We start from the raw sequence: 72,089 nt of genomic DNA on the forward strand, positions 1-72,089 counted from the left end.
GGGGAGAGAAAGGGTGGGCAATTGGCAGCAATGGGTGGATAACAAACGGGAGAGACAGTGGGGAGCAGAACACCAAGTCTCAGGTAGGGTGGGGCATGCAGGTTGTGTGGACCTAGGTGGGTGTTAAGGAGGGCTTAGTCCTTTAAGTGGAAGGTCTTGAGCGCTTTCCTGAACTGTAGTAGTGATGGGGCAAGCCTGTGGACGACTGGGAGGTTCCAGAGTCTTGGAGCGTAGACAGAGAAGTCCTGTCTTCTGGTTCTTTCTTTCCTGCACCGTTGTAATTCAAGTCTGTATATTTCCTTACTTCTGGTGGATCGCAGGCCTCCGGAGATGCTGAGTTTCTCAGTGAAGTAGCTTAGGGGGTTCAGGATGACAGCCTTGTAGATGACACAACAGGATTTGAAGATGATACAGGCTTACAGTGGGAGCCAGTGCAGTTCAATTAGGGTCAGGGTGATCGGGTCGAATTTGCAGAGTCCTGTAATGAGTCTTGCTACAGCATGCAGTACACATTTTAGGGGTGCCAGGGTAGTTCTTGCTAATATCACTACTTCATGCATATTCTTGTTTGTAAATAAAAAAACATCCTGAATTGCAGCTCTGAAATCGTGATCTCTACGTTCCGGCATCAGTAGCGATTGACGGTTTGCATTCATGCATACATTATAAACACAGAACTACATGAACCATAATGCAATATGATGTGACCCTAAAGCCAGGACTAGTTTATTACTTCATTTTGACATGCCACAACTTGAGATATCTAAAAACTACCTTATGGGCTGCACTGCTTTCAAATGTAAACACACCCCAGAATCGCCTGCGTGATACTTTCTTACATGTTGTCACTGTTTAACACATGGAAGTGCCTTACTCCTATGTATAATTTGCATAACATTTTCGAATCTGCCAGTGAATATGGTACGACCCATTTTAACAATTCAAGATGTAAGGCTTCTGCTTGGTTATGAGGTGGCATATTCAGTTACTGATGGTTTTTTTCTGTTTTTTTAGCAACATAGTCTTTCTGTAAATGCTCTCAGTTGTTTCCTTTATAGAAGAAGAGGCCATGTGTAAAAGGGTTCTTAATATGTATGTGCAGCTCCGCTGCGCCCATCTACATTGTGGAATGGTCATATGACACCCTGCAGTCAGTGGAGAGGATTCCTGCCCAACAAGATGTGTGTGCACAATCCTGTGCCGGAGACCCATTTCCCATTCATGGAAGTAAAGAAATAGGTATTATATTGTATGTAAGGGAGAAACCCCACCTGCAGACTGCACCGTGGGTCTGATGGAAATGTGGGGGTTTATTTCCTGCAGTTTTCTTTCTGCGAAGGTGCGTCTGTCCCCTTTCAGTGTATTTATTTATCTGCACCCTGTGAGCAGTATAACTCCTGATCAACCCTGGCTGCCGAATGCCCCTCTCCTCTCCTGCATGTAATGGTACAGACTCGGCATGGGGAAAAGTGGGCGGGACTTGGGTGGGACCCATGCTATACCAGCGACCTAAAGATGACAAGCGAGTAAGAGAGTTATGAACTCCAAGATGGAAGATGTGTTTCTCGAAGCTGTGCTCCAGCAAACGCTAGAGACCTACCCAGGCCAAGAGAACTACGAATCCCAAGTTTCCCATAACATGCACACATACTTGAGTTCCCTTAATCCAGAGATAGACTCTAAGTCAGAGCCAGGCTGTGGTAGGCAGAGAGAGAGGACCACCCAAGGGGAAGGGAAAGTCCATCCCATGTACCACTTCAGGGCTGTACGCCATTGCCAGGGTCATAGTCTGACATCACACACATGAGTGCCCTTTCAGGCAGGGCTTGTGCCAGAAGGCTGTGGAAGTTTTTTTTTTCTTTTTTAAACTCTTCCAAGATGTATTTATTCATGTACATGGAAGTACAATGCTCCTTTGATCACAAAGGACTGGACAAATGATCACTTCGAGGGACATTCTGACCAGCCTGTGGAGGGACGTAAGTGGAACAGTCACTGGGGACAATACATACGTGGACACACGCAGATTAAGGACAACCAACATTGCACATTTTTAAGTGCAGATAGAAGGTACAGCCAGCTCTGCTTGGGATGTGACCATGATGGGTGAAGAGCTAGAGTGGAGGCAGCGAAAGTGAGGGACAGAAGCATGTTAAAGGTGAGGGAAAAATGTTAGCCAGAAGGCAGATGAGAAGTAGGTTAAGAGGATAACTTGGAGGCAAGTAGGTAGCCTTTTAGTTTTAAACAAATCCATGTGGATTGTTTCTCGGATGTCTGGGGTAAGAGAATTCTATGCAAGTGGAGCAAGACGAGAGAAAGAAAGGAAGCGTGAGGAAGCATAGGGAGGGCGAGGAGCCAAAAGGGTAGTTGAGGAGGCAGAGCAGTGATTACATGAAGGCTTGCACAGCTGGATAGAGGGGAATAGCTACAGTGGTGCCTTACCATGGATAGATTTGTGAACCAGGAGAAGACATTTAAATCTGACCCTGTTTTGCATCATCAGTCATCCAGCTTGATGACGGTACGAGGAAGTAGGTGTGAAGTGATGGAATTCAAAGAGTCCTGGTAGCAAGGTTAATGATCTTGTCGAGAGGACAGAAAGCATAGTTGGGGAGACCAAAGAGCATACTGGCACAGTAGTCCATTTTAGAGAAGAGCAGAGTGATTAAGAGACCCTTGGGGTATTTAAGGGAAGGAGGTGCCTGATTTTCCTAATATTTAAGAGGTTAAGGCGAGCTGCTGTTCCAGTTTTGGAGATGAAAGTAGAGAAGGTGTAGGAAGGGTCATAGATGATGCCGAGGTTTCTAGCTGAAGTTTATGGGAGCGTGTCAGGTGGGGAACAGGATAGGCAGAGTAAGAGAGAGTGCATTTGGCAGGGACGAAGAGCAACTCTGTTTTGGTAGAGTTTAACTTCAGAGAGTACAAAGCCATTCAATATTTAATTGCAGAGAGACCGTTGTGAATTTTGATAGATCAGAGAAGAGTTCAGAAAAAGAGAAGAAGATTTGGGTGTTGTCCATGAAGAGTTAGTACGAGAACCCAAAGGAAAACATAAGTGTAGAGAGGCAGATGAATACGTCATTCATAGCTTCTGCCTTTCCCCTGGCCCAATACCGCACAGTTGAGAAACGTTACTCACTGAAGCAACTGTACCACACTTATCCCAGGCAGGTACAGCAAAACATAGAGACCATTTAAGATGAAGATGGCAAAAGCAGAAACTAACGGTGTAACAGTAACAAACACATGCATTAGACATGGGGTACACATGCACCCCACATGAAGAAATGCAGACAATAGGTAAAATATGCATTTATGCATGAAGAATATTAACATAGCATCCACAAGACATGAATTATACTAACATTCCTAATGTGTAAGGCAAATACAACATAAATAACACGCAAATATAGCTCACCAATATAGAAACAAGAGTGTAATTGGGCAGCAATCTTCTTTGAAATGGAAGCCACAGCATGCTTTTAATTAAATGAAAAGCTGCAAGACTTTGTGAGAACTCACAACTCTGAATCCACAAAAATACATATCCTTGCAGAGCTCGGACAGGAGTTAGCAACGAGTACCAAGGTTACGAGAAAATAAGGGAGGGTTGGAGCAGAAGAAGAAAGGCACACGATAGTAATTCCCAGGTCGTCAGCTGGATACTCCCAGATTAAAGTTTTACAAGAGCACAACCAGCCTTTGTAGGCCAGGTGCAGTAAACGGCAAGCCAAAAGACACCATGAAGAATAACTCAAGCGTGTCCCCAGTGGCAAGAGAAAATGCAGCACACAGATTAACAGTAGCTGAAATCCCAATAAATAGGAGATAATTCCATTTCATGCATTGTCCCATCACACGTAACCCATCATTGAAGAACACTGCCTATTCATTAGAAACTAACGCATATACTCTGTACACCTACACACAGACACAAGGCGCCACACAAGGTCAAATATGAAGAGATTGTTTGGTCTCATGGCCTACGAATGAGGGATTGTAACTTCTTTAATGAACAATGAACAGTCCATGGGCTGTTCTCCTCCCACTATCATTCTGGCTCATGGCTTGACGACCTGCGAATTGTCCAAGGTTGGTTAGCAAGAAGCCAAACAATTAGAAGCCCCAATGTTATGCTGCCCATGAAGTAAGGTGCCAACCAATTACCTGTTGTAGAGATGACATAGTTTAACCTTTATCAATATAGGGGTGGTCTCAGGAGGAGCCATCAGACAAGTATAAACCAATTGGATGTTTGAACCCTATAGAGTATAGATGTAGCCACCACCACTAACCAATCCCCATTCCCCGTAGGTTTTTATGAACTGATAACATGTGATGCTGTCATTTATGACAAAGTTGCACTTCTTAAATTGTTGTTTGTAATGGACGTGCAGAAAGAAACAAGATTGTAATGCTTGTATGCTGTCCCCGCTTTATTTGGATGATAATAAAGCTGGATTTTGCCTTGCACTTTTTCTACTTCTTCTTTAAGTCCAGTTTGGATTCACTGCAAGTCCTCTAGGTATTGTGGGACTTTCCTGGGCCGCCTCAACATAAGTGCCCCAAGAGCAGAGGTGTAGAATGTGAAGAGAAGCAGACCCACGAAAGAGACTTGTGGAACACCAACAGTTAGATGAGCAAGTTGAGAGGTGTTTTTGCACCTGGGGACAGAGAATTGGAGGGGTGCCAGGTAGGGTTCAATCCAGGCCAGGGCTTAATCAGCAATCCCGAAAAGAGTGAGTATTTACGGAAATCACAGTGATCGAAAGTGTCAAAGGCAGCATAAAGGCCAAGAAGAATTAGGATAGATGATGGGTTGAAGTGTTTAGCAGAGGCGAGGAAGTTTGACACATTCATGCAAGCAGTTTCCGTGGAGTGATGGGAGTGGAAACCTGCTTGTAGGGGATCTGAAAGTTGTGGATGTCTAAGAAATTGGTAAGATGGTTGAACACAACCCTTATTCTACTTTAGAGTTGTACGGAAGGAGAGACAAAGGGTGAAAGTTAGCCAGTAGGTTCGGAGTCAAAGAACAGGTTGAAGAGTGCAGAGAGGTGAGAGGCAAGTAAGGGGACAGATAGATAGATAAAGGTAAGATAAATAATCATTTGGAGTTAGCCAGAGAGGTGAACCAAATGAGCTGAGAGAGGAGCCGGACAAGTAGATGGAGACAGGAGGCTGGAGGTGAGCCCCTGAATCATGGAGAGCAGGAGACATGAGGCTGGAGGAGAGGTAATGGAGCCTTGGGAGAGAATAAGACAGGAGGATGGCGGAGGGACCTAGAATGTGAGGGTGATAATGAAGGTGCTTGGAGGAATTGAGAAGGAGGAAGTGAAATATCTTAGGGAAGGGATTAGTAAAGTGAAGGTTGTGATTATAGAAACCGCAACAGTGCAGGTGAAATATCATGAAGAGAAGGTTGGTAAAGTACAGAAGATGCTAAGAGAGAGAATTCAGGAGCTGGTGGTAAGAAAAAGCGAGAAAGATCAGGTGGTAGTTGCTGAATATGTGTAGCAGATGGCAGGGGAAAGACAGCAAAAGGGTATTGGTGGACATCCGGAGGAGGCAGTAGCAGAGAGAAACTAAGATGATGTGGAATGAGACAGGCAGCAAAAAGTGGCTGATGGACTTCAAGAGGAGGTAAGTGCGATATTAGTAGCGGGAGGTGGGTGAGAGATTGCAGGAGGAGGTTGGTTTATTATTAGAATAAGGTGGTAGGAGAGAGACAATGGGAGGAAGTTGGTGGACATTGGGAGGGAATGGTAGATGAAAGAGCTCAGGGGGACATGGTAAAAGTGAGTAAGCAAGAGAGGATTGGATAAGAAAAGGACAAGATGTTAGGAAAGAGTGAGGTAAAGACTAGAGGACCTCAGAAGGTTAAGAAGAGAGACACATTAGAAAGGTTCTGGCAGTCTGGGTTGGCTCCATGCAGGTGCTAGAGGTGGAGAGTGGAGCATGCGTGAAGCATGATGTGAAGGAAGGAGATTATAACAGATGTAGAGAGCTGACAGAGAGTGGGGAGAGTGATACCGTACCAGAGGGGAGAGTGTTAGGACCCTCTTGGCCACCTTTACAACCCAAGGAAGGGCTCACCCCAGTTGGCTTCAGATTCCAGCTGATCAGAAGCTATTGCTCTCCGTCCAATTACTGGAATAGAGTCAGAGGAGACTCAAACTGGACTGCTAGGAAAAAGGGTTTGGGAAACTGTTCAAGGGCTGGGAACCAAGAAGGAGAAACAACCCAGGACTCTGGCAGACAGGGTGTGCAAATCCCTTAAACACTGAGACTGTAAACTTGCTAATTATTGTAAACCAAGGGAAACCGGGGTAAACCAAGCCCTGAACTTCCTGAAAATGGTGAGAAGCACAACGGCACCCTGAAGGATAAACAGCCTGGAATCTGTTTGTTTCATTCATAACCTACACATTTATTATTTTGACTGCAACATGTACATGTTTGTTAATAAAACATCTGCTAAGTATATTCCCTCGGATGGCCTTTTTGTCGATCATTGTCAGCCACATGAAATATGGTGTCATATGTGGGATCAACAGGCCTGGACATGGTAGGGAACTCAACACCACATTCCATCCATGATAGTTTGGTGGATATTAACCCTGGGGTACAGCTGGAAAAGGGGAGGTAGCCATAAGCCTCCCTCCCCTCCCACCCTCTGAGAGCCCGTGGTTCCTATCCCAGGGACTTCTTTTGCTAAACAATCATCAGGAGAGAAGATAATAAAAAATTACTGCAATGAGTCCTGGGAGCCAAGAGAAGATGCCCAGCAGATTCCAGGACTCTGGCTCAAGTGCCTGACTTCAAACGCAAGGATGCCAATAAAATGCTATCTTGGTAAGTTGTGGGGTGCATTTACAGGCCCTAACAGAAAACCCTGTCACCTGAAAAACTACATTAAACATTGCCACCGAAAGCGGCTGTGCTTTGCTCCCTGGCACATGTGTGGCAAGCATTTGAACGCTGCATTGAAAAACGGCCCTGCGTTTGCTTATCTTTCATCTGCATGACAAGAAGTTATGCACTGCATTGAAGAATGCCCCTGCATTTGCTTTATTTCATCTGCATCACAAAAAGGTATGCACTACATCAAAAGAACGGCCTTGTCTTCCTGTTAATTCACATGAGGGGCAAGGATTTCATCAAAATGCAACCCAACACAGCTTTTGTTTTCCCTTTCATGTAAACCACAGTGCTCAAAACACTGCAAATGGAAAAAACAGCTTGGCTTTTCCTTTTTATTTCATGTCGCATAAAAGAACCCTGTGCCGTATCCCTCCATGTCCATGAACCAACAGTAATTGCAAACCCACTCAAAAGGACAAACTAAAAGAACATTCCATGACCTACAAAACCGCATTTCAAACACTAAGGACCTGATTCATGGAAGTGTTTTATAATGGTGCAATCCCATAGGAAAATGTTCCATGAATCAGGCCCTAAATGAAATATGGCTTGCACACGTGTGAAAGAAAATAAGGAAAAATGACGTTTAAAAGCCAATGTGAAACAGTAGCTTTTGCTTGCACAGAAACTTCAGTATGTAGGTGGGGGGTTAGCTACACAATGCACATTATATTTGTCCCCACAAGATTGCAGTCACCTTGGAAAAAGACTCAGAATACTAGTAAAACCAGTTTTTGGGCTCAGGCATACAACTCAATTGAAGGCCTCGTCTCCCATTGCAATGTGCACCCATTAGTGAACTATTCCGCAATGACATGTGATGTGGTGGAGGGTGTGATGATCCTCTGCTTTGCCAGACTAGAAGGCAGTACTGGCAGGAAAGACAAAGAAAGCAAATGTGGCTAGTGCTTGACCAAGAAGTGTGTGTTCCTTTTGCACCCACCCCCAAGGACAAACTCACAAACTTCAAAGGGTGCAATAAAAGTATTTTGTTGCAAGCTGAGCCAGGGGGAGACATTTGGCTGTGGGAATGAAGCACCGCCCTCCCATATGGGAAGGATCCTCCAAATTGACATTAAAGGATTTATGCATTTTAGGCATTTTCCCCAGCACTCAGAATAAGAAATAATTTCATTTAATGATATTTTTCCATGTGATTTCCGGGCCAATGTTTAGATACTAAGTGCATGTTCCCAGGATTTTGTGAACTGAAATGGCCTGTAAAGACTAATTTCTGGCTGATTTATAAATGGAACAAATATGACAGTTTGTGAAAAGATGGATATGTACATTATGAATATGCTTGATCATTTGCAGAGTGATACTATTATACTTTTTATGAAAATGTCCAAAAGGTGCCAAGGGGCCATGCTACATCGCACAGAGTTGGCGGTCAGCTTGTCTAAATCCCACTGACCGCCTGAAACCACCTATCTATTTCTTATGGCGGTGTCTAGTATAAGTTGGAAGTTATGATACATAACTCAGTTTTGCTAAAAAGTTGACCGGAGAACAAAGAACTCTAATAAATGACAAACAAACAGATTATGCTCCCTCCCCTTGAACCAATGACGCCAGTGGGCGGAGGGAAGAATGGTAGGCTGTCCTATCCCAGGGTAGGAGGAATTCTATAACACTTCCCCAGATTGTAAAATAAATGATGTCATTTGGGCTATATAAGGGGGGGACTGTACTAGACAGAGAGACACACACACAGGAATCCAGGGAGACAAGAGAATGAGGATGGAGAGGAGGCAGCTGATCCCATCCAAGAGAGTGCAGAGACCAGACCCTGTGCCTAGCTTATCCCATCCAAAAGAGTGCATAGACCAGACCCTTGCCTAGCTGTCCAGAGAGTCCTGAGATCCAGCTGGCTGCCCAGAATCCCCTCCAGGAGAGTGCAGAGGCCAGACCCCTTGCCTAGCTGTCCAGAGGGTCCTGAGAGCCAGCTGACTTTCCAGAATCCCATACCAAGGCTTACTTTGTAAGTAGCAAAGAAACCCAGTCCCAAATTGCATAAACCTCTCCTTTTGTAACACAAATCCCATAGGAAATCCCATTGAAAATCCCACTGAAAGTCCCAAATTGCCAATATAATTCATTCACCTTTGCATTGAAGAACCTGCATTAGCCTGTGTATGTTAGAACATTCCTTTGATAAATCTTTCAGTTGTCCGTGTAAGTCCTTAGTATCATTTTGAATTAAATCAATTAATTCCCCATTGAAATTCAAGGCGTGAGTTGGTTCAAATTTGAAATGAACCCCCTTGTGTTCAGTGTCTTTCTTTAATAACTATAGTCATTAAAGTATAGCCTCAAAAGAATTAGTCTCTGTGTAACTGAAAACCGAATTGACCCGTGTATCGTGTGCATTACCCCACAAACGTCTAATTTGCTTCTGTCATTAAAAAAACATAGTCCCATTGAGAACAACCTCATTTGCCTAGAATCCTATCTGTTATGTGCCTCTGTCCCTGTCCTTAAAAAATGAATTCCGATTTTGAAAGCTAATCCCCTTTCCTTAGCTGCCTATCACTGCAAATCCCATGAAAAACAAATTTCCATTTGCCGTTTCTATTTTTCTTTTGCATTTGCTTTCTCCCCAAAACCGATTTTCTTACCTTGTTTCCACATTGCCCTGGTGTGCTAATTAGTAGTCTCTAAGCTTCCCTATCTCCTCAAGTGTAGCAACATGAATTTCCTTTCTAGCTGTCCCATAGCAGTTGTGAGCAGCCGTGCGAGTAATAAGCAAAACCCGATTCTGCTGTTTTGCTCAAAAAATGGGTTTTCGTTTTATTTTCTGACTTCCCCTCTTGGGGTGGTGGGCTTTATTCCAAATCCGATTTTTCTCTCTTTATCCTTACTCCTTGCCACTGTCTTCATCCAAAGGGAATTAAGTTAGCTGATGTTTGGGGTGAGTGTTGCAGCGAGAGTGCTTAACTTTGGTGCCATCCTTTGCTTTAAAACCATTTTTCCTGTTTTGTCATTAAAGATCCATGTGAACTGTGGTAGGATTTTGAGCCAATTGTTCTGTAGGAATCATTGCATTTGTGTTGCCACAACATTGGTGGCTGTTGTAAAATTGTATTTTGAATATTTTTTCTTTTTCTATTAAATCATAAATTAATAAATATCTTATTGAAACACACCAGCCTGGTTCCTAGTCCATTGTGACACGGGGTGTTTGTAAAGGCTGGTGCAACATGGGTTGGAGGCCTACTCAAACAAATCTATGGTTCATTAAAGATATACAGCGTTTTTATTGTACGCCACTTTCATTGTCGGGAAAGGAGTCCCTGGCTTCAGTGTGCCGTGTAACAAAACCGTGACAAAGTTCTACCTACAAAAATGTTTTGGCCTAAACCTTTATGTCTGAGGAGGGAGGGCCTTACTAGACACCAATGTTCATTTCTAACTTCCACCTAGTTGCTGCCTGGCCCTATCTCCATCACCATCCAGGCTCAGACTTCACCCAGAGTGATTGTGCCATGGTCACCATGGGAATCCACCGGGAACTTGGAATTACCTCAAAATTATTTGGAAAAGCTCCTCCACATCAATCGAGGGGAAGTTGTTGGCTGCTCTCTTTGTGAGAATCTGTGGTTCACAGAAGGAGCCAGAGTACCTCATGTACACAGGAATTCTGAAGCCAGTAATCACAGTTTCTGGATACAAAACAGCTGGGTGTATATCGATGCAAGTTCTAGAGATTTACTGAAAGCAGCACCCACATCATCAGGTCCAGGACCTATACTAACATGGTCCTTCCTGCTAGGTACGCCATGTCTGTCCTATTCTGACTGCCAGGGTCCTTTGGACTGGGAAAACCATGTGAGAGATGGAAGGCTGTTATCAATTTGACTAGAGGTTACGATGAGAGGGTTGGTTTAGATAATTCCACAGAAGAGCCAGAAAGTCCAAAATTTAGTCATAGGAAAGTGCTACAAGAGAACACACAGGGCACTGCCATACCTGCTGTCTGCCACTTTGCCTACCGTGGTGGAGACCAACATATCTCAGGCAGGCTTTATCTACAGAGAGACATGGTAGGTACTAAAGGTCTTCCTGGAGAATGTCATCCAGGAAGCCATTGGAAGGAGGAAACCACTTTCAGACCTTACCGTCTCCTAGAGAGGAGATGCCCTCAGACTCAAAACTGGTAGAGCATCTCAGGTTGCTGAACCCCAAACCATCCTGGAGTCATGCTTGTTGGGGAAGCAATGGAGAGCTGATTATCAGCAACTTTTTGGTGGAGGAATGTCTAGAGGAACGCTTGCCATTGGGGGAACGCATATTTGGAAAATGGAGAAGACCTCTTAATGAAACTCTGTCATTTGGCTGCGGGACATGAGACCCCATTCCGTCAGGAGACTTAACTGAAATGTGGGCCTAGGATCCACCTGGTATGTGAGAAGAACAAGATGGAAGTTCGTCTAAGAATTTCCATACCAGAGACACACCTAGACTTGGCTAGAATAACCCAGAAAAATAATATGGGCAGGGCAATGGTTGGCACAGGGATACTGAGAAGGTCAGAAAAGACCAGCGGGGTCTCTGGGTGTAGAAAGACCCTCAGAACCGTGGGAAACAGGATTTGGGAACTCCTTAAAACCCAGGCTGTAGAGTTATGTGGGGAACCAGGATGCAGGAACCTTTTAAACCTCTCGACTGTAAGCTCACTAGATATTGTGTTCATTTGGTGGGGAAACCTGGTCTCAAACCAGGTTTGGAACACTTTATACCTCCCCGATATGCTCTTTCCTTTGTTAGGTTTTACCAAAGAACTACCCTACCTTGAAAGATAACCTGACTGACAACAGTCATTAAGATCCTACCAGGATTTGGGGGTCGCTAGAGGTTGCACCTGCAACCCCTGAGGTCTCCCTTGCTTACCCCTGTGATCTCCCATGCTACCCCTAAAAAAGAATTAAATGGAAGCTCCTGGCCCTTTGTTTCTGGAGTGGCTGGCTTTCTTGTTCTGGCCTCTTAGAAGAACAGGGGATTTCACAAGTCTAACACTTTGAGAAGTGACACTAAGTACGAAAGAATAGCAATACCAAATAATGTCTCCTGTAATTCTATACAATAATTGCTAGACTCATTAAAGGTTTATTTCAGGCACACTTCAGGGGTGAGTCCCCGATTGTGACTGTTCTTAAACACCTCAAATTCACAATGCAGAAAAAAACTTCCAAAAAGCATTTAGAGTAGAATAAGCATCCATTTCGGACTATGTATGTTGCTTTTCGCAAGTTGCAGTTATAGCATGTTTTTTTCTGCAGTTAATTCTGCCACGATCATCATAAGCCATTCCATCTGAGTGTCCTCGGTCACTTGACACAATCTTTGTGCTTAAAAGCTTGTGTACAGTGTAACATTTTTTGACCATAGTACATAAAGTGGCCCTTGATTTCATTGTGCCACAATTAATGCTTTGTTGTAATGTGTCTATCGTTCCTATCTCCATGCCATCCTGTTCAGGATATTTGCTTGCATGTATGAGGTAATGTCATGATTACTAACCTCGGGCTCCCTTATAAACCTTTTCCCCCTTTAGCTCTGGCAAGTGGTGGCAGGTGGGGAAGTCAGGTAGGGGCCAAGTGGGTACAGGCCTGGCATTCAAAACACTCACATCAGTTACTCAGAACTAACACTCCCATCACATAGGAAGTTTCAAACTTGTTTCCTGGTTTTACATCACATCCTGCCACTCCAATATTGACATTGTGGAACATCCTGGCATGCTGGAAACTACAGTGCGTTCTAGTGTTTGGGGCGTGGCTGCCTTTAAAAGTCACGCCCGGAGATCAGCCTGTGCTTCGTGTGCTTCCTGTAAGCTTGAGAGCACACATTTACCGCCGCTTGGTTGAAGCGATCCGGCTTCTTCCCCGCGGCCGGAGTCAGCACTCGCGTCATCGGATCTAGTCCTGCAACGAGAAGAAGAGAGAGAGAGCAGTTAGTTGACAGTGAGTTTCATGCTCATGCAAATCTGCGCGCAGCACGCTTTAAGGAAGAACTGTAAAATTTACCTTGCACACCGCTTGGAGCAGGAACCAGCTTTCCCACCAGCTTTTCCATCATTTCTCATGCACCGTTCACCCGACTAGGGTACCCCTCAAGGAAAGAGAAAAGCAATTATAACTCTTCCGGCATCTCCGCTGACCGCTATTGCTGCATTCCAGTGCTGTAAAGTGGCACGCAAACCTGCAAGCGCTATGGCAGATCAGAAATACTATATTTGAATAACCCCAGTGAGGTAACTGGGCAGTCTCGGACATGGTGACTCTACAAACCTAGCACTTACCTGAACTTACATGAAAACTTACCTGAACTGAAAATCCCAGTGCAGTAACTGGGTAACACAAACTCGTGGAACTAAAGCAGCAAACTGCTGAGGCAGTTCTAAAGAACAGCAACATCCAAATGCAGCGAACTACTGGAGGCAGTTCTCAAGAACAGCAACATCCGAAGCATCACCCAGAAAATAGCGCCCCTGCACGGGCAGGATGGAGTGCGCACCACACTAAACACACAGGTCAGACACACGCTGTAGTGAATACCTTTAATTCAATCCTAACCATTCACTCTTTTGGCAGGCCAGACGTCCCACTAACTGAGGGGTGGTGTAAAGCCAGAGAAGGAACCAGAGGACTCTATTGCTCCTGCAGAGACTCAGGTAAGCGTGACAGGTAACGAGTGCCCAGACTACGGGAAGCTGTGTGAGTGCGCAGCTTTCCCTGCGCTACTCTAAATTTTTTAATACACAGTTATAGAGGCAAGCGTTTACTGGTGGAATATACTCAAGGCTGTGAACTGTGCAACTGCAGCCTATTGGTTTTTTTTCTAATTGGCACTGCGAGCCGTCCGAGGCTCTTGCCGCTACGAACTGTCTACGCGCTTCCTGGAGGAGGCGTGTCCTCAACTGCACGTGACTGCATCACGTGTCGGGTTGTACCTTCAAAGCCCGGAAGCTACCGCCCTTGTGGCTGTAAGCCCGGTGGACATAAGCCTATTGGCTGTTATACGGCTGTTGGGCGCTGGTGGCGCGGTCAGTGGACGGGAGACTGTGGAGGTGTTCCCTCTTTGATCCCGAACCGTGAGTTAAAGCTTATGCTTCTTCTTAATCTATCCTAGGAGTCCCTCTGAGCATGAGAGGTGGTATATTCATTTAAGTGTAAAGCAATACCTGCAAGTGACTCCCCTGCAGGCACATCCAGCATAAGATCGAAATTTCTTCATCGCTTGTCATACTTGAGGAACTTGAATATCGAGCTGTGTTGCCCTGTGAGTTGATTAGCAACCAAAGCACCCTATAATTTATATTGAGCATTATGTTATCTACATCTAAGTCAGTAATACCTCCCGTGCTGGATGCAGCAAACAGCCCAATGGTCGCTGTTGCTACGCGATCCAAACATAACAATTTGCTAAAAATACAGTCAACAACTTCTATAACTTTGACACCGTGTGCAAAAACACGACAAAAAACTCAAATGGCAAACAGAGATATAAGACAATTTTGCCCAACGGTTAAAAATCTCTCTTAGTCTCATGTTCTACCTGTTACGTTACAAGAACCTAATGACGAACCTAATGATCAAGCTTTGTCTAATGCTACTTCATTATCACAAACGGAGACTGTTATAAACTTGTCTCCCTGCTCCCATGATAAATCCAATGAAATGAGCGCAAACATATTGACTCACGTATCAGATTCAAATCAATCAGACTCGGTGATAAGTGAAGTCTTGCCCGCGCACAGCAATGGGGATGATCAAAATAATCTGCCAATTTCCGATAACACCATGATCCAGTCAACTTCCCAGTTGGAACACAAAAAAGATCCAAAAATACATCTGGACCAAATCTCTGAAATCCCAGAGGAGGAAAGCATCGCAATCAACGAAGATGTTTTTCTAGATAGACAAAAGCAGAATATGCAGAGACCTGAAAATATATCTCCAAACAAATCTAATGTCGATCACTACAAATGTGGCTCTATGGATTCAACCATTTCGGAAGCTGCATCTTATATACTCCCTACACCAAGACAACGTGAATCTTCTTGTGAAAAAGGACACGTCCCTCCAAATATAGGTCTATTGGAAGTCACTCTTATGGCAGTTAACCCGACAACTCAAAGTTTGTTCAAATTATTCGAAACTCTCGAAAATAAAATAACCATACAATCTGCCAAAATCGACCAAATCTTGGCTTGGATTCAAGTTCAAGCAAAAGAGAAGGAGACTCTGTGTCAGTCTACTGAACCTGTTAACAATCTGTCTCAAAATATCGAGATCATGACCATCCCTGCAACCCAGTTTACCACCCTGCCTATGCTCAATGAAATTATATACCCAATTGAAGAGGCGGCCAATGAAAATTCACACAAAAACACTTCTTGGATAAGTGTTGAAAGTTCACCTAAAGCATCAAAACATCAACACAATAAAGTTCAATATGACCTTTTTAATAAACATCAACGAAATAAGGGTGGATCTAAGCACTTGGCAACTAAACCATTTCAATCCACAAAACGAACCACTAAAACAAATAATCGCATCATGCGACCACATACAGTGGACTTGACCGAAACTGTAACCTTGAACATTGATCAAGTAGGCGAAAATGACATATCGAGACACAAGTCCCCTGTCACAAATCCAATAAATCCAACATTTAATGCACAAAATACACTTCCTAATCAGTCACCTCTAAGTCAACTTGTTGCAGTATTGGAAAATCGGAAATTAAATGTTCCTTTATCGACCAACAAAAACACGACTCTTGACACTAACTCAAAAACAAAATCAATTAATGTCAGTGAAAGTGTGGATCATGCATCGTCGCAGTCTGTGGGATCGCAAATCGATCAAATCAAAGCAGCAGTAGATTTATATATCTTGCGACGCACGTCTGAATTAAGTGAACTGACAGCTAAAACAAACTTGCAGAATTGTGAGGGGCAAAGTTATGCAAATAATGCCCATCACATTGAACAGGCTGCTGATCTTGATAAGCTGATCTGTGCAGAATTCAGAGAACATACCTCTCAACGGTCAGCAGAGATTCACGACGTAGAAGTTAAAAAAAGCATGCAGAATAGTGTGGTAAATTGTTCCGCGGATAATGCCCATCTCACCGAACATGATGTCGAACATGAAAACCGAATCTTCTCAGAACATAGAAGCCAAACTCCATCAAGGCGTAGCGGGGGACCTCCGCCAGTACTTGCATCACAAATGGAGGACCCCTGGAACACTCAAAATGAGAAGATTAAATTAATGGTCGATCCCTACTTGGCAACTCACCTGGGCTTAGCGCCCGTCCCACAAGGCTCCATGGAAAAGTTGACAAGAGTTAGGTTCTCTGATGAGGGTAAGGCGGTCAACGACATTAATTTATGCCGAAAAGAAAAAGAAGCAAACAGTGACTTGAACCTCAACCAAATCCTTAAAAAACAAGGTTCAGTGAGCAAACAACAAAAACATGATCTCATAAGAAAAAAAGAATTAGCGAGCTACCATACACTAATCCTGAAATGTCGCGCGGCTCCTCATCCTCAATATGATTTGTCCCGTGCAAGTGTCTTAAACATCTTTAGTGATGTGCCTGAGCTAGGTGATCTCACATCCTCTGATATTAATCAAGTAGAATTTATCTGTGACACCAACCTTGGTATAGACCGATTATGGATGAAATCAGGGTTAGTAATGAACTATCTATGGCAGGCTCGAATGAAGCTCTTTGCAATGGGATTTTTACTTGCCCAAGATCCCGAAAGAAGAAATTATGAATATATCGTTGAAAAAGACGCAACTACAAGGTCATCATCAAATATATGTCAGTGTGCAAAATGTAACAGCATTGATTTGACTCCCAAGATTCTGGCCATCTCACAGTCATAACCATCACTGATGCCAGAATTTCATGATAAAAAAAATGGCTTGGTAACCTTGGTTAGCTGGAACCCCAGAGGTTTCCTCCATCTACTCACCAACGTCCATCCCGTGCTGGTTGATGCAGATATTATAGTTCTCCAAGAAACCTGGTTAAATAAGCCTCCCTTATGGGATCATCATGATATCTTAATTAACCCGGCGATTACAGCCCAAAAAGGGCGACCCATGGCAGGATTATTAGTCGCTGCTAAACTGGGATCCAAATTAAAACTACAGGCATGGGACAATCCAAATAAGTTTATACAGTTGGTCAAACTTTCGAATGAAGTCCAAAAATTGGCATTAATCAATGTTTACAGAAATCCAGCCGCTATTACAGATGACCGATTCTATAAAGATCTGTCCAAAATGTTTGTCTTAATTGCACAAACTCCAGGAATAACAGATGTCATTCTGGCTGGCGATCTCAACCTTGATCTGGTCAAAAGTGCATCGAAGAGTAAAACAGCTGATCATGTCAAGTGGAATCATATTATGAAACAATTTAACATGAGAATGGCCAATGGATCACTCCCGGGTGATATACCTCATCAAGTTACATGGTATAGAGCAAAGACGACAAGTACCATTGATTATATATATTTATCCGCAGGGTTATTCATGGCGTCTAAAGAATTTAAGGTAATAACCCAATCCAAAAGTGACCACCACATGCTAAGATTGACATGGTCGAGAGCTAACCAACAAGACCATGTCAAATCTGAATGGATGCCACAAAATCTATCAATTAACAATGCTAAATCTCGCTTTAGGTGGACTTCGCTTAAACTTGCTGCACTGAACGAAAGCATTATACAACAAAATGATCTCCAGACATCACAGTCCTATGTGGACACTTTGTCTATATAAAGAACTTTTTACCTTCCTTCAAACCGATCTCACCAGCATACATTTGATCAACAATTATCAAAGAAAAAAATGAGTACCATAGAGGTTTGAGACAAGCCAAACAGCTTTCATGGCCTGAACGACTTCAAGCTTGCAAAAGGTTAAAAGTACAGTACAGATCTTGGATACGTATGTATAAAGGAAAACTATTCCAACAGGATGGAGAGATCTTTCTTTCAACTATAGCAAGCAAGAACTCTGCTCAAATTTGGCAGTTACTCAATCTTAACTCAAATTTGAACAATCTAAAGTCACAATTGAATGGAGTTTCAGAAAATCTATGGATTTCACACTTTGCTCAATTATACTCGGATAAAGCCTTTCATACACATAACTATGGATCTCACTCCTCAGGCTCATGGAATTTAGAATGCTCTGAAAACCTAATTGAGGCGCTCATTCTTAAATCGTCTTCCTCCCGCGAGGCAGGCCCAGATGGTATCACCAACTTTATGCTTAAGCAACATCCTCAGATATGGGCCAAAATCCTGAATAACATCTTTCAACGTATATTAAAAACTCGCAGCATTCCCGATTCATGGCGTTCATCGGTCATTGTGCCAATCTTTAAGAAAGGGGATCGCTGCGTACCAGCAAACTATCGCCCGATTGCACTTTTGGATGCTCTAGGCAAAATCTTTAATCGCTTAGTGCTATCGGCCTTTAACATATGGACATGTAAACACAAGCATCTTGATAGCAATCAAACTGGATTTGTTTGTGGCCTGGGGACTTCAGTAAACCTTATGATTCTCAACACATTGAAAGCTCAAGCTCATCAAACTAAAACCTCATTGTTTTTTGCATTTATAGATTTAAATGCTGCATTTGACTCGGTTTCTCGTATAAAACTCTTTCAAAAACTAATGAAAGCTCAGTGCCCTCAAGACATCATGGACATTATTATTGCTCTTCACACAGGCACTTCCATACGTGTCCGCCTATCTACTGCTGGCCTGTTATCTACAGTCATTAAAACATCAAGAGGATTAAAACAAGGGTGTATTTTGGCATCAGCGCTATTTAATTTTTTCATTCATGATGTACAAGAAATCTTTCTCAACCTATCCTCCGATTCACCAAAAATGAATGGCTCTGTAATCCAAGCGCTCTGGTATGCTGATGACCTAGTCCTAATATCTAAGACACCGACAGGCCTTCAAAAACTAATTGATGCACTTTCAATGTATTTCGATGATAATGAACTATCCATGAATATCAAAAAGTCGCAAATTGTAGCCTGCGTTGTGAAATAATCTCAGAGAACAAGATTTGTGTGGAGGGTAAAAAACATCGTCCTTGACACTGTGTCGAGCTACAAATACCTAGGAACTCAATTTGAAGCCAGCTCGGTGACAACAGAGCATTTTCAATTACTTCAAAGTAAAGTGACAACTGCGATATCACAATCCAAATTGATATTATACAAATACGGTAAATTTTCTGTGGAGTCTGTTCTACTTTATTGGCAGCAGAAAGTAATACCAATAATACTTTATGGCCTGGAATCACGAGACATTTCAGATGCGAAAGAGCTTGATAAAATTGAAGCCAAATATTGGAGAACCCTTTTTCATCTGCCACAATCTGTCCCCATTGCGTGTATCAGATACGAACTTGGTCTCATCTCTCTTAGGGCTAGATATCGCTGGCAGCTCTGCGCCCTGCTCAGAAAATGCCTAATGAATATTGAATCTGAGTCCATAATTGCTGTACTGGCAAAACACCTGTTTCAATCACCTCAGAAATTTACAGTGAAATGGATTACTTATGTATACGATATTATGGCATCAGCAGATGTTGACGTTGAAACCTTGATCCTGAATCCTAACCGTGCAAAAAATAAAGTGTACATTCACGATTGGCGGACGAATCGTGAACTCTGCTTGAAATATAAACATTTCGATACGCATCTCTATCCTGATAAGAACATGAGATGTCCAGAAAAATACTTGCTAAAGTCACCATCTCCATACATACGCAGTGCATATATGCGAATACGACTCAATTTATGGTTGACTAAAGACATCCGGGCTCAGCGTAAGCAAATACCCATGTCGGAGAATTTTTGCCGGTTCTGTCTTGTTGTGACTCAAAAAGAAACTCTAGAACACCTACTAGTAGATTGCACGGCACTCTGTTCAATCAGAAACAATACATTTGGGAAAAATATGTGTGTGGTTGCTTCGGTCCAGCCATCCTTGAGATGGTCTTGTCTCTTAAACTCAGCCAACATGAGTTTAGTTATTGCATCAGTACACTTTCTTAATAAATTGCGCTTAGATACCCCTGAACTTATCTAAAATCGTTATAAAATTAAAACACGTGGAAATAATCACACAAAAATTGATGAACATGTATATATTATGTACACAGATAATGTAAATTTGTATGTTTTAAATAATACCAACATCAATTTTATCTTAACTATTGTTAAATCGGAAATGTTTGAAATCTTCTTACAAAAATGTTCTTGTAAAAATCTTACGGTTAAAACAAGAAATAAATAAATAAATAAAAAATACACAGTTACGACCCTCCCAACGGGATGCATTTTGCCAACCTCTGAAACCTGAAAAGTAGATACGCGCAGGCTTGACATGTGGCCAACTTTGCACCAGACCTGCAGATGAACTGGCCTGCTGTTAAATCTCAGTTACCAGTTTAATGGTATCCACTAGAGTGTAATTTGCTTTCTGGCTTTGAGAACATTCAGACATGTATTTTCTCATTTTACTATAGCTAGTGAGATAGGTATAGCTCAGTGGTGTGAGAGCTCGCTGCTGCAATGTGTGTGTGATCTGCAGGTTGCAGGTTCAAAGCCTGGCAAGGCCAACTCAGCCTTTCATCCTTCTGAGGTTGATAAATGAGTACCAACAAAGGTTGGGTGATATTGTATATATATATATATATTTGTTCTACATAAAGCGCTCAAGTGTAAGTGATATATAATAACACATCATTATCATTTGGCCTTGGATGTCTGCTTGCATTCACAGTAATTTGGTAATATGGGCCTAATAAGAATACATATGGGGATCCATTCTTGTATGAAATGTAAATTGCATTAGTGATATTGTAACCATATTTTTTGTAGTGTACTTGGGAACAATGCTATGTGATGCTCTGATTACTTACCGGCAATCTTCATTACCCCTAGTCCTACTCTTCCTCGTCACAGTACTGACCTCATGATGCCCCTGCCCCGACACAGGACCTTCTTTTATTTGTTTTTATTCCTATAACTCCTACCTCACACCCACGTCACTTAGTTTCATATTACCAAGCTGTAGCATGGGACCTTCCCCGCAGGGACGGTGAGGAGGGTCATCAGTACTGTGATGAGGAAGAGTAGGACTAGGAGTAATGAAGATTACAGTAAGTAATCAGAGCATTACCTCCACATCCACTCTTCCTCATCCCTGTACTTACCTCATGAGGTATACCAAAGCAGCAATGGGCAAAAGGTCCCAATGAGACAGAGTTAAAACAGTGCAGAAACACACACCTTTAATAACTCCAAATTTACATCCCCACAGAAAAAACTCCAACCCTGAAGGAACCAACCCCCAACTGGGAGACATTCAACCTATAGTGGTTGATAAAGGTGCTCTGATCAGCCCAAGTGGCAGCCCTACAAATCTCCTATAGAGTAACCTCCCTTGCATCAGCCCATGAGGCCACCAAACCTCACCACCCATGAACGTGTGCAGTCACAGGCAGGCCAGAAGCCACATAGGCCATGGAGATTACAACACAGATCCACCGGCTAATGGACACCACAGATGCCTCATGCCGAGCCCCAGCCTGGCCAAAAGTAATCAGAAGACGGTCAGAGTGGCGGAAAGGGGCAGTCATAGCCATAAACTCCAACACCGCCCGCCGCACATCAATGTTATGCCAAGCCACTTCCTTTGGCGTTTGCGGATTCTGAAAAAAGGCAGGGAGAACCAGATCCTGAGAGGTGTGAAACCGAGAAACAACTTTAGGGAGAAACTTTGGATCACACCTCAGCACCACCATGTCCGGCAGAACCCTCAGGAAAGGGGGGTGATATAACAGAGCCCCAATCTCCCCAAGCCTACGGGCAGAAGTTATGGCAATCAGAAAGGCAGTCTTCAGCGTCAGATGTTTCATATCAATCTCGAAAATGGGCTCAAAAGGAGGCCCTTGAAGGAACTTTAAGACAAGAGGGAGATCTCAAGGTGGAAGCCCCTTATAAGTACAAGGACGGGAAGAAGAAAAACCCCTGTGCAACTTCCCCACCAACACCTCCCCATCCAAGTGCCCAGCAGAGTCCTCCAAAAGGAATTTATGGAGGCCCACTGAGAGTGAAGCGTAGAAACTGCCAGGCCCTTGTCAAACCCATCCTGGAGGAATTGAAGGAAAGCGGGGAGGCCAGAACGTAGGGGAGGGATCCCACACCAGTCCCGGAAATGGCTCAAATGCCTGCCGTAAACCTTCAGAGTGGCGGGTCTAAGAGCATTCATTATGGACTCTACCACAGGACCAGAAAACCCCTGAGATATCAGCCTAGGCCACGCAATAGCCACACTGCCCATTGCATCTGGCGGACTCCCAACCGCAGATCCCCTAGAAGGGGACAAGGCCACTTTCGGAACCAGCTAAGGCTCCTGGGACTGATGCTCCAACAGAGAGAGGAACCAACTCCGGCGGGGCCAGAATGAAGCCAACAACAATACAGTCATCCTGGACTCTCTGATGCGCTGAACCACCCGGGGCAGAAGGGGAATAGGTGGAAAAGCATAAAGGAGACCCTGAGGCCACTGCACAGAGAGGGCGCCCACCCCCCACACACCCTCAGCCTGAAAACGAGAGCAGAAGAGGGGAACTTTCGCTGGGGCCGGAGATGCAAACAGGTCCAGAACAGGGGTCCCGAACCTGACACAGATCTCTGCAAAGACCTGGGTTGACAGGACCAGTTCCACCGAGAAGGGAAACCGGCGACTGAGAAGATCTGCTCGAACTTTGTCCACCCCCCTGATATGCGAAGCCACCAGGGACACCAGATGTGATTCCCGCCATGCGCCTATCTGAGCTGCCAGGGCATTCAAGGAGCGGCCAGAGCCCGCTTGGTGGTTGACATAAGCCAAAGCTGTCGTATTGTCCATCTGGACCATAACTGCCCGGCCCACAAGCAACCTCCTGAAGTACACCAGAGCCCGGAGAATGGCACACATTTCCAAGGACCCGGGCCACGATGTCCTGCGCTGGCCATAGCCCAGCAGAAAGCAGGCAAGGCAGCCTGACTTGACCGGGTCCCGAGCCCCGCAGGGAACCCAGGAGTTTTGCCGCACCTGAGGCAGCCAAAGGCCCCACCACACAGCCCCACCAGGGGGGCAGCAATCGGAGCTCCCCAGCACCCCGCGCTGGGAAGAAAAAATAAGGCCAACCTGCAGGAGGCAGGAAAAATTAAACTAAGTGATGTGGGTGTGAGGGAGGAGTTATAGGAATAAAAAGAAATAAAAGAAGGTCCTGTGTCGGAGGCAGGGTCCTCATGAGGTCAGTACTGTGACGAGGAAGAGTGGACGTGGAGGTAATGGCACTTCCTGTTTTGAGAAGGGGTGAAAGGTCGTGTTCCATTGATTCCTCTGATGTCACTTCCGGGTGGGGATCAAATTACATCACTTCGTGTGATGTCATCGGAGGTCAAGGGTTGTGTGATGTCACTTCCGCTATGCCTGGCATTTTGCTGAAATGACGTCCATAGATTCTACACGTTTGTTATTTCGCCTGCAACTTGTACATGTATATTAATAAAAGCTCTATTAAGCGTACTACCTTGCCTGGCCTCTTTGTCGATCAAAGCCATGTGACAATTGAGATTCCATGCATGCTCCTTGCAAGCATGATATGGTGCATGGTGTCTGTTTGTATTGCTTTTTCATCTTGTCTATGCCTGTTCTGCTCAATTGCATTCAACCATTCCGCACATACACATTACATGTGAATTGTCATGTGTGTTGTATGTCATTATTGTGCTGACTTCTGTGTATATTGTTGGTGCATACATTTATTCCAGGCATTTTGTTGGTAGTCATGGTGTGAACTTGTACGTGAATTCATCATCCACAAAGTACATATTGGTTGTTACTCCAGACTTGCAGAACAAATCTGAATTATAGCTACATTTTTTTTATTTTAAATAGTGAATAACTTGAGTTTGTCTGATCTAGTTTTCGAAACGTCTGTGGATTGCCCCCGTTCCAGGTGATGGCCAGGCACGTGCCATACATCATGTAATTGGAAGCAGGTAATTTAGAGATATTTAAAACCCAATGCAAAAAAACTCCTATTAAATGTCGATTAAGGATCGCCTAATTTGGGATGGGTGTTCGTATACAGCCAGATCTGTTGCTTGCCACTTTGGTTTACTTTCAAGTAAAGATTAAAAGTTACGGAGGGAAAGGTTTTTCTCGTTTTCCTGTGTAAAATGCCAGATAACCTTAATTATAGTGTCGCTATTGCGACTTGATGTCAAGGCGTTTAAGAGCCAGGGCATCCTTAACTCCCTCTGGCCTGGGAAAGACAACGTTGACGGTGATTCGGCGAAGAAGCTTTGTAAGTGTTTATTCCATCACCCTAAAGTGTACTAGAGACTGGGGGCACTTGCCGGCCATACAGGTGAAGCACACACCCGGCCGTTATTGCAAAGATTGATTCTCAAACATAGGAAACAGCCCTGGGTTACTTCGACACATTTGTCGCGTAGGCCAAACGGATGAAGCCCTTCCCTGAGATCAGAGTATAGGCCACACCTAGCGTTTGTTGTACCTCCGTTCTTCATGCATTGCGATACTTACAGGCCACTTGCCTTTTTGGAGAGGTACACTTATGCGCGACAAACAAAGTAGTCCCCGAGGAGGGTATTTAGAGTCCATTAATTAAGAGGCTCTATTTGGCCAAGTAGCTTAGTGTAACCAGAAACCCCACATCACCGGGGACACAAAGCAGTGCTTTCATATCTCGCCCTCGTGCCTCGTGGGAGTTATATTCGTGTGTCTGTGTGCGTGTTCTAGTGTTGCATACTGCCAGCACGCCGACAGAGGCCGCCTCGGAATGCTTTATAAGGGGCAGGGGCCAGAGCGAGATTAGAACAGTTTAGAGAACAATCGAATGTTTAGGACCCTGGGTGAGGTTGGTGGTGTTTATGATGTTCAAGGGATGACAGTTCCAGCGAGAAGCTCCCGGAGTGGTGGGGGCCCGGCAGGCACCCTATGAGACGAATTTAGGACTGCGAATGAAATGGAGGGACACGATCTGAGATTGCCAGGGAGTGCAGGGAGCCATTTAACTTTGGTCTAGAGTGGAACGTGCTGTGGATGCTTGTGGACGAGGCTTGGCATTTAGAGTTGTGCTGCTCTCAGAGGGAGAGCCGGTGAAGTGGCACGCGGCCTGGCCTGATGCCTTGGTTCACATGAACTGAACTAATTGAATTAACCTGCCAGGCATCAGTGATTAGTAAAAAGAAGGATTCAAATCTCGTTTTTATTTACATTCGGGTCGTTTTTTCCTTTTTTACACCGTGCAAACTACAAGTTTCAGAATTCACAAAAAAACAGAGGGAGCAACTCACACCTGGCGTGGCATGTGGACGCACAGGACTGAACTTGTATTCTAATTCTTAAATGGGTCTAGAATAGTATTGTATTCTCTTCTCCCAAAACGAGAGTTTCTGACTTAGTCAAACAGAGCCGTTCTGCGCATTACAGACAATGCTGCCATCTGGAACGCACAAGACTTACACATGTGGCCCCGGGATTCATATGTGAACCCGAGGAGGGGGTGGAGGCTGCGACACAACCTGCTACAGGGATTCACATAGGGCCTAGAAAGCTTTTAAAAAAGTGCTGAGGTAATTGATTTATGTAAAACCTTGAGGAATGCATCTGTGTGCCCCAGAGCTGCCTCTCTAATCACCCGTAATTATGACTTGCTGCGTCCTGGAAAGATGGGCCGGTTTCACAGAGCTCTCAGGTCAAGCCCTGACCCTTGGGCTGGAGGGTGAGTAACATGAACTCAAACCAGGTGCGCCACCCCAGGGCACTCACACGGCCCCCGCCTCCCCTTCTCCCAGCCCAGCATCGCCCCCACCCCTTGCTCAACTGTGCCTGGCTTGACTCTCAATCACCCTGAATGAATCTATTGGATTGAAACTTAAGTTGAAAGTGTTAGAAAAATAACCCCAAAGGGCGGATTGGTAACCTCCAAAAACATGTGGATAAGAGAGACCTAACAGTAGAGGGAGGGGCAGTGTGGGATGCCCTAAATACAGAGCTTGTCCCAGAACGCCACTTTCAACTAGCCACCAAATTGGCGTGGGCTCAAATAAACAAGAATGCTGTCTGCAAAAGGATGTTCCTTATTTGAAGGGTTCTGTGGGGAGAGCTGCTGTATTCCAAAGAAGGGAGTGCGTTCGGACATACACGCATAGACATAGAAGGCAGACGTTCATTTGAGGTCGTGGGGAGTTGTTGCCTGACTAGACAGAAATACCCAGAGAGAGAACGATGGATCGTTGACGCAGCAGGACATGGTGTGTGCGTGTTTTAAAGTTACAAGACACTTTACATAGGAACACGTTAAGACAATTTCCGCACAACTTTTGCCCTCATCCACGAAGGCCTACCAAATGTGGGCAAACAAGGTGCCAACGTCCGAAGTCACCTGGCAGATGTGGTTAAATATGATAAACACTTTATTGTTTAACACTATGGTATGTAAACATATTTTCTTTGCATGTTGTTTTACATACCATACATACAAGACGCTTTCAGGACAAATGTCTCTACATTGTCTGCCCTACACCTAGGACTTTGGCAGAACTAGGCTCGTCACAAAACTGATGATCAGATCAATTAACTTTTCTAAATATGTCTATATTTCAGGTGTGAGCAGTAGAGCTGAATACGCATAAAGACAGTCCTATATGGATGGCACATGCATAACAACACATACCTGCACAACTATCAACCCAATGTATCGATATGAAAAACGCATGCACAAACTCACCTGAAATCGCTAATCAGATGTATTCGGACGTGCCCACCCATACGGATAATGCATGTGCAAATACACCATGTACCACCCGTAAGCAGATACACAACCCACAAAATGTGCTGGTTGGAAGGTTCTGCATTAATCGGAACCACTTGCTTTGCACAGCATTGTTTATTTGCCTACCTCTGCCATTCCAGGAGACCAGTCATTTGAAAATCAGTCTTGGTGCTGGCACCATTGTGAGCAGTCTAGCCCAAACTGCCAGGCCACCTCCCATCTGTACAGAAACAACAGCAACCTCAGACATGTTACTTCCAATCTGCATGCTGTCTTTGCATTAACTCCACGTCCTTCTTCCTCGTCCCAGTATGTACTTTTGGAGGCCCAAACTCCACTCTCAGGAACCCTTTTATAACTTGTATTGCTCCAGCCCTGCAAGGAGGTATAATACCGATGCCTCTCCCTGCTGGGCTCTGAGGCTATATTTACTGACAGCTGTGGATACCCTGCCTTGCAAATGGGCGAGAGGAGAGAAGAGCAGCCTGCATGTCTCACAGGACACCTGCTGAGTGAGCAGACCCGGTTCAGGTGGATGTTGCTCTGGCAGTGTGGGGAAGGTGCTGCTGCTAGGAGCGTGGAGCCAACTCCTACTGCCTGGGACAAGAAGTCGCCCTGTGCGTAGGAACAGATGAGGTGCACCAGGCCGGCCTTGATGGCCCACATGGTGCTGGGTATATTTTCTATTGTTTTTTATTTAGATCTGAGTGGGTGGGTGTTGTGACTTCAGCACGTCACCATGCAGTCACATGTTGTTGCCCCAAGTGATCACAGCACCCCAAGTGATCACAGCTCGTCTCCAACTAGGACAGCTGTGATCACGTGTAATCCGTTCATAAAAGGGGGAGTGGCTTCCCGCTCACTAGTTGCTTTCACTCTGAAGCTGGCTCTGTGTATCATTACTGATTGAGGGCACGTATAGGGCCTGGCCTCCACGGGCCCCTGAACAATGGGCAAGCAAGGTTGTGCTTGGTCTGTGGTTTTGCCTGACGTGACTGTCAGCTGATATGAAGGGACTGCGTGGTGCAGAAAAAGGGGCAGAGCTGGCTTAGGCCCACCTGGTACATATGAAATGGGCCAAGCAGTTGGGCCAAGCAGTTGTGCCCCATTCCGCTTGTGTGCTGCTGTGGAATCTGCGTCGCCAGTGAAGGCTAGGTGACAGTGATGCAGCAAGGTGCCGGTGGTATGGAGGGGACCGAGCAGGCAAGAAGGGTAGTCCTGCTCGATCCGCTTCCGTGATGTTATTGGAGTGTTTTTCTCCCCTGTGCTGTTGTCAGTGCAGTGACGTAGGAAGGAGGGGGGCAGATATTAAAAATAAAGTAATGAAGGCACACAGAGCAGGGGCACAAGCAATAAGGTTTTGAACTTTGAATGTGGTGATCAGAGTTCTAAAATGGGTTATACTGTATAATTAAATTCACAGTGATGCAAGGACCGGACTGTCGGCTTGGCTACCCGGTCCGAGCTCCAGTCCCTGAGCCATGCGAATCAGGAAGGATGGGAGCACCGCACAGACTCCTGTTTAGCAGGTGTGTGAGCGGCTTGCAAGCAACCTTGAACCTAATTACAACTGGCTTCAAGTGTACGAGCTGGGCATGATCATAATGAGCTCCTGTATAAAGATTGTCCCCAAAACTTTGAAGAAAGTGCACCATCATCGGGGGAGTTCGAAGAGGATGGCTCTGCCTTCCTCTTCATCACAGCCACCAGCCTCTTCAGGTTCTTGGTCATCCAGTGAGGTGAAAGACTCAGAGGAAGATGGGTATCTCATTGTCAAATGTTACTTAACAACATGGACCACTAGCAGTTACCCTACCGGGTTGGAGAGGGAATGATCCCGTGTATAGGTTTGGTTGGAACATTAGGGTTGATATAGTAACACCTTATATTAAAGAACTTCAGTTGGAAGTGGAACGCTGGAATAAACATTTGCACATTATTGCGGATTCTTGGAAACTGGAATATGGAATGCAACAACCAATAGTGAACTGTGTCCTAAATGGATTTGTTTCAAACATGGTTTACAAGCATTTGGCTTTTAACGCATGCATTCAAATAGTGGATATTGCCTTGAAAAAGCCCTCAGAAGGGCAAAACTCATGTTTGTTTGTTTGTTTTTTGTTTATTTGGTATAGCGCAAAAACCAAACCCGGAAGGGTAGCTGGGCGCAGGCAGAACAAGAATACTTGAGAACTTGGTTACAAGACAAAACGGTTATACAGTTAAGATGAACGCATATACAGGCAGTACAGAAATACAGATAGAGCAGGTTGCCTAGAAACCACTAATCTAGTTATATTCATCCAAAGTCTCTAGAATAAGTGGCGGTAGGGTGGTCAGGGTAAGTGTCGATGGAGCGAATCCAGGTGAGCACTTTCCGCCTGAAACTGGTGTAGGGTTGGTCCATTCTGAGATCAAGAGGGAGTCTGTTCCAGGTTTGAGCAGCTATGACCAGAAAGCTAGAGCCGCCCGCTGTGCTCTTTTTATATCTGGGCACCACTAATGTGTAGGCATTCATCATTCTGGTGGGCCGGTTTGATATTCTCTTGTTGACTCTGTTTACCAGGTAGGGGGGCGCTATGTTGTTAAGGCATTTAGAGGTAAGGGATAAGGTTTTAAGCGCAATCCTGTCTTTGATTTTTAGCCAATGGATATTTTTCCTAGCAGTGGAGATATGAGCTCTATTAGGAAGGTTTAAGGCTACTCTAATAGCGTTATTTTGGAGAGTTTGGAGTTTGTCATGGATGTATTTGTTAGATCCAGCATATAGGGCATTACAGTAATCCAACTTGGATATGATAAGTGCGTTCGCTAGAGTAATGCAACTAGTTTCCGTTAGGAATGGTCTGCATGCTCGGATCAATTTGCAGGTGTATGCAGTGGAGGATGCTAGTGAGTTGGTTTGTTTTCTTGAAGGTGAGCGCTGAGTCAAGATAGACCCCGAGAGTTTTGACTGCAGGCATCACTTTGATGACATTATTATCTATGTTAAATGAAGCATAATTAGGGTCCAGTTTTTTAATGGCCAACTCTGAGCCGAGGATCGTTTTATCGTCGTTCAGGCAGAGGCCGTGACATGCCATCCATGCCTGAATAAGGAGATATATCTTATTCACTAAGGCTGTGTTTGCCAAGAAGTTGCCCGAAAGGGGGATGAGGATCTGCGTGTCATCTGCGTAATTAGTGCAGATGACACCCAGTCTGTCCAACTTGTCGAACAAAGGTTTAGTGAAGATGTTATACATCGTTGGAGATACACATGATCCTTGAGGGACACCGCATGAAACTTGTGTGGGATCAGCAGCTGCTAGGGGGGAGAAGACTCTCATTGTCCGGTTTGCCAGGAAGGATTGTACCCAGGTTATGGCATCACTTGAAAAATGAGCGGCAGTACTGAGGTGATTGCATAAAACTGCGTGATCTACCAAGTCGAAGGCCGCAGGAAGATCAAGGAGGAGTAGCATAGCTGATTTGCCATTGTCCTTCAACTCGTCAATTTGGGTCTTGAGGTCAATCAGGGCTGTTTCGGTACCATGAAGGGGTCGGAAGCCTGATTGCCGTGAGCCTAGTAAATTGTTAGCTTCTAAGTAATCCTGAATGTGCAGATACGCTACTCTGTCAATGATTTTAAGCAAGAATGGGACGGTGGTGATGGGTCTATAGTTTGTCGGTATAGCAGGGTCAAGTGTTTGTTTTTTTAGCACGGGGAGCACCCAGGATTGTTTTAGGTTATTAGGCACTAGGTTGGAGTTAAAGGGTGCATTAATGAGTTTAGAGATGAAGGGGGCTAGATCTCTAGCTGAATCTTTTATGATTTGGGCAGGGCAGTTATCTCCTTTGCAGTTGGATGACTTTACAGATAGTATGATTTTTTCTGTCTCTAATATGGATATTTGTCTGAAGCTGAATGGGTGAGGAATGTTAGGCTGGTTTAGAGGGGGCTGTGATTGAGGTATGGATTCAGTTTGCAGGAGCAGGGAGGCTTTTTTATTTGCAATTTTGGTTTGGAGCAGACTAATTTTGCCCGCCAGGGCATTTTGTATATTAGTGCACCAGAGTTTATTTTTAGGGATGTTATCAGTCGGGGGTATGGGTGATTCCATTTCCCAGAGGATAGAGAATAGTTCCTTGGTATCTGATTTAGCCTTAGATATTCTGTTGTTAAAGGTATTCCTTTTGGTACTTATAATTTCCTTTTTATACTGTTTGGCAAGTGTGGCTAATTTGATTTTGTTCTCCACCGTGGGTGAGTGTTGCCAAATTGATTGTAACTTTCTTTTTTGAATTCTGAAGTCTTTCAGCTGTGGTGTGAACCAGTTGTTCAAATGACAGAGTTGTTTACTTTTGTGAATTTTGGTAGGAGCAATCAAATCAAGTGCCTTAATCATCGTGCTGTTGTAAACTTCCACAAGCGAAGTAGGGTCTGTAATATTGTCTAGATTGTCGAGAGTGGGGAGAAGGTGGGGTAGGAGTTGTTCTGCTGTGATATCTTTTGTACTTCTGGTGGGGAGAGGCGGGGCCATGAGTATAGGTTTGGGTCGGATAAGGTCAAGTGAGGCATTGAATACAATTAAGTAGTGGTCGGTCCAAGATTGTGGCAGAATGTTGGTGATGCTAATGTTACAATTCCGATCAGCAACCCAGTCTAAGGTCCTACCTTTGACATGAGTGGGGGAGGAGACTTTTTGAGTTAAGGCATAGTCATTCAAAAGTGTAGCAACAGATAGGGCGTGTTTGTCATTACAGTCATTGAAGCCCAAGTAAAAGTCTCCCAGTAGTAGAATTTGAGCATGGTCTTTAGTGTTATTGGTTAAGATACTAGTTAGGTCATCTTCAAAAGATCCTAGTGGTCCAGGTGGTCTGTAGATGACGTGCATAGTGAGGGTACGGTTGCATGAGAGGTGAAGTTTAGCAGTAAGGAGTTCACATGATTGAAATAGTACGGTAGTAGCTAATTTGATGGGTGGAGTGGATTTGTGAATGATGGCCAGGCCACCTCCTCTGGTATGAGGTCTGTCAACTCTTAGTAGTTGGTAGCCATCAGGTATTGCTAGCATGATGGCCAGGCCAGCCGCCTCATGGAGCCATGTTTCGGTTATGACTAGTAGGTCTAGGTTCTCATTAGTTAAGGTGTCAGAGATCTCTGTAGCGTGGGCTACCATAGATCTAGCATTGACTAGTGACCCAGTTAGTGATAAGGTGTTGGCTGGTGTAATAATGGGAGGTTGTTTATTTTTGGCTGGGGTGTCTCTTTGTGATGGTGTCTGGTTGGTTGTTGTGATAGGGGCAGATTTGGTGTGTTGCGACCGTTTGTTTGCTAGATCAATGTAACCTCTATGGTTATAGTAGGATGATGGTTCATGTAGACTGGACAATCTTGCCCTCAGTCTTATGTTTGTATCCTTAGGAGGGTGTGAAGCGGCAAATGCAAGTGCCATGGTGGTGAGGAGGCTCAGTACAAGGTGAAGTGTTTGGTGTGGGGAAGTTTTCATAGTGGTCATGGGCAGGAAAGAGTTGATAAGGCAACTCAAAGTTTGGACTAAGGGTGTAGGCTGGTGGCGTGTGCAAAGATGTGTGTCTGTATTAGTTATGGCAATTCGGTGGCAGGGAGGTTGAGCAATCTAGTGAGAGTGCGTATGCTGGTAGTTAGGTAGTCTAGGTGGGAGCAAGAGTGCTAAGACCTAGGTAGGCAGGCGAGCTGGGCAAGTACAAGTGGTGGCACGCTGGCAATGCAGGTTAGCTAACTAAGGCAGTGTTTCACCTAAATGCGCAAGTCACAGGGCAGCCAGAACCACATTAAAAAAGCATAGTAAAAACCAGGGCAGTGTTTCACCTAGATGCGAGAGTCACAGCGCAACCAAAAAGCACATTAAAAAGCATAGTAAAAGCCAGGGCAGTGTTTCACCTAGATACGAAAGTCACAGCGCAGCCAAAACACATTTAAAGGCAAAGTAAAAAAAAACCAGAGCAGTGTTTCACCTAGATGCGAAGGTCACAGCACAGCCAAAAACATATTAAGGAACAACATGTAACTAGGGCAGTTCACAGTGAGTCGTTAGTAGCAATATTTGTTCATGCATCAAATAAGTATCAAAGGAGTTGCTTGAGATAAATATTAAGGAGGTGATTTGCTAGAGAATATGTGGCATATTACTTAGCCAGATGATAAATAATCATTACATTCTCACGGCATGTAAGTCAACATGGGAACATCATAAGTCCTCAATGTCTGGTGGGCACCTGTATAGTAGTTGGGTTGGGCAGCCGAGCACACTAGGTTTCACATGTGAGATCCACAAAAGACAATTTAACGCTTGTCATAAGGCAATCGGTAGTGACGAGGTGATGCTGAAAATAAAGTACCTGTTTGTCAGGGGTTCCGCCAGGGATACCACGTTAGCCGGCAGTGATGCAGGGTGACTGGCCGACGGCCGGAAAGTCAAGGACAGGCAAGGACAGGACTAGAGCCTTTGTGCAGGCCTTAGTGCAGAGGCCGGCTACGCCTCCCGGCGTTGATAGGCTCAAAATATAGTCATGTGCAGTCGGGTGGCCCAATCAGGCGAGGCGGTAGCGTAGGGACTCAGGAATAATGCAGAGAGTGAGCTACGAGCGTCGGGCGGCCATCTTGGAATGGCACCAGCACAACGTTAGTGCTTCAGCTGAGTTTCAAAGACGGCGTGGCTCGGAAAAAGGCATCGGTAGAGCAGCATGCGGGGAAGAGCTTGCTCATGTCAGGCCGTGACCATTAAAGTAGCGCTGATGTTGCAGAAGGCTGAGAATTTCGTTCAGTCAGGGGTGAGCCCGCAGGCTTACCTCCGGGTGGGGGCGGGAAGCTCCAGCTTCTCCCTAGAGCGATGCACTGCTCCAGCAGTGTTCGGGGGACTCCTGTTCCCTCGGCGTATGTGTGATCACAGGCAGGGACATGTCCTTGTAGTCAGCATTTATGACTCATTACATTGTTAGTGACTTCAATTCAGCACTCCAACTAAGTCAATGCCTTGAATGGGATGCCCAAGGGAAGCCCTTATTTATATATTTCTATGACAAGTTCATAAACCTGGATGATAAACCCTTATATAACGCCCCTCTCTTTGAATCCCCCTGACCTCACTGAGCCAAGAAGTAGGTTTGTTTTGCAAATTAAAAGATTTATTGAAAAATTAAACAAGATATATATCACACTTTTATAAATACATTAATATTTGATAGCACACTTATGAATATGACAGTGATCAACAATGGATAATATTACACTAGCACAATTTTTAATTACTTAGGAGTTGGTATAGGAAGGATAAGGTAACAGAGAATACTTTTATGGTTTCAAGGAAAAGCAATGATGGAAAGAATGCAGCACAGAAATAAACTGATATGGTTTCAACAACAGATAAGATGAACACTTTTTCTTTTGACAATTCACTCCCCCCCTATGCAATATAAGGAGATGGAAGGGGAGCACACAGTTTTCAGGAATACAATCAAACGCAATACACATTCCAGTTCCCCCTTAGCAAGCTTAGATCAACCGGTATGCTTTTAAACAGTCAAAAATACTTTTAAATGTGATTTGCAGTGAAGTGAAAAATATGCTAAAAATGATTTTCATTCCCTATATCTACTTAAGATTGTTTCATGTCAACACTATCAGTGATTCATGAATGATTATCAGGTTGAAAACGGAGTTCAGCAGTTGCAAGCAAAAGGACAGCTATTTTTGACAGGTGGTGAAATTGAGTCAAATTGCAATTCGCGGCACTTTTTCCGAGTGTGTCGATCGCGATTAAGGAAAAACTATAAGGAATAGAAAGACGGGTTTGGGCATGTTGGAAAGCTTCTAGGACATGTGGTTCAAAAGATACGGACGATTTAGCGGAGGTAGATTTTCAGAAATAAAGTAAGATTCAAATGACAAATGACACTTTCAAAGGTTTGAAATCACAGAATGGACACAGAATTTCTATGCAGTTCTAAATAGGTTGAAATGGATTTGATGAGATGATTTTAGACTAAGAGATTGGTTCTGCACAGTTCTGGCTGGATACTCACACCATAAATTTGAAATAGGCCTTCAAGATCTGGTCAACAGGTTTAGACTGGACTTCTGGCGGGTGGTTCTGAAGTCACAGCTAAGTCGGGTCAGCTCTGCTCTGCTGGTCTGGATCTCTGGTTCTGGCAAAAGTTCTTGGTACTGCACAGCGGTTTGGTCTGTTCTTCGGTTCTGGATACAGCTCTGCTTTCTGGGTCTGGTACTGGCACTGCGGTCTGGTCTGGGTCTCTGGTTCCGGCAAAAGTTCTTGGCAAAGAAGCAGAAACAGCACAGCACGGCTTTTTTATTCTGATGTGCCCCTTGGAAGTCTGGGGTAAAATCAGTTTGCAAGATTGCAATGCCCTCTGCTTCCAAGTTCTGGAATCTGGAGTCATCTGTCAAAGCGCTTCGCAAGAAATCAGTTTGAAATGGGAAGTGAATGTCTCTACCTGGGTCTCAGTGGCTCTTTTTATGTCTTTTGAAAATGGGTGGGAAGGCTGACTTTCTATGCCCAACCCTTTGAGGATCCTGATAGGCTAGAGGATTCTCTGTCCTCTGAGTGGAGAATGGAGTTGTGAGTCATCCGGTTCTACCATTTTACAATCTATTGAGGAAACGCCCCTTTGGTTTCACTTAGAAAATGAATTTTTCATAACAAACAGGTTTCCCAGATACACACGTGGTTCATAATACATATACACATCACAGATGAATTAAGACAGGTCTCTTTTCAAGCCCCATGTTCCTGTGAGCTTGGGTTCAGAAACAACAACATTTTGAGCTTTTAGTGGGTTTTGCCATGGTCAGTTCGGCATCAAATTGTACACAGACCTGCACCCCGTCCCTGAGCACATTACAATAAGTTTTCAATTCTCTAGTGTAAGCACAGTGTCTGTAATAATAATAAATCATGGGGTTCGGTCTCAGAACATCGTGCTGAATCCTAACACCTCTTAAAATGTGCACAGGAAAATCACAGGAATAATAATATTATTTATATACTTTTGACAATTTTGTACTATGAATTATCCATCTTTTTAAAATTATGCTCTGGCCCAGATGGGCGTGTTTAGGTCCCAAAGCACATGGGGGAATTCCTTGTTCGTCCCCGCCTCCAAGCTCAGCAGGCTCACAGAGGCAGTGCCCCTCCCAGTTCCTTCCAAGAGGAAGCCATTTACGACCCCCTGATTTAGCAATTTCTTTGAGCCAAGGGAAGTTCATTGTTCTGTTTCCCTGCAGTCCCAGGTACCCCTCCCCTGATTCAATCAGAGAGGTGTGATCTCCTTTTGGTGGGGGCAGCAGAAGGTTTCACATGGACAGAGGCCTCTTGAAATTTTAATTAAATCAGACTGCCTTCTGGTATAGGGCCTGGGAACAGTAGGTGTGAAGAATTCTCATTGACCAGCAAGGCTTTGAATTCCCAGCTAACTCAGGTTCCTTTTCAGCTCCTGAAATACAGGTCTCCTGTCAGAGTTTAGATCGCTAGCGCCGGTCAGTGTCAAACACCGGTACTGCACCCATTTTTTGGCAGCTGTCTTGAATTAATGCATTTCAAAATGGGGATTTTACTTGATGGCAAATGATCCTTGTTAACATTGTATTGATGTGGAATTTGCAGTAGAGTAATGTAGAACACCCAACCAGAAGTTGGATTTTTTGTTTGGTGGTTTTGTGCCCATGATTTTAGCAATTTTTGACATTAATTAAAAACGGATTTTGAACAGCACCATATTCCTTTGCACTGGTTTTGCTCTGTGTGCAGCCAAAGGATAGGGTCTGGCAATGGTCTCCTGTATTAACTATCTTGCAATGTTTGAAATAGACCTTTTGAGCTTGCATTCAGAGAAACAAAGGTGATGTCAAAGCGCTTTTTGAGCTAACAGGCACTGCTGTTTCTCCTTTGGCGTCACGTTTCACTCATGGCGCTTCTGGCCCATCACGCTCACACTGGTGGGTGGCAGGTGAGGCGACCGTTTTGGTGTGTGCAAAAACTGCACGGTTTTCCTGGATTCTGGCGCAAATGTGGGCTTATCGGCTATCTTGGATTTTCTAAGCCCACAGCACCAACTGTTGCAGCATAATAACTCGAACGTGGGTCAATACACCTAACAAGCCCCCCCGCCCGACTGCACTTTGATTTCGAGTCCAGGGGGAGTCGGGTGCAAAGGATGTTTTGATCCACGCGCTGGGATGTCCGCATCGTCTTCTTCCGATTCCGCAGATGGCACAGTTCAGCATCTTTTCCTCCATCAAGTTGGATCGGTCGGTTCTCCTCGCCGGTCCTGATGGGAGTTTCGGGCGGTACCTCTGGCCCCTCGGATCTTTGCTTCTGGTCCCCGGGTCGTCCTCCTTGGTCAGTCTCCATGGTTTATCTATCTCCCTTCTCACCTAGGATGACAAAGCAAAAGCGGCAGAAACATATTCGTAGACATTTCCCCACCACTATTAATGTAGTGGGGTCAACATATACATTTTATAAATCAGGAGACATTTGCATTCTTTTCATGGTATTTCATACACTTTTTTGTGGAATATTTTAGGGTTGGAAATGTATTACTCTGGAGCGGTCCCCTCTGGGATTGCAGAGGACTCCCCCAGTTGCTGCAGAGTGTGCCTGGGATGGCAACACTTTAGCTGATTTATATGGACCCACTTGTCTTCCCCTTCTGCCAAACTACCCTTGGGGATGTGGATCTTGTAGGCGACTGGTGAGATCTTGTCTACAATTTCAAAAGGTCCCTTCCATGTAGGCAGAAAGTTCCGCTAATTGGCCTGGTTCCATTGGAAATTGTATAGATAGACCCCGTCTCCCACATTGTATTCTTTCCTAGTAGTCTTTAAATCATAATGAGTCTTCATGCTATCGGCTGATCTTTCTAGGTTTCGCTGAGCATAGGCAAAAGCATGTTGAAGGTGTTTCCTTAAATTTTCAACATACTCATGAGTTGTGGAGGCATTGATCAATGTCTGTTCATGGGTCCTGTAGAGAAAATGCTGGGGAAGCACCATCCTGCGTCCAGTCATCAGCTCAAATGGTGACATTTTAGTTACAGATGAAGGGGTAGATCTGATGACCATTAGGAACAGAGGTAATCGGATATCCCAACTTGGCCTAGAATCTGCCACAAACTTTTTTAATATGCTCACAAGGGTTCGGTTGTAACGTTCAACTGCCCCAGAAGAAGCTGGTCGGTAAGCAATGTGTAGCTTCTTTTTAACCCCCAGTATCTCCCACATCTTTGTCATTACTTCGCTAGTGAAATGGCTACCTCTGTCTGTCTCAATCCTTTTGGGTAGACCAAAATGGGAAAAGATGTGGTTGATCATCAGGGCAGCTGCTTTTTCTGCCTTGCAGTTTGGGGCCGGGAGACATTCCACCCATTTAGTAAATAAGCATGTCACTGTCAACATGTACTTATTTCCCCTAGAGGAGCAAATCACGGGGCCTATGAAGTCGACTTGCAAATTTGACCATGGCAGTGTCATCCCCCTCTTTTGGAGAGGCGCACGGTGTGTGAGGGATGTTGGCTGAAATTGTGCACACACAAGACACCCCTTCAAGTATTGGTCGAGGTCCTGCCCCATGTGTGGCCAGTATGCAAGCTCTCTTAAAATCTCAAGTGTTGTATGAAACCCCCTATGACCAGCAGTGGTCGCATCATGGGCGTGACTTAACATCAGGCTTCGGAATGAGGTAGGAACCCACTGATCATGGCTAGCTTGTGATTTCCTTACCAACAAACCGTCTTGGATTCGGAACATTTTTGGACATTTCATCAACACTCTAAGGTCCTCTTTCCCAATGTAATCGGTATCCATCAGGGGAAAGTTCTCAGGGTCCTCACTGTGTTGGTAAAACTTACCAATTATTGGATCCCCTTTTTGAGCCATAATCAAATCAGCATCTGGGGTCTCCTTACTACATTGTGCAGTTGAAAGATCATTGTGAGCATTTTTCTGGGACATAGTGCTAGCAGTGACCTGGATTCCCCCCAACAGGGTCTCAATCTCTATTAGATTCCCTTGGATGGCCCCGGTTTTGGCCAGCTGATCAGCTAAGTTATTTCTAGTTTTGTCTGGTTCCTCTACTTTGGAATGACCCTTGATCTTCTTCCAGTAGATGGTCATTCCATTCAAGTTGACCAGATCATCAATGTTTTGGATTAACTTCCCATGTTTCAAGGGTTTGTTATTAGCACATAACATGCCTCTGGTTTTCTAATTAACCAGGTGCTCCACAAACCTGTTCCGTACTTAATCCGAATCTGTGATTATGACCAGTTCGTGGAGTTGATGTGGGACAGCAGTGAGGATGGCTTGATGCACAGCCATCAACTCTGCCACCTGACTACTTCGGGGGCCAATTTTGTACCCAGCGGAGGGTTCTGGGGACTCATTCACCCATGCATTCCCTACGCCAGCCACAAGTTATTTTTCCCCGTGGTTGTCAACATGGTAGGAGCATCCATCCACATAGAAAGTGGGCATTCCCTCACACTTGTCTTCTTCAAAGACTTTGTGTGGGGAATTAAGGTTTGCCTCCATGTTGTCCTTCATTTTTAGACTTTCGTCCTCGAGACAGTTTTCTCTGGCACAATCATGCAAGTCAGCCAGACCTTGCGCGAGGGGACTCTTCTTGTTTTTGCCATATCTGACCTCCACAGGAATGCCTGGCTTTGACAGAATCCAGGAAATAATTCAGGAATTACTCACATTTCCTGCCCGGATTCTGTCACTTTGGAGATATTGCAGAGGCTGGTGTGGAGTCTCCACTATGATGTGTTCCCCCTGGATAAACGGGCGGTAATTCTTCAATGCCCACACCGTTGCCAGGAGTGCCTTCTCACAATCGTTGAATTTTTTTCCTCCACAGAGGATAAAGTTTTGCTTGCACAGGATATTACTTTATTGACCTTGTCATGCTTTTGATATAATACTGCAGTCAAGCATGTATTAGAAAACCCTGTCTCCAAGAAAAACTCCTTGTTTCTGACAAGGTAAGCCAGGCAAGGCGCTTGTGAGAGGCTTCTTTTGAGCTGTCTTACTGCCTCAGATTCTTCTAGACCCCATTCCCACTTGACCCCCACCCCCTTCAAGAGATGAATCAGGCATCTGGTGATCTCTGCATAGCCCTCAATTAACTTTCTGCTGTAATTAGTCAGTCCAAGGAGGCTCCTTAGTTCCCGCAGAGTTGTGGGGTCTTTCAGTTTCTGGAGTGCTTCCACTTTCTTTTCCTGGGGACAGGGACCCCGAGGAGTAATCTCATGCCCCAAGAAATTAACACGGGTTCTACACCACTGTGCTTTCTGAAATGAAAGTTTTGCTCCGGCGGCCCTCAACTGTGTCAGAACATAACGGATCTCCGCTATGTGTTCCCCCACAGATGAACTTTTGATGAGGACATCATCTACATAAGCCATGTTACCCCTTGCACCCAGGTCGGGCATGGCCTTGAGTAGGAAAATTTTGAATTAATTGCCGGAGTTGAGGTATCCGAAGGGAGTCCGGGTCCATGTGTACTGCTGGCCCCCAAAGGTAAAAGCCAGCTTGTATTGGACCTCCCTACTGACAGGCACAGTCCAGTATCCATTGGTCAGTTCTATTGCAGTGAATACCTGTGACCCCTGGATCTGGGCCAGCCCTTGTTCAATGTAGGGAAGAGGCCATCGGAAAGTATGGACCCATTTGTTGAGCTCCCTAAGGTCGGCGCAGAGTCTCCACTGGCCGTTTGGCTTCAATATTCCCAGCATCGGATTATTGAAGGTGCTGTGTACTGGACGGATTATTCCCCGGGACTCAAGGTTCTTAATTATTTCAGTAAGGGACTCCATGGATGCGAGAGGTAAGCGATATTGCTTCACAAACACTGGAGACATGCCAGGGTCCATGGGAATTGTTGTTGTTTGGATGTCGGTGAGACCACAGTCATATGAGTCTACCGCAAAGAGATCTTGGAAATCCAAGAAAACTTGTTTCAACTTTTGCTTCTGCTCCAGAGTCAAACAGGCATCAGCTAGGTTGACTCTCTCTTCAACCATCTGCCTGAAGCCTGGAAAGACTTCTGGTTTTGCTATCTCAGCGTCCCCCTCCAGCTGGGTGGAGAAGTCCCTGGTCAGAGTGCTGATTTGGACTGGAGGCTTCAGGTGGGAAAGGCAGCCCTCATGGACCTGGAAAATCACCTCATCCCTCCTGAAGTCACAAGTCACATCTTCCTTACCATAAGGGCAGGAAGTGTACACCAGGAAGTTCCCCCATGCCGGTTAAAGATCCTGTCTGGTGTTGCATTGTCATCACTGTCACTGTCAAAACAGTCCTTGGGGATTGGTCCTAACAGTTCATTTCCTAAACCAATGGAGAAATGTCGGTCATCAACCACCATTCCAATAATGGTGCCTGCGGCTAGAGTAATACTCTTTAAGTCACTGTTGTTCACCTCGATTGGAATGGTGTCATGTTCTATGTTGACTAATGGTGTTGGGTTTACCCCCAACCCTTGCTGTTGGAGAGGAGCATTTAGATGAATATAAACATCAGGGTTTTTCAATTTTTGTCCTCTTTTAACTTTCACTTCCAGGGAGAATTGTCGGGTCCTTTCTGGGGTGGTGACTTCCTCTTTAATCTGAATTTCAACTGTATAAGGTAGCAATTGAGCCAAACTAAATGCTTTTTCTGGATCATCAAAGCCCATGGGATTATCCGCTAATCGGGACCAAGCTTTGAATTTTGTTAGGTCCAAACTAATGGCAAAGCGATTGAGAATGTCACTGCCTAAGTAAAAAGCGGCAGTGACGTCTCGCACGACCCAACAATTATGGACTATGCTCTTGTTGCCAATGGAGATTTTGAGCATACACCTGCTTGCAGGAGATTTTTGGAATTGGGTGCTTCCAGGTCCATTTCCCATGTGTCTATCAGTTTCAATGTGGGAATGGCTGGATCTTTTGGGAGTTGGCGGAACATGGCTTCGCTGATGAAGCTTTTACCATTGTTCACACACACTCGGGCGAGAACAGAGTCCTTCCCATCATTTAACTGAACAGGGATGAACAACAGCTCTCCAATTTGCTGAATATCAGCCAGTCTCTGAGCTGATTTCACATCTTTCTGGACTATTGGAGTGGGAATGTCTGATTGTGGATTAGTAAAGAATTTCAGAGTGTTTCCTTCCAGTGTGGAATACCACCTTAAACTGGAAGGAAGGTTGATTTTCAAAAATAGAGAGGACCCCCCATCACCAGTCTGTTGTCCTACTGCTATTACTGTCACGTCTGGAATTTGGTTGTTCTGGAAGTGAAATTCTACTTGGTCAGATTTTTGTTCAACCATGTGCCGTTTAAACTAACATGGTTCACACTCTGTTTTAATTTTATTGGTCGGCTAGTCTGGGTGCAGATGACCTTGTTTATGCAATCTATTAGGGGTGACAACCTTCTCAGGAGGTCATTCCCTAGTAAACAAGGGGTGCCCTCTGGAGTCACTACTATATGTTTCATCTTGTGTCGCCCAATTTTAATGTCCAAATCTGCAGTCCCCTCGATGGGAATTTCCTTCCCGTCAAAGTTCTGAAGTTGTCCAGGAAGAGGGGTGAGAGGAATTTGGTAATTCTGCCCCCTTCCTGCATTTAGTTCATCAAAGGCCCTTTTGGACAGAAGGGTAGCTTGGGATCCAGTGTCCAGCAGTGCCAAAATTGTACCCTGCCCCTGCACTTGAACCGGGGCATAGTATCTTCCCTCCTTCTCCTCAAGGGGGCACAGATAATGCACATTTTTGGACAACTGTTGGGTTAATTTTTTAGTTTTAGACATTGAGAGAGAAGAGATCTGGGAGGAATTCTGTGGAGAGGCATGGGAATCTGCAAGAAAAAGTTGGCAACTGGAAATCAGAGCCGTTGTGGGTTCCCCTGGTTCCGGTTCTGGGCCACCCCCCCCTTTTTGGAGGCAGTCACCAGAATCAGTTTGAACCAGGGGATTTTGATGCTGTTGGTTCTGGGATGAGATGATGGGCGGCGCTAGCTCAGTCCCCACATCTACCCAGTCTGGATTTGGATCCCTTGGGACCCATTTTTCCTTGGGAGGAGTTCCCCCATCTCTGAAGGAGAAGATCCTTTTCCCAGGATCCTCTGAGGATCCCTCTCCCTCAAATTGGAAGATCTGTAACTCCTCCACAAAATGGGTCTGTTTGGGTCCTTTGTTTCTCCTACCTCCTCTCTGCTCCTTGGATGGCAGACTTTCAGGGGTAGGAGATTTTGTTTCCGGTTCCTGGGTTTCCAGGGGCTGTTTACAAGTGGGGAAGGAAGCTTCCTCCAAGGCTTTACACCCCCCTTCCCCTTGTGCCTCCTCCCTGGGAACCGGTGGGTTATCAGGGTGCTGCCCCGTCATTGTTCTAGGGCACCAGGCCCAGAGTTTGGGACATTCTGCACTGGCATGCTCATATGAGGGTTCTGCTGAGCCCTCAGCATGTGACCCAGATCCCGTGCCATATTTTGGACCTGGTGCTCTAACTGTGAAACCCGCTCAGGCTGATACAGGGTTCTATTTTCTCCCCTGGGCTGATCCCGGGAAGGGTAGCTATCCCTTCTCTGGTAGTACCCCGGGTTGGGAAGATTTGGGTACCCCTCCACCCTTGGCCTCCCCACTCCCGGATTAGGTAGTCTGGGCTCAGGGAAGTGGTGAAAGAAGGATGGATGATTTTGGGGTTGGAAACTTTGTGGATACCTGGGGAAAACATTCTGCCCAAGGTTTGGTGAATTTCTGCCCTTCTGGGGGAAGTTAGGAGGGAAGTTCCCCGGGTGAGGTGCTTGGCTGGATCCCCCCCCTTGGGCTGGAGGAGTCCACATATAACCCAGGATGGGTCGGTTTCCCTTGTAAAAGGGACTTACATAATCAGGGGAGTGAGGGATCCCATTTGTGGGACTACCTCCTTGACTCCCTGTTTGTGACTGGCCCGAGGGCCTTCTGGGCTTAGAATTATTCGGTGCAGGAAGGTTTTAGTCCCCCCCATCTCCAAATCTAAAATGGGGGCAACCTTTACCTCTGCCTCCTTAGCAGCAGCAGGGGTGCTGGTTGATTTGGGGCTTTTCTGGGCATTATTTTTATTTTCTATGGGCTTATGCACCTCATAGACCCCGGGTAGCCTGTTCAATGACCCAGTCTAGTGACCTTTTCTCGTGAAAATCTCTCACTAGCTGGGTCATTATGTATTTGGGTAAGGCATGGAAAAACATATTTACAAACTCTTTACTGTCCGTGCGCACCCTTTTGGTAGTCTGCGCAAAGGCACGCTTCAATTCTTGCACAAATTCTTGTGGGGACTGATCCTCCCCACATTGCAAATTATAGGCTGCCTTGCGAGCCTCTTGGGGATTCTGGTGAACAGAAAAATGTTTCAAGAAGGCTGCCCTATATGTGGACCATCTTGAATGGTTTTGGTCCTCCAGCTCCACAAAGAAACTGGAGTATTCTGGGGAGAATGTCCATTTTACATACTCGATGCAGCTACTGCTGTCCTTCAAATGGAAAATCTCCATCATTTGCTTGTAAAGCTCCAAGTGTTCCCAAACAGAATACATGGCGTTCTTGTGATAAGGGGTAATGACACTCCTTATTGCCTTAATCTGTTTTAAGGGGTCCTTAAGCAAGGCCCTTTTGCCTTATTGGCCTTTTTGCTTCGGGTAACCCTGGTCCATTCATCCTCTGACTCAGAAGCACTGCTCCCAGAGGTGCCCGTCTGATCTTCCAGGTTTTCCCGGATTCTGCGAGCCTGGGAACGGCTGACAGAACGTGGGGACCTGGTCTGCTGTGTTCTGTGACGCTCAGAGGAGTCTTCAGATCCCTCCTTGCTGCCTGGATTTGATGGGTACCCCCCCAACTGACCTAACTTGGCAGAGGTTTTCAGGATGCCCTTAATGGGCCTACTCTCCTGGGGTTCCCCACCAAATTGCACTGTACTTGGGTGCCCATACCCTGATGACCGCCCATCCATTCCTGGGTGGTATTGGCCTATGAGCCCCATACCTCTGGTTGGATAGTAGTCTGCCATCCCCATGGCCCTGGGCTCATGTGCACCAGGGGATATGGGGGTGGCAGAGTCCAGGGACTGGGAGAGGTGAAGGCCTCTAGTACTAGGGCTCCTGAGATTATGCTCAGGTGTTTCCCTTTCCCAGCGAACCTCATCTCTATCAGCCCCTGCTCCCTGTTGCCATGCAAGAGCCTGTGCTTTCAGTTCCTCAACCAAGGCCTTACTAGACTCTATCAGTCTCTCCTGCATGGCTACCTGTTGCTGGAGCCTATCATTTTGCTGGCATAGAGCCTCATTCTCTCTCTGTGCTTCCTGGTTTGTCCTGGAGTACTGGGCCAGTCTTTGCTGCAGGAGGGTTACCTCCTGAGTCCCATCCCTACTGGCCTGTTCCTTTCTCGCCAGAGCATCTTCCACCCTCCTGGTGTGGTCTAACAAGTTTTGATGCTCTTTTTGGAGGTCACCCAGTCCCTGGAGGACCAAGTGATTTTCTTCAATGTTTTCTTTTAAGTGACAGACTTCCTGGCCTAAGGTGTCCCTTTTCTGACTAAGAGCCTGCCTCTGTGCCGCCAGGTCGTCCCTCTGCCTTTGAAGGGCACCAGCTTTCTGCCGCTCTTCCTCAAATTCTGTCTGGGTATCCAGGTCTTTCAGAATCAGTTTGTTGCTCTCTGCCTTCTCCCTATCTAGGTGGCTTTGCAGGGTGACTACCTGCTCTGCGCATGCCCTATTGAAGTCCAGTTGTTGCTCCAGGTTTTTCTGGCTCTGCAGTAGGGAGTCCAGATCTTCTTGGTACTCCTTCTGCAAGGCCATAAATCTGGTATCCTGGTCTGTCTTTTCCTGCTGCAGTATACCCATGTCCTCTTTGATTTTAATGAGATACTGTCTACTCTCATTTTCTGACTCCTGACTCCTGTGCAGCCTCTGCTCAGAAGAGACCAGGTCAGATTCGGCCTTCTCCAATGCCATCTGTTGCCTATTTGCCAGATCTTGGCCTTCAGCACATTTGTCCTGTATGGCTCCCATATATGAATATAAATATGCTGCTATCCTGACAATCTTGCCGTGCTCATTTTTGGCTTTAGGGGCCATATATAGTTCACTCAGGGCCACATGTAATGGACCCTGATCTCTCCATATGTCTGACCCTGTTGCAGTGATCTGGGGTGCGATTGCCTGCAACCATACCGTCTGGTCCTGTTCCGTTCATTCGCCTCTCACAAATAGTTTATGTAAGAGGTGCTCTCTGGCTATTTTGATATCTACCAAGGTCGTCATTCTGGAAATTGATTTCCTTCCTGACTTACAGAAGTAAGTATTTTATTTTGCAAAACAGACCATCTCCTTAGAGCGTCCTTCTTTTGAGGGGTGCTTTTACAGTGTAACACAGCGTGGTGATCCAACAGGATTTATGTATCCTGTCGGTTAGCACACTATATTAAGCTGCACAAGTGGTAGATCTAATCCAGACGTCCCGGCTCGAGCCCCCACTCTGTTAGTGACTTCAATTCAGCACTCCAACTAAGTCAATGCCTTGTCTGGGATGCCCAAGGGAATCCCTTATTTATATATTTCTATGACAAGTTCATAAACCTGGATGATAAACCGTTATATAAAGCCCCTCTATTTGAATCCCCCTGACCTCACTGAGCTAAGAAGTAGGTTTGTTTTGCAAATTAAAAGATTTATTGAAAAATTAAACAAGATATAAATCACACTTTTATAAATAAATTAATATTTGATAGCACACTTATGAATATGAAAGTGATCAACAATGGATAATATTACACTAGCACACTTTTTAATTACTTAGGAGTTGGTATAGGAAGGATAAGGTAGCAGAGAATACTTTTATGGTTTCAAGGAAAAGCAATGATGGAAAGAATGCAGCACAGAAATAAACTGATATGGTTTGAACAACAGATAAGATTATCACTTTTTCTTTTGACAATTCACTGCCCCCCCCTATGCAATATAAGGAGATGGAAGGAGAGCACACAGTTTTCAGGAATACAATCAAATGCAATACAAATTCCAGTTCCCCCTAGCAAGCCTAGAGCAACCGGTATGCTTTTAAACAGTCAAAAATACTTTAAAATGTGATTTGCAATGAAGTGAAAAATATGCTCAAAATGATTTTAATTCCCTATAGGAGATTCAGGGTAGGTGATAGCTACTTAAGATTGGTTCAGGTCAACACTATGAGTGATTCATGAATGATTATCATGTTGAAAACTGAGTTCAGCAGTTGCAAGCAAGAGGACAGCTATTTTTGACAGGTGGAGAAATTGAGTCAAATTGCAATTCGCAGCACTTTTTCCGAGTGCGTCGATCGCGATTACGGAAAAGGCTTATTGGAAAGCTTAGGTCCTTAGCTTTAAAATGAAAGCTAAATCTCGCTTCTAGGACATGGGGTTCAAAAGATACGGACGATTTAGTGGAGGTAGATTCTCAGAAATAAAGTAAGATTCAAATGACAAATGACACTTTCACAGGTTTGAAATCACAGAATGGACACACGATTTCTATGAAGTTCTAAATAGGTTGAAATGGATGGGATGAGATTATTTTAGACTAAGAGATTGGTTCTGCACAGTTCTGGCTGGATACTCACACCATAAATTTGAAATAGGCCTTCAAGATCTGGTCAACAGGTTTAGACTGGACTTCTGGCGGGTGGTTCTGAAGTCACAGCTATCTGGGTCAACTCTGCTCTGCTGGTTTGGATCTCTGGTTCTGGCAAAAGTTCTTGGCACTGCACAGCGGTCTGGTCTGGTCTGCGGTTCTGGATACAGCTGTGCTTTCTGGTTCTGGTTCTGGCACTGCGGTCTGGTCTGGGTCTCCGGTTCCGGCAAAGGTTCTTGGCAAAGAAGCAGAAACAGCACAGCCCGGCTGTTTTATTCTGATGTGCCCCTTGGAAGTCTGGGGTAAAATCAGTTTGCAAGATTGGAATGCCCTCTGCTTCCAAGTTCTGGAATCTGGAGTCATCCGTCAAAGTGCTTCGCAAGAAATCAGTTTGAAGTGGGAAGTGAATGTCTCTACCTGGGTCTCAGTGGCTCTTTTTATGTCTTTTGAAAATGGGTGGGAAGGCTGGCTTTCTATGCTCAACCCTCTGAGGATCCTGATAGGCTGGGGGATTCTCTGTCCTCTGACTGGAGAACAGAGTTGTGAGTCATCCGGTGCTACCATTTTACAATCGATGGAAGAAACGCCCCTTAAGTTTCACTTAGAAAATGAATTTTTCATAACAAACAGGGTTCCCAGATACACACGTGGTTCATAATACATATACACATCACAGATGAATTAAGACATGTCTCTGTTCAAGCCCCATGTTCCTGTGAGCTTGGGTTCAGAAACGACAACATTTTGTGCTTTTAGTGGGTTTTGCCATGGTCGGTTCGGCATCAAATTTTACACAGACCTGCACCCCGTCCCTGAGCACATTACAATAAGTTTTCAATTCTCTAGTTTAAGCACAGTGTCTGTAATATTCGGTCTCAGAACATCGTGCAGAGTCCTAACACCTCTTAAAATATGCACAGAAAAACCACAGGAATAATAATATTATTTATATACTTTTGACAATTTTGTACTATGAATTATCCATCTTTTTAAAATTATGCTCTGGCCCAGATGGGCGTGTTTAGGTCCCAAGGCACATGGGGGAATTCCTTGTTTGTCCCGGCCTCCAAGCTCAGCTGGCTCACAGAGGCAGTGCCCCTCCCAGTTCCTTCCAAGAGGAAGCCATTTACGACCCCCTGATTTAGCAATTTCTTTGAGCCAAGAGAAGTTCATTGTTCTGTTTCCCTGCAGTCCCAGGTACCCCTCCCCTGATTCAATCAGAGAGGTATGATCTCCTTTTGGTGGGGGCAGCAGAAGGTTTCCCATTGACAGAGGCCTCTGGAACTTTTAATTAAATCAGACTGCCTTCTGGTATAGGGCTTGGGAACAGTAGGTGTGAAGAATTCTCATTGACCAGCAAGGCTTTGAATTCCCAGCTAACTCAGGTTCATTTTCAGCTCCTGAAATACAGGTCTCCTGTCAGAGTTTAGATTGCTAGCGCCGGTCAGTGTCAAACACCGGTACTGCACCCATTTTTTGGCAACTGTCTTGAATTAATGCATTTCAAAAAGGGGATTTTACTTGATGGCATATCATCCTTGCTACCATTGTATTGATGTGGATTTTGCAGTAGAGTAATGCAGAACACCCATCCAGAAGTTGGATTTTTTGTTTGGTGGTTTTGTGCCCATGATTTTAGCAATTTTGGACATTAATTAAAAACAGATTTTGAACAGCACCATATTCATTTGCACAGGTTTTGCTCTGTGTGCAGCCAAAGGATAGGGTCTGGCAATGATCTCCTGTATTAACTATCTTGCAATGTTTGAAATAGGCATTTTGAGCTTGCATTCAGAGAAACAAGGGTGATTTCAAAGCGCTTTTTGAGCTAACAGTCACTGCTGTTTCTCCTTTGGTGTCACGTTTCACCCATGGCGCTTCTGGCCCATCACGCTCACACTGGTGGGTGGCAGGTCAGGCGACCATTTTGGTGTGTGCAAAAACTGCACGGTTTTCCTGGATTCTGGCGCAGATGTGGTCTTATCGGCTATCTTGGATTTTCTAAGCCCACAGCACCAAATGTTGCACCATAATAACTCGAACGTGGGTAAATACACCTGACAACATGTAGTTTAATTTATAGGCATACATAACCCAATATATGTGGTTGTGAGGATTTATCACTTTACTAACACAAGGACTACGTGTTATTACTTTGTGAATGCATTTTTTCTTTTTCTGTAATTCAAAAAATATACTTGTGTCGGGTGGCCAGGAAAGGTCCCCACGATCAAGAGAGCTTCATGTTGCGTGCGCCATATTAGTGACTGACGGTGCAGTGAACAGGGCACGATCTTGCAATTTCATATGTATCCAGTGTAGTTAATTGTGAGTGGGATATGTTGCTTACTGTAGTGTTAATTTTTGGTTAAAGTTGATACATATTAGATTGAATGCATGTAGAAAGATACAATGCTAAAACCACAAAATGAAATATAAATACGATTCAGACATAATGTGCTATGGAGTGCCCAGAAGCAGGCAATGAGGAGTTTCATAATGCAAAATGTTTATGGCTTGATAGTTGCGCAGGAGGCAGATGTAATCTCCTTAATTGCCTTGAAGTTTTCAGAGGAACTCAGCCATTTGTTTTGACCAGCAATAAATATGGGGTGAAGTTGCGCCTAGGGTTAATGTGATCAATACCTAGGAGTTTCATTTGTATTCCCAGAGCTGCAATGGGTGTCAATATGGTAGTTGTTTAGATTAGAATGTTTCAATGGAGCCAATAAACCAGAGTGGATGGGATAGCTATCATCAGTTAAAAGAGAACCTGTTTACTAAGCCTTCTTCATAACGCTTGAAGTATCTAAGTGAACCATGTGCAATTATGTTCAAGGTTAAAGGGCTCAGACCTGTTGTTACTAGTAATGAATTATTTTTGCACATAAATGTTTAACTGTTTGATGATGTCAAGCCCTACCACTGATGAATCACAAGAAGGGGTTTGCTATGAATATGATCTGAAGATGGTAGTTAAGATTACAAGTGGCCAGTGATAATGGAAGAATTGCAGAAATATTGGATTTCTTTGTAATAGGTTTGCCAAATCATGTGGCGGTGGATTAAAATATATGTTTTAACCGTTGCAAAAATGTATATAATGTGTCAATTTATATGGTTCAGTGAGAGTTGTGTTAGTTTGTCTCAATAGAGTCATCTGACTGTTCCCTGGATGATACTACAATAAACGTTTTTACGTATAAAATGTGCACTTGCTTTTAAGGTGGTGGGCCCACTTTGTGATAAGGTGATTGAGGGCCCACCCCTACACTTGTTTGAATACTGTTAGCATTGGGGTGATGCTTCTTTGTTGAGCTTTGGCTTCACACTTGGTTATGTGCTAGTTTCCCCAGCATGCAACTTCTCACCTATATTGCAACAGTAGCTATTATGAAGGTGCAGCAACCCGAACAGGTCCATCAACCAAATTGCATTTACTGTGTATGAGATAGACTTTCGGGGTGCATCCCCCGCAGTATGGGGCTGTGCTAACTCCATGGCCCAGCACACACACAAAAAGCTGGCTGGAGGGGATCCAGGAGTTTTTGGACAAGAAGTCCTTATGGAGGGTGCCTAGGTTTTGCAAGGGGCACATTTTCTATTCCCACATCTTTCCGGTTCTGAAGGGTCCTGAGAGGTTCTGCTTGGTTATGGAGTTGAGGAGGCTCAACAGATTTGTGGTCAAACTCCAATTCAAGATGGATATTCGGCAAAGGAGCATCCCTTTGGTAAGGAGGGGGGGACTTCTTGGCATTCATCAGTTTGCAGGATGCCTATTTCCATTTGGGACATCATCAGTATTTGTGGTTAGAAGTGTGAAGACATTTTTTCAGTTTGGGACTCTACCATTTGGCCTACAATCATCTCCATGGCTGCTCACTAAGTACCTGGCTCCAGTGGTAGCTTCACTCCATCGAAAGGGAATACAGGTATTTACTTACCTGGACAACTGGTTGGTGATGGCTCCCTCATGTTTGCTATTACAGAAAGGGATGCAGACCACATGTTCACGTTTGTCTGGGCTTCTTCATCAATAAAGCAAAGTCCAATCTGGAGCCCTCTAAGGATTTGATGTTTATTGGAGCACAGTTCCAGGCGGACTTCGGTCAGAGGTCTGCATTACCTGCTGTCAGCGATGGTAATTTATAAATCAAGTTATTTTTATCAGTTTGTCGACATGGTATCTATTGTGCTAGTGATCCCCATTTTTCTAACAAGGGGAATTGTTTTAGCCCGGTGCCACATCCAACCATGGCAGCATCCTTTGTCTTTGTTACCACATCTGTCATGCTATCCCTCTTCTGCCCTGGTAGCTTTCTCAGTCTATTCACATATAGCGTCCTTCATTCCAACCTGTTTGCACGTTCCTTCACGCATGTCCGTATATGGTGCCTGTGTAGCTTCCTCTTCCCCAATCTCTTTGTCATCTTCCACTTCTGTCGATATCTCGTCATCTTCCTCATCATCTCTGTCCTCAAAATCTTGTCTCCTAAGAGGATCTATTCTGTAGGTCCCACTCATCACTTCTTCCATTATGTCCCTTCTTTCCTCTTGCTGCTCTGTTCTCCAACTTCCTATTGCACCAATGTCCTTCTTTCTGTTCCTGTCTAGACTGTAACTTGTCTGTCACAAAACACCTCCTTTCCCTTTATCTGATACCTCATGCCTGCGCATAATGACATCAACTTCCTTGCAGAGCCTCTCTAAGCTCCTCTCTCTTTCCCTTTCTTCATTTCGCTGTTTTTCTCATTCTTTCTCTTCCCATCATTTATTTGCTCTGTCTGTCTCTTCCCATTTCTTTTGTCTCTCTCTGGCTTCCTCTAATAAGTCCTCCTTGCCTTCTCTTTTCTTTCTTGCCCTTTCTCTTTTTACTCTCCTTTGCTCTTTCACTCTCCTCCTCTACTCTTTTCTCTTCTTCTTTCTCCTGTATTTCAGTAACTTCCCTTGTCTTTTCGTTAGACTCCTTGATGCCCTTTCCATCCAGTTTGAGCATTATCTGCCCTCCCGTCCATTCATTTGGTACAATTGCTGTCTCTCCTTTGTCATCTTAACTACCCCTCGGCTTCTGTTAGCTTTGCTTGTAACTTGCGATGCTCGTCATATTCTACATGTGTGGACACAGGTCGCTGTTTACTATTTTTCTCCACTTATAATGTTTATCCAGAAGGTACATATGTGGGATTAGTATATAATTTTAATACGTGTAATGGGTATAATCCCTGTGCAGTCGAGGACTGCTCCTCACTCTGTGGATGAGGAGGAGGAGCCTTGGGTGTCATACACCCTTTATCATGCTTATTAAGCATACATTCCTTCATATCTGTCTCCACTATATCTTCTCTGAACATTTTCCATAGTTCGAGTATCCCTAATCTATATCGTAACTGTTTTCCCTCATAGGTGGCATGTAGATAGGTGCACATGTGTTGCAGTACTGTCTTCGAATGACTGCCTTCTTGTGGGCAGGGCAAAAACATCTTGTTTGCCGTGTCTTTATCCCATTCTGTGTGATAGTTGACAATTGTGTCCTTATATCATGGCAATGACTTACATAAGTGAATAGTTGGAGTGTCCTCCATTATGATAGTTTACACGACAACTTACCAATGGTCCACTTCAATTCTTGCTCACCTTTATTCCTCCTCTACACACCCCTTCCCAACATTACTTCCCCACAATTTAACACTACTGCCTCTCTCTCTGAGACCACACCTCTTGCATCACTCAATTCTTTTGAGTAGCACCACAAACACCATTCATGCTCCGAGCAGCCCCACCTCGCTGCTCCCTCACCGGACCACTCTACTCAGTCCACACCAGCACTTTACATCCTCCACAGATATGAAAAAAACACTTCAAACAGGTCTACATTATCCCGCAACACGAGCCTGATGCCAGCAATCCCTACAGAAATAAAATACATTACAGCTATCATATCACCCTCTGTGAGGTTTCCGTCTCTTTTATTACTGCCCCATATCAAGGCTTACACGTGATCTTTTCCAACCCTTGTCGGAAGATATCTCTTTTTCTCACACTCTTTTTTCTTCACAAATCCACAATGTACAAATAATCTCCTCCCCTGTTTTGCCATGCCAATGTCATACTTAGATCCACGCATCTGCTGAAGATCTTTGGCGTTGTCTCCCCTATCAGTCTGCAACTCTCCACGTCCAACAGGGCAGCCAGCAGAGACCGGACAGAACTTTTCTCTGAAGGGGGCTACCATCGACCCTTCTCTGTTGGGATCCCTTGACCATCCAACAACGCTTAGCTGGCCTTACTCGGCTACCATATGTTAAGGCAGTCCCAAAAGTCCCAAACAGATACATAGGAATTGGAGTCACACAAAACCAGACTCAAAGACAGAGTAGACAAAGTGAAAGGCAGAATCTAGCTTTCTTATCATCCAAATAAAGCCAGGACAGCATACTAGCATTCAACTCCCAATGTGTTCATAAAAAACAATTGTTTAAGTACTACAAATGCATAATCAATGACATCATAACATAATCTCAGTTTGCAAAACCTTTGGGGATAGATTAGTGAGTTTGGCTACATCTAGATTGTATAGGGGTTAAATATTTCATTGGGTTCCGACTATCTGATGGCTCCACCTGGAACCATCCCTATATTGTTAAGGGCAAAAATACATCAACTCTACAACAAATAATTGGTTGGTATCATACTTGATTGCGGCACAACACTAAGGGTTTTGATAGGTTGTCTCCTTGCTAACCAACCTTGAACACTTGACAGGTCATCAAGATATGAGCCAAACAGAGAGTAGGGGTAGAGATGCCCATGGACTGTTCTTTGTTCAATTAAAAATGTTACTCTCCCACGTTCTCAGGCCATGAGACCGGGCAATATCTTTGTACTTGGCCTTGTATAACAGCTCAGGTCTGTGTTGTCACGGGATATTGCACGGCACACACCAGCTAGGCAACTCCTTCCCCTACAATGAATGTGGCACAATAACACGCCTTTTATCTTTAATATACTACAGATTCTTCTTGAATAGGTCTCCAACCCATCTCGCACCCAACCTCCACAAACACCCCTTGTCACAATGGACTGGGAACCAGGCTGGTGTGTATCAATAAGATATTTATTGATTTGTTGTTCAATGAAAATAAATAACATACAGCAGCCACCAATGTTGTGGCAACACAAAATCCAATGATATCTAGAGAATAACCAGGTTAAGATATCCTATTACAGTTCAATCGGGTCTTTAATTGCAAAACAGAAAAATAACAATTTATACAAAGGGATAGCACCAACGGTTTAGCACTCCCCCCTGCATTTTTGGAGCAAAATGGCAGAATGGGATTTTGATTATTACTCACAACTGCTAGGGGACAGAATACAAGAAAATTGGTATTGCTTACACTTAGGAGAATACTAATCAGAAAACCAGGGCAAAAGGAATAAAGTAGGAAAATTGGTTTTGGAAAATACAAATGCAAAGGGAAACTAAACTGGCAAATGGACATTTGTTTATGCTGAGGTTTACAATGACAGACAGCTCAGAGAAGGAGTTTAGCTTAGGATTCAGGAAAGCCAGCTGGGTCTCAGGACACTGTGGAAAGAAAGGGCAAGGGTCTGGTCACTGCACTCTCAAAGATGGTAAGGTTCAGCAGCCTTCTCTCTATCCTCCTTCTCCTGTCTCCCCGGGTTTTGTGTATGTGTCCTGTGTCCTAGTACAGTCCCCCTTATATAGCAGAAATGACATCACTAATTTTACAATCTAGGGGGAGTACCCTGTAATTATCCCTGCCGCTCGGATAGGACAGTTACCATCCCTCTCTCCACCTCCTGGCATGATGGTTTCAGGGGAGGAGAGCACCATCTGTCTGTTTGCATTCATTATCCTTCTTTGTTCTCATTACAACCTTTTTGGCAAAAGCTAAGTATGTATCATAACTTCATATTTATACTAGCCACTGCCGTGTGAAACAGATATGAGGTTTTAACTGGACATGGGGAATTATGTAAGCCGATTGCCAAATCCGTACGATGTAGTATGACCATTTGGCACATTTTTGTCCTTTTCATAAAATGTACAATAGTTATGAATCTGCAAATGATCAAGCATGTTCCTAATTTAATTTTCCATCTTTTCACCAACTGTCATATTTGTCACCTGTTCATATCAGTCAGAAAACTAGTTCAACTGGCCATTTCAGTCCCCAAAGTCTAGGTAAATGCTATTTATATCTTTAAAACTGCCTGGAAATTACAAGAAATAAATGGCAAAAAAACAAAATTAATCCTCAACCTGATTGCTGCGGAAAATGCCTAAAAATGAAATCATTCTTTTTATGTCTATTGGGAGTGACTTGTTCAACATGTGGGAGGGTCGCCTTATCCCCCACAGCCATCTGTTTTCCTCTGGGCTCAGAGGTTTTTATGAGTCCCTTTGAAATTGGCAGTTTGCTCTTTGAAGTGGGTGCCTTAAGGGCTAACACCTCCTGGTCATGCTTCAGCCACATTTTGCCTTCTTTGAAATCCCTGGGCTCCTGCCTTCATGTCTGCAGAACAGGGAATTATGACGCCCTTAGCAGCATCACATTTTATTGTGGTAATAGTATATGTGTGCTATCCAGCAGGAAGTGAGGCTTTGTCATTGTGAAGGTCCTGCCTCAGCCCGAACAGGTTTTTTTTCCTGCAGTAAGTGTCTCTTCAAAGGTGACTGGAGTTTTGTGGGTTGAAACATAATGTACATTTTCTTTGCCCCCCCATATCATATTTTCCTCACACTTTCTGTGTGAGCACTGCTATCTTTTTTCCACTGTGTTTTCTTTTTTAAGCCGTTTTTCTTTTCACACATGTGCAGGCTGTTTTTGCTTTTAATGTTTAAAATCCTGTCTGGCAGGTGACATGATTCTTTGATTTCTCCTCCTTGTGTGCATTTACATTTGCTGTTTGCCCATAGATGATGATGGGTTTGCCCCTTTACATGTGGTTCTTTAATTTGACATGAACAAAAAGAAAAAAGCCACACCATTTTTTGTTTGAAGTGTTTAAAGGGCTCTGGACAGATGAAGGGGAAAGCAAAAGCTGTTTTTGGTTGAAGTGTTGAAATTCCTGCCCCTCATGCGAAATGCAGTGTTTAAATGCTGCTGTTCTGGTCAATGGGGCTCCTGTTTGGGGCCTTTAAATGCACCCCACAGTGTGTTCTTTTATGGAGTACTGCAGGTGTCCTATCTGTGTTGGCATCTATGTTGAATAGTCAGTTTTCTAGAATTTAGGTCACGTGCTAGAAGACCGTGTATGAAATTAAATGACCTTCTATTTATTGAGATTTTAGCTAATATTAACATGCGTGTCATATTTTCTGGTTCCACTAGGGACACTCTTGAGTTAATCTTAATGGAACATTTTGTCTTACAGTATTATTGCGCCTGTCTAACAAAGACTGGTTGCATTATTATCTAATTTATTCTGCTTGCATCTTGGTAACTGCTATCTTTTGCCTTTGTTCTGCCGTGCCCATCCTCTTTTATGTCACTCTAACCTTGACACTAATTACCCACTACTGTCTGAGCTCTGCGCAGTCACATATTTTTGTGGATTCTGCTCTTTGAGTTTTACCGAGGTTATGAGGCCTTTGGTCATTCTGAAGCATGGTGCGACTTCCATTTTTAAGAAGCTGGCTGCCTAATAACACTCTTAGCATGCTATATTAGCGAGCTATATTAGTACATCATTCATTTTGTATTCACTTTATACATTGATCATGGTAGAGTTCTTCATGTCTTATGGATGCTATGTTAATATTCTTCCTGTCTAAATGCATATATTACCTAGTGTACATGTTCTTCATGTGGAGTGCATGTTTGCTTTGTGTTTAATGCATGCACTTGTTACTGTTACAACGTTAGTTTGAATGCTTTTGCCATCTTCAGCTTAAACTGTCCCCTCATCCTGCGGAAACTGCTTGGGATAAGGGCGATATGGTTGTCTCAGTGAGTAACGTTTCTCACCTATGCAGTGGGGCTGGGGAGGGGCAGAAGCTATGGATGACGTATTCATCTACTACCCAACAAGGCAGTTCCATTCATGTTACCAAGCTGCCTCACTGAGAAGCCTAAGGTCCACCTTAAACAGACTTAAACTAAGCCAATGCAGGAAGGAAAACATAGTGCCTCAAAGACTGAGTTTGTTCTTGACTCTTCCATTTCTTCTTCAACAACACTTTTCCAAGAGTGGCTCTCACTGCTCTCTTCATTTGGTATCTCCTTTACCGCGGTCTCCTGCTTTTTCCCTCAATTCAAATGTTATCTTTAAATATCGACCCATTCTTGTTTTGTTCAGTTGACTCTCCTCCAGAAGATCAAATCTTTTTTTTTTATCCCTCAGATTTTCCTACCATTGTCCAGGCTCTTGTAGTATCTCACCTGGACGGTGGCAATGCCATCTTCATGGGTCTGCCAGCCTAGTCTTTTGCTCCTCTTAAGACACTATTTCATTTAGTGGTCGTCTGATTTCTAGCACTTGGAAAATGTAGCTCATTCCCCCATTTCAATTACATTTCACTTGCTCCACATTCACTTCCAATCACTTTTCAAGATCTGTTTCATCACCTAGAAGGCAATGGTACTGAGTCAGCTTACTTATCTGTCTGCTAAACTCTACATCTCTCAAGAGACAAGGTCAGCTCGTACTTTGAACATTCCAAGACCAATCATGCTCTATCTAAGACATACCCATTATTCTGCCCAATTCATTTCCAGTGTGGCACCCTGTGCATGGAATGCCCTTCACCCTCCATTTGTTTGTGTCCCACTTTATTGGCTTTTCATAAAGCTATTGAACCACGTGATTTTCCTTTGCTTATACCTAAGCACTCTAGCCTGGAGATTTGGTTTTATATTGTTTTCTCTTTCCTTATATTATTTATTTTCTTGATTTTGTTTGTTTGTTTGTTTGTTTGTTTATTCATTTGTATTGCGCTCCAGGCCCATAGGTATCAGGGCACAGGGGTTACAAGGAGATTCACAGCTTAGCTACAAAGTAGAGCAGCATATATACATTGCATTCTATACATTGCATAGTTACGCAGTAGAGCAATAGATATACATTACAGGTATATACATAAGAGGGGCAGAGAAGAGCAGTTATCAACAGGTGTTGTTGCAGATTATTCATTATAGAACTTTTACATATAATGGATAATTATAGGGTTCAGTAGATTTAAGCGAGTTGATGCAGTTAGGTCTGAATCTCTGATATGATTGGTCTTCGCAGTTAGAAGGTGGCAGGGAGTTCCAAAGCTGGGCTGCTTTAATCGGAAAGCTGCTCCCTCCTACCTTGGAGAGTTTGATACTGGGGACGCGAAGGCAGTTGTTGTGGGCTAGTCTGGATGGTCTGGTGGAAGTCCTTCTGTGGAATCTCTCTATTAGATAACTAGGTGCAGCATTATTCAGGGATTTATAGGTAAGTGAAGCCATTTTCAGCTTGATTGTGTCATCAGTAGAGAGCCAATTATTGTGTCGCCTGGTTTCAGAGATATGTTCTCTCCTGGCCACTCCAAGAGCCGCTCTGAGGGCGTTGTTTTGAAGTATTTGGATTTTTCTGATGATTGATTTGTTGGAGCCAAATTAAAGGGTGTTACAGTAGTCAATCCTGGACAGAATAATACAACTATTGTTAGATAGGAAGGGTTTGCCAGTTCTTATAAGTTTGCAAGTATACGCAGTAGTAGAAGCCAAGATGTTGGCTTGTTTGGTGAATGAGAAGGTTGGATTGAGGTAAAAACCAAGGGTTTTTACCTCATTGGCCACTTTAATAAGGTTGCCATCAATTAGAAAGGACGCATATTCAGGTCCTGATTTCTTGAGGTTGTTGGGGGTGCCCAGGATGATGATCTCTGTTTTGTCATCATTCACGTATAGACCATGAGTAGTCATCCATGCCTGGATGATGAGATACACCCTATTCACCAAGACCAAATCCTCATCGTAATCCCCGGAAAGTGGGAGGAGAATTTGTGTATCATCTGCATAGTTAGTGTAGGTGACACTGAGATTATCCAGATCATCAAAGAGGGGCTTAGTCAATATGTTGTATAGCGTGGGGGAGGCGCATGATACCTGAGGAACACCGCAAGTTATGGGGATGGGGTCAGCAGTTGTTGAGGGAGAGAATACCCTCATGGTTCTCTCACTCAGAAATGATTTGCTACAGATTTTGGCCACCCTGGAGAAAGGAGCTGCTGAGTCCAGATGACTGCATAAGACCTTGTGATCCACAAGGTCAAATGCAGCCGAGATGTCGAGGAGGAGAAGAAGGGCTGATTTCCCCTTGTCCCTTAGTTCATAGACTTGAGTCTTCAAATCGATGAGGGCTGTCTCTGTTCCGTGTTGTGGCCGGGAACCAGATTGGCGTGCGCCAAGGAGGTGGTGTAGTTCCAAGAACTTCTGTATTTGTATATAGGTGACCTTATCGAGAATTTTTAAGAGAAATGGTGCGGTCGTGATGGGCCGGTAATTAGTGGGCATCAATAGGTCCAGTGTTTGTTTTTTTAGCAGGGGGAGTACCCAGAATTCTTTTAGGTTGGTGGGGATGGTGCCAGATGTAAATGAAGCGTTGATTAGTTTAGAGACAAAGGGAGCTAAATCCCTTGCAGCATCCTTGATCAGCTGGGCTGGGCAAAGGTCTCCCTGGCAATTGGAAGGTTTTAGTGAGAGTATGATTTTTTCAACCTCCAGGATTGAGGTTTTAGAGAAGTTGAAGTGAGTGATTGAGGAATGTATGAGAGTCTTGGGAGGAGAAAGTGGGGCGTTGATAGTAGGAATGTTAGGAGGCGGTGAATTAAGGCATTTTGGCATTGTTTTGAATGTTTGTTATTGTCGCTTTAGTTGAACAATGCTGTTGCTATGTCCAAATCTTGTACTTTTATTGTACAGCATTCTACTGCCTTTCGGTCAGAATGTTCTTTAGGATTTTATTAATAATTTATAAAAATGAATACATGGTGTGATTGTAGGTGTATGTTTTGTAGTCATATAATATAATGTGTGATTGTGTGTCTATGTTTTGAGGTCATGCCACAAGGTATAAACTGTTTTTATGTATTTTAATGGGTAATTGTGTGGGTTTTTAGAATGGGCCTCATTTCGAGTTTTGTTGGTATCCCGGCAGTAAATCTGCCAGAATACCGCTCAACTGAATTACCGTCACTTCGTCCAGTGGAATTACCGCCAGATTACAAGTGACTGTGGCAGTGTAATTCCCCATAATTTTCTTGTCCATTGGACTCAATTGGGCTTTTTTTGGCGGAATTAACACAGCAGAATTTCCGCTGCAGTAATTCTGCCGATCTTTCAGCACTGAGTGGCAGATTTTACCTCCAGAATGTTCCTCGAGGTAAATCCTCCACTCCAGGCCCAACCTTGTAATTTGGCATAGTGGTCAAATTGGCAGTAACAGAGTTAACGGCAATTTGACCACTTACCGCCATACTCGTAATGAGGCCCAATGTGTTGTGTGCTATTTTGCTGTTGGCAAATGTTGTGATGAAATGGGCTGATGTTTCTTTATTGCTTGTCATTTGTGAGGGTGAGTTAAGATTCCAACAATATGGATTTTAATGTTGTTTACATTGTATGTTATGATTAGTGTTAATGTTGGTGCTATGTTTATAATTGGTTACAGCTTAATAGTGACATTCCAAACTTTTATAGCCAGTAAGCTAAACCTTTTTAAAAACATACATTTTCTCCACTGATTTCCACTTTTTAAAGGAGATTAGGTACTTAATGTTTCACAAGCATGTGTTTATACCCATAGATTTTTACCTGTTAGTGAGTTGACCCAGGTATTGGTGTTGAATTTGTATGATTATTATCCCATTTCATGGCATTTAACCAGTGTAGTAGTACACATTGTTATTGCATTTACTGTTGTGCCCCCATTTTAAGCGTTTCTACCTCTATCCAGGTATCCCAAATCTAGGTGTTATTGCATCACAGCCACACGCTGGCGTGCTGTGTGCTTACCAATACCCACCACACCCTTCTCCAACCCTCTCCAACACATATCTCACAGCCCCCTCACCCTCCAAAACCCAAGGGTATACGCCCCTCCTCTACCCTTGCTTAACCGCTCTTTTCCCACCTGATCCAACCTCCACGTAGATCTCGCTCTGCACAAGCCATAGCGGCATGATGGGGAGACAGAGCTGAAAAAAAACATTGTGCCCCCTCAGCATCCCACACTGCCTATATACCCAGTCAAGCCAACCCTCCTACCCCATCCCCCTGCAACATGCTCTTGTTTCCCTTCTCTTAGCGCAGCAAGGGCAGCCCTGGTCAAAACCCGCCCTCTACAACCCCCAATCTCATCCACACCCCATGGGCCACCGAAAGACAAGTAAAGACTTAGACCTTGGCCACCTCAGGCCCTACTTAGCTTCACCCATGCTCCAACCCAGATCCCAATCCCTGCCACGTTGCTATAGGCCCAATCCTACCCTGGAACGCAACCCAGTCTCAGTACTATTACCCTCCTCCCTTTCACCCTCATGTCTACCTCCACCTCCTCTTGCCCTCCCCATTCCCTCCTCTGACCACTCCTTTCCCTCAACCCACTGCAGCTACCCCCATCCTCCCATGCCCTCCCCTGGCCACTCAGTCCCTCTACCCACTGCCAACATACCCTGCTCCACTCCCTCCCCTTCAACAATCCCCACCTCAACCCGTCCAGCACTTGCAAACAAACTCCATCAAATCTCTTGCATCCTCATCATTAATGCCAGGTCATTCTCTAAAAACGTATTTAATATCTTTGACCTTATCTCAGATGAAAACCCAGATGTCTTTTCATTAATAAGACATGACTTGCTTATGATTATGATCCTCTTGCACATGAGGCCTACCCACCCGGCTACAAAATGATTGTTCAGAAGAGACCAAGAAGAAGTGGGTGTACTTGCAATCCTAGACAAACACCAATTTCCTCTCCTTATCAAGAACACCTCAGCTAGCACCACAGACTATGAATCCCTTCTTTTAAGACTCCAACTCTCACCCTTTATCCGCATAGCTTCCTACTCATTTACAGACCCCATGGCTACAACAAAAAATGTGCAGACTCACTCAGTGACGCTCTGATAACTACCTTCAACCTACAACCAGCACTCACTGTCTGAGGCGATTTCAACATCTGGTTTGACTCCCCTTCAAACCCTATGATCCAATCTCTCACTGACAACCTAGAAGTCTTCAACCTGACACAACGTGCCTCTACAACCACCCACATTCGAGGCCACATCGTTGATGCCATCTTCAGCGTCACAAACATCATATCCACACTGCCTCCATGCCCTCTAAAATGGACAGATCGCCCAGCAATCTTCTTCTCCGTACCACTCCCAAAAACAGGCCACATCCAAGACCATGCCAAGTCAGCACCAACCTCCACATCTCTTACCCCACTCTGGAACAAAGTCATTATCACCCTGGATCTAGCCAACTACCTCCTCAACTCAGTCCCAGTGCTCCTTACATGACAGCCCCCCTCATCAAACTCTTTGACTACTGTCTCTCTAATGCCCTTGCACCCCTCTCAACAACACAATGGCCCTCCCAGAGATCAGGCCCCACACCCAGGTGGTACACCACCAACCTCAAATCGCTAAAAATCCTCAAGCACTGTCTGGAATGGGCCTGAGAACCAACCCAATGGGCCAAAATAAAACCACCCTAGCAAGACTACCAAGGGCCTACAGATTGCAAATCATAAAAACCAAAAAAGCATTCTATGGGAACAGAATCTTGAACTCTTGCAACTCAAGCAAGGAACTGCAAAGAATAATTTCTGAATTCATTTCTCCAGGCTGCTCTACCTCCCGCCCCCACCCAACTCACAATCCCTATGCAATACCTTATCAGAACACTTCCACAACATAGCTATCGACAGACAATCTACCATCAACTCTGAATTAGAAATAATGGCCAACCCATTACCAGCCCACCAACCATTCCCCATCCAAACTCCCCCCTGATGCAAACCTTCACCTCCCTCTCTCCAATCTCACACCAGGATTTCCTCTTGCTCCTAGTACAAAGCCACCCATCTGGTTACCCTGAAGGCCCTTGCCCATCCACCCTCCTGAAAAACATCCTACCCTCAACCTATGCAGGCAGTATCGCACACTCAATCCTTAACCACTCCATAATATCAGGAACCTTCCCGGAAGCCTTAAAAACCTCCTACATCACATTTCTCCTCCAAAAACCTACGTGCGACCCACTTCCCCCCCCAGAACCACCGGCCTATTTCCAACACCCCCTCCATGGCCAAACACATGGACCACACAGCATACAAGCAACTCAGCCATTTAACTGAAGCCAACAATCACCTTGACCCTGCCCATTCTGGCTTTAGAACGCTCTCAGGAACAGAGTCCTCCCTAGTGCCTGTTTGGGATGACCTAAAAAGAACAGCGGATGCAGAAGGATGCACTGTACTCATTCAGTTTAACCTCTCTGCTGCCTTCGATACCATTGACCACACCATTAACCTAGACACTCAACACGCAAGAATCAAAAGTCTTGCCCTCGCTTGGATTTCCTCTTTCATTTCTAGTCGCTTGCAAATCATACTCCTCCACCCTTTCACCTCTACATCCCAATCTGTACCAAAAGTGGTCCAACAGGGAGCATTCCTATCCCCCCTCCTCTTCAACATCTATCTGAACCAACTCCTTGCACTCATTGCTCCCACAATCTCACCTGCTACAACTACGCAGATGATACCCACATCATCCTTAAAATCCCATAATCACCAGGCTCCAACTGTCCAAATCTGTCATCATGCCTCTCGGATATTGACTACTGGATGACGACCAACCACCTCATCCTCAATCCTGGGAAAACAGAAATCCTATTCTGTGAAAAAAAAGAGCTGCTTTCCCAAACTGTTCCCTGGCCTCACTCCCTAGGCCAACCCCCCATCCCTGGGCAACCTCAACCTCAGTGAAAAAGCTTGGATGCAACGACACAGGTGTATCCCTCTCCCAACACATCAACTCCATATCCAGAACCTGCTTCTTCCACCTATGCATGTTCACCATATCTTCCCATAACTCACTTATCCTCAACGTTTCTCTGCATTCATCTCTAGCATTCTCTCCCGTTTAGACTATTCAAACATGCCACATTTGTATTAGTTTAAATAGGAACAGTGCTGGGTCCGATTAAGATTAGTGTAGGTGTAGCAGCAAGCAGTGAGCGGCAAGTGGCGCGCAGTGAAATATGTCAATTATATCTCAACAGAATAAAAGGCACAGCAAGGAAAGAAGATGACTGCGGTCCTATGCGAGCAGACAGAGGACTTAAAAAAATACAGAGAAGAACGTTCAGCATAGCAGGAAGATATAAAGACAGACATAATTACTACACTAATGATAACATGATTTTTTTATGTGCACCAACAGGGTTTGGGGACCAAAAAGTAGGCCTACATGTCAGTGGGCTGAGAGTGTCAAGAAATTACCACAGTAGATATGTTTGACTAACAGCAACGAGAAAGGGTCTATGCTAGGGAGAAACCTGACCACCTTATCAGACTTAAACATGACTTTGCCTCTATTTCGGTTTTCTACAGAGAGCATGAACCCACACCAGGGTTGTCTTCTTCAGCTATGGATGCACCAAGAAGACAGAAGAAGCACAGTGAAGAAGACATCCCTTTTTGAAGTGTTGTGCATTTGTTATGTTGTCTGTTTGTCGTTTATTATTTTTATGATAAAGGAAGAGACCAAAAATGACTCTTTGGTCTGAGAATGTCGACCTTAGGGGGAAAATGTGTCCTTTAAAAAGATATGTAGTTTTTTTAAGAAAAGAAAGATCATAAGAAAATAAGGGCAATGCCAGACACAGCTGGATGTATTTATTGCACAAATTCAGATCATAAGCCAGGTTCCAATATCAGCCAGCATGTATTTGAATATAAGTTAAAGATGGGTGAAAAGAAAGAAAGGAGCAGCCATATTTTTACATTAGAATGTTTGAAAGAAACACACAAGTTGCTTTTTAAGGGTTGGGTTTTAGGAGGAAGTACTGACAATAGAGACATACTTATTTTTCAAAGAAAACTCATTCTGTTTTATATTACAGATGGACGGGAGAGACCTATACACCAGGAGAATTGGCGGCTCCCGATCCTGCGAGTAGAGAGAAAGAGATTGAGGGACCCAGCCAGATGCCCAGTCACCACTGTAGTATAATCTGAGCTTTTACAAAGTTTTTCCTGCAAAGACTCCCCCATCCTTGTGTTCCCCAGAAGAAGTATTTGAATGCCCTTCTATTGACTATCTGTCTTTGGATAAACAAACTAAGAGTCTGAGTATGCTGTCAAAACTTTTTTTTTAAAGCAGTGGACTACTGGCCTATGCATTTAAAGGGCCCATGAACTTCCTGCAAGGCAACCCAAAAAAGGAGACATTCAACCGGACAAGCCGGTCTGTGGATGCCAAACCTAGATGAATCGGATAGAAGACGTGTCAATGGAAGAAAAAGGAAAGGAAAACAGACAATGGGAAAAAAGGAAATGTCATTGTCATAGGGTGGGAGGAAAGAAAAAGTGTGCAATAAAAGCTACATATAAACAGTTAAAAGATGGGCTGGTGGGTTCTCTCAAAGAATGATTTTCTCTTGATTCTCGTAGTGGCTGTAATTACCTGAAGTATACAGTTAGTTCATAGTAAATTAGGTAATAGAAGTGGGATTCAGGTAAAGGTAAACAAAGGTATTCTTTAAGGATACATACACGTTGAATAGGAACATACAATATGTTATTGTTGACTTTGTAGAAATGTTTTATAAAACCTCCCATGTTGATACAGATCACCGCACTGTGAGGGGGGGTCGAGACAGGGATGCAAAGGTAAACTGAATATGGGGGAGGATGGACATTGAGTGCAGTGGCCCTGTATGGAACAGGTGTCTAAATACAGACCAGAGGCGGGACTGTAGAGGTGGTGCTAGACCTCTCCCCTTCTTTAACTGAATAAAGACAACCTAATAAGTTGATCATTGGTTCCAGTACTGCAAAAATCAGAATTATAGTGCTTTAGGGAGACATATATTTTTTGGGGTCAGGATGTCCCAGGGGGTGGAGGGCATCTCAGGTATTATACATACATCATAAATAAATAAACATATAGTCTGAGAACTGAACAGAAACCGAGTTATGCACAAAAGTAAATAACAAACTCCCAATTGGTAGCTGCACAGAACCTTCAGGCTAGAGAGACTCAAACACATTCTAAGATGGATGCCAAAGAAACAAAGTGGCCTCTGGACCACATGTTGGAATAGATGACTCATTGTGAATCCAGAATTTTCTTTGGCAGCAGTTCACTGTAGGGAATTATATGGTGGGATATATTTAGAATTTCTTGGCAGCAATTCTGACAGTGATGGGCCGTGGGGCGGTTAAAAGTCTGGGACGATATCAATTAGACAGAACAGCTTCTTAAACTTGCAACAAATATGATGAGCTCATGAAGTTTATCTGTTTCTTGGCAGGCGATGAAGGATTTATAATAAAGGTCGGTAGGATCTCACACACATTTAATGAGCCTATGTGTCAGTCAAATGAGGCTTGCCAAGAGAAGTCATGTGGACTTGGTGAGTGGCAGTTAAGCTGACCAATAATAGAATAGATATGGATTTGCTTTTAGTTGAAGGAACCAATTAAAATGTATTGTGCAATAACATGTAATGCCTGACATCAGCCTGAGAAAAGTATAAAAGGCAGCTGATTCAAGAGCTTAGGGCTGACAGTTCTGATGTCTTGGAAAGTGTAATAAAGATTACCTGTTAAACCAGCCCAGGCATCCATCTCCCTCCTTGTCTAGTTTCTTGTCTCTGCTGCCTGATCGACAGATGTGAAGTGCCGAGGGAGGGCATTGGGCCCTCCAGTTCACTGTTAACAAACCTGCATGATAAAATGGAAGACGAAACAGAGGACATTGCCGATGACAGTTGGTCTACTTCCATATTCTCATGGATTCTGCAGTGGTTGGCAAACGTATTCAAGATCCTTGGAGCAATATTGGTGATGGTGATGTTTGGATTCTGCATGATCAGGATAGTAATTGCCGATGCAAGAAAACAGCAAATAAGGTGGTAGGAATGGAGATCATGATCGATGTCGAATCTGGTTTTGGACACAAGGAATTGACGGATAAAGATGTCAGAAAATACTTAGAGGCCAGCATTGTAGCACCTGAAGGAAACAAAGTTTCTGTACCCAAGGAATCATAAGAAGTACGTGGGATGATGGGTCTATTGTAATCGTAATGGACAGTGCAACTACATGACCTAGAGAGTAGATGCACATGTTAAATCAGCCACCACCCTGAGGTGGGTGATGAAGATCTGTTCTCCGAAGAAGTACTTCTTTAAGAGAAAATACCAAGATGTGGAAACTATTGAAGAGGTGGTCGAGGACTCGACCAGAGGGTTGAATGTAGAGGAGCAGCTACATGCTTCTCCAGGAATTCCTGCCCCCCCCCCTCTGTCCTATATGTGTGTGAGAGCAGAGATCATGCCATGTTTGACCCCAGCAGTTATGCCAATGCTGCAGTGGATATTTTAAAGAAGGTACCCACTGAGAAAACCCTATTGAATGTATCCCCAAACACATGACAATCTGGGCGAGGAACTCCCTGAAGGGATATGAAAAGGAGCAAAAGAGAGAACCTAGTGACATCACAAGCGGTGAATATGATGCCCCGAGAACACTGCCTGAAGAAGTATTCATGGACCTTGCAGAAAATTATGACGAAGTTAAGAGTCAAGTAAAATTTCATGTGCGAGAAGAAAGATTGCATGTGTGTGAAGTGCTGCAGAAAATCAACCGTTCAATAATTGTACAGATGTTAAAATGCAAGTGGACTAATTCATAATGGAAGATGGGTATACGTACTGAATAGACTGCAGGCAAAGCAACCATTGTATAGGAGCTGGACATCGGTGTCATGAATATAGTAAGCCTGGACCCATGGAGAGGAAAGGCTGAGAACTGTGTTGCAGCAAGAATAAGCTGAAATCTGGGAAGTGCCTGGCGAGGCTGTCTGGCCTGGTATCAAAACTGAAGCAGCCAAGGTTGCTTATTTATTCTTGAAAGCAATGAATGTGCAAAGGATGAATCATCCTTTGTTAAGGTGCAAAGAATAAACACCAAGAGTGGCCAGTTTTATTTATTTAAGACATTTAAATGATGCAAAATGGATTAAATCATGATCTCCTGTCATGTGAGCCGAGGATGGAAATAGAGTTGAGCAGAAGTCCTAGGACAGCGATAGTGAGATCCTGCACTCCCATATATTCCCACAGACAAGGATACCTTGCAAGGCCAAGTTCAAAGACAATCTTCATGGCAGAAGGCATGGGTGGGGAGGTAAAGTCAAGTCCACCTCCTGGCACCTGGTTCTGAGCGTACGTGCTACTAAGTGAACTGAATGTTCCAGACATGGCACGAGAATGCCAAACAATTGTAGAGGGCTGTATAACGAAGGGCTTTATAGTTTGAAGACCAATGATAAACCGTGTACTTAATAGTGTTAAAGATGGCACGTTTTTAGAGGTAGGCATAAATTGCCCACCTGACAGTGGGCAACCAATCACAATCCTAAACCCTATAGAAACTATATTTAAATGCCTCCCTTAACCAATCCCATCCCTTGATAGGTTTTGTATTATTTTACCGACATATTTTTTGCATATAAGAATGTTTTTATGAGAAACTTGTCGTGAGCTGAGCGAACATCCTTTGATGTCCGTTGTAAACTCCCTGTTTCAGATAATTGTTAATAAAACAGCAAACTTTGCCATCTTCCTGAGTTGGTTCAATTATTTGTACTCAGAGTTATTCTGCAACCCCATCCATTGCATGCACGCTACTAAAGAACCATAAGTTCATTTTTTTTATAGGACTTCAGTGCATCAGCACACTGATTTATATTCTCAATGGAGGCATTGAATCTCAGCAGATGGACCAAAATAACACTGGCAGGCCCCACACAACACAAACATTGAGGTCTACACGATAGATACAGCTAGAAACTAAGGAATAGACATTTCCTAATAACCTAATGGTACATATAAGAGGACATATGTTAAGGTATCTTTGACAAAGCTGACAATTGTGCATGCAGTTTGCATGTGACTACATGCTATTCAGCGTGTGTACTGCATGTAAAGTAAAGTGGAGCCTCAACTGTAGACAGTTGCTCTATGGGTTGATAGACTATTTATAATACACATTCCCCCTCTTGTACTGCAACTATAGAATACAGCTGAGTCCCACAAAAAAATGTGGTCCAGCTGTAAGAGAAAAACTGACATCTGTAAGGGTGTCAAACAAGGATGCTGACACAAGGGTGGCATTTTGGTTGGGAAAGACTTTCATTTGTTAAGAAAATAAACCCTCACTGTCCCTATCTTCTAAGAGGGGTTTCCCTGCCTCAAACTAATACTAAAGGACCTGTCTAAATGTCTGTTGGAATCAAACTCCACTGTTCTGTGTCATAACCTACTTCTATCCTTTACACTACAATTAAAGAATCAGTCAACAGAAAAGTTCCTAATCAAGGAGAATATCTCCCTTCTCCTGGTAGATAGGTGGTGTTCCCAGAAATGTTCTTTGGCAAAAAGGGTTCCAGGGGGAATGGCTCCCTTCCTCTGACATCTCTGGAACAAAAAGAAAGTTCTTCAACTTTCAGAACAGGATAATGAATCCCATCCCCTAGTATTGGCAAAGTCCCAAATCCTTCTTGGGGCCTGAGTGGACTTTTCCCAGCCACTGCAATGAGGGTGCTTTTCCCAGATACTCAATATACTTGTGTCGGGGTCTGTGATGTATCCCGGGATATCATTCTTGCATCGCTAGGGAGAATCCCTTCCCATGAGGCCAGGGAGGGGAGGCCGCTACCCTATAGTTCCCCTGGGGGTGTTACTCAGTGGGTGGATCTCATGGGAGGGAAGCCCCTCTGTGTGACTGGGGGCCATTATCAGGGAAGAATGCAGTATACCATGAATATCCCATGCCCTTACTCATCTCCCTACCCTATATAGGGTAACATGATTGCACACACTTCCATGCACCTATGTAAGGTAGAGCATCCAAACACCCTCCAAAGTACTGACACAAGGAAGAGTAGCAACTCTGGGCAAACTCCTGGAAAAGCTGCCCATCTCTCAATTTAACCTTCATTCTGATTCTGTTGGCTGTCTCCATGATCACCAGTCTGGCTTCAGAGTGGCCAGAAGCACGGAACCAGCTCACCTGAACATCTGTGAAGATCTGCTCTCCAACCTTGACTCTAACATTCCCTCTGTCCTCATTCTACTCGATCTCTCTTCTGCCTTCGACACGGTCAACCATACCATCCTGCTCAACCGTCTCCGTGAAAACCTGGGTATCACTGATCAGGCTCTGGCCTGACTGACCTCCATCCTCTCCGATCGACCCTCCCAGGTCAAACTGGGGTCCTTCCTATCATCTATCTTCCTCTCTACATGTGGTGTTCTCCAGCCCTGGCTTTCCAACCAACACTTGGCCCACCTCATTGCCATTTTCTGCTCAAATTTCCAGTGCTACGCTGCAGACACTCAACTCATTTTCAGACTGCTCTCGGCCACCTCCTCTCCCTCTCTCATCTCTGATTGCCTAACTGCCATTCAAGATTGGTGTGCCGCCAATGATCTTTGTCTGAATGCCAGCAAGACAGAGATCCTCCTCATCGGCACACCTTCACCATCCTTTCCCCTCTCTCTCTGGCCGGCCTCTCTTGGCCCTCCCCATACTGCCACCTGCAAGGCTAAGATCATTGGGGTCATCTTTGAATCCACACTTTCCTTCTCCGCCCACATCTCTGAGGTTTCTAAAAAGTCAACATTCCTAATTCAACTACTCAGAGGTATTCTGCCTTACTTCTCCTTCCCCCAGAAGCTCACTATCTCCCAAGCTCTGGTTCTCTCTAGGTTCGACTATTGTAACAGCCTCTTTCTAAATCTACCTGCCTCTACTCTCCGCCCTCTGCAACTAATCCAGAACCGGACTTCGAGACTTGTCCTTGGCCTCAAGCCCTGGGATCGCATCTCTCCAGTTCTGAAATCTCTCCATTGGCTTCGAGTGGATGCAAGGATTAAATTCAAAACCCTTTGCATTGTCCACAAGGCTTTCTGGGGCCTGGGCCCAAAATACCCTCAGCTATCCCTCTGCAAATACCTCCCCTCTCGAGCTCTTTGCTCCTCTACCTCTAACTCCCTCAAGCTCAGTTGTTTTTCAAAGAAACGAGCTAGGGGTCGTTCTCTGTCTTCGGCTGGGGCCTCCCTCTGGAACAGCCTCCCTGCCACTCTAAAACTTAAGGAGGACCATCTCCAGTTCCAGAAGCACCTAAGACCTTCCTCTTTGCTTCTGCCTTTGCTCTCCCTCTCCCCTGCTGATCTACTATCTCTTGGCACTGTGCACCTGGCCACCCTCTGTCCCCTGGGCCCAGGTACCTGCTCACCCTGCCACCCTCCTGCACTGCCTCCTGAGCACCCCTT

This window comes from Ambystoma mexicanum, chromosome 1p (assembly GCF_040938575.1).
Source record: "Ambystoma mexicanum isolate Mex_15411 chromosome 1p, UKY_AmexF1_1, whole genome shotgun sequence".
Taxonomy (NCBI): Eukaryota; Metazoa; Chordata; class Amphibia; order Caudata; family Ambystomatidae; genus Ambystoma; species Ambystoma mexicanum.